Consider the following 72,089-nt stretch of genomic DNA (forward strand, 5'->3'; position numbering starts at 1 on the left):
CGATGTTATTCGCTTACTCCCTTACCCCACTATGGTAAGGGAAATACGTTCTTTTCTTGGCCATGCAAGATTTTATAGACGGCTTATCAAGGACTTTTCTAAGATAACACAACTATTATACAATCTTCTCCAAAAAGACCAAGCTTTTGGCTTTAATCCAGAGTGCCAAAAATCGTGGAACACATTGAAGGAAAAGCTAATCACGAAATCAATTGTGCAACCACCAAACTGGGAATATCCATTCGAGCTAATATGCGATGCCTCAGACACTAGCGTTGACAAGGTTCTCGGCCAAAAAATTGGTAAGGAGCCAAACGTCATTGCTTATGCGTCCCACACCTTATACTTGGCTAAAAGATACTACTCTACAACCGAAAAAGAACTTCTTGCCATAATGTTTTCTTTAGAAAATTTTTGATCATATTTACTTGGTACTAACATTATCATTTTTTCTGATCATGCATCATTACAGAACCTGATGAGCAAGAAGGAAGCAAAGCCAAGGCTAATTCATTGGATTCTATTCCTTCAAGAATTCAACATGGAAATAAAAGACAATAGGGGGCAAGAAAACTTAGTAGCCGATCACTTGAGCCAAATTCCTATAATCTCATATGACCCGCCAATTAAAGAAGAATTTCCAGAAGAACAATTAATGTTGGCGCAATAAAAAATTATTATGGTTTATCGACATGGTGAATTACTTAGCCACAGGTAAAATTCGGATACACTTACCAAGAGCGGTAATTAATAGAATCAAGAGAAAATCCAAGTTTTACATTTGGGATAACTCTTATCCTTGGAAACATTGCTTCGATCAGGTAATCCGGCGTTGTGTCACCGAAAAAGAGGTGAACTCGATCCTTAATTTCTGTCATTCATACTCGTGTGACGATCATTTTGGATTGAAACGCATTGCTCACAAGATCTTAGAATGTGGTTTCTTTTTATTTTCATTGCAAATCATGTGAATGTGTCAACGAGAAGGTAATCTAAGTCTTAGAAAGAAAATGCCTTTAAATCCGATCCATATATGCAAATTTTTTTACGTATGGAATCTTGATTATATTGGTCCTTTAGTTTCATCTTTTGGTCACACTTATATTATTCTCGATGTTGACTATGTTTCGAAATGGGTTAAAGTGAAAGTAAATCGCAATAATGATGCAAGAACTACTGTGAATTTTTTTAAAAAAAAATATTTTCCAGGTTTGGCACACCAAGAGCGATTATCAGCCACAAAGGAACCCATTTCATTAATCGCATTATCGAGGCGCTTATGAAAAAGTTTAGCGTGACACAAAAAATCGCCACAACTTATCATCCGTAAATAAATGGGCAAGCAAAAATGTCAAATTGCAAAATTAAGGCAATTTTAGAAAAGATTATCAAGCTAAATTGGAAATATTGAAGCTTAAAGTTACATGATGCACTCTGGGCATATCGAATGGCTTATAAAGGGCCGATTGGGATGCCTCCATATCGCCTTGTTTTGGTAAACTATGTCATTTGCTAGTTGAACTAGAACATCGAGCCTATTGGGCGGTGAGGCAATGCAACATGGAAATGGAATCAATAGGAGAAACACATAAACTACACATAAAAGAGTTAGAAGAAATCTGACGAAACACTTACGATAGCACCAAATTTTTAAAGAAAAGACGAGAGAGTTCCACGATCAAATGATATCCTTTAAATCATTTAATTTCAATCAAAAGGTTTTGTTATTTAATTCTAAACTTAAGCTTTTTGCAGGTAAACTTCGATCAAAGTGGCTAGAACCATTTACGATGATTCAGATTTTTCCTCATGGCATGGTAGAAATAGAAGATAATTCATGAGCACGATTCAAAGTGTATGGCCAAAGATTAAAGCCATATTACAAACACGCTCTGGTTGGATTAGTCTAGGAGATTGAATTGAAAGAACCAATCAGGACGTTGAGCTAACGACGTTAAACAATAACGCTTGATGGAAGGCAACCCATTTTGGTTTTATTTTATTTGTTTTCTTTTAATTTTATTTTTTAGTTTTCAATTCATTATTTTTATTTTTTTACGTTTTTAATTCTTAATTTGAATTTTGTAGGTAACCTAAGCATTTTAATTCAAGATCTGATAAAGTCAAAGCGAAGTATTGATTTAATTAAAGAAAGAATCGGCCGACCAAGGCTAATTTTGGAATAAAAAACTCGTGAATGCAGTAGCAATTTACCCCTTGTTGTCGATGCACCATTTTATTAATGCAGAGGGAGACAATCGGCTCATGTTAGCACCCAAATTAGGAGGCCGACGCAAGTTAGTTCAGCCCAATTAAACCTTGTTCCCTTCCCGCCAACATTCTTTCTTCTTTCACCACATTCTTTTCTGTCGACCCAAGTCCCCAATCACCATCAAATTCTTTTGGATTTGATAACCTTATCCCCTTATCACTCATCTTTTTCAAATTAAATTCCCTTATCAACCAAAACACCTCACCAAATTAAAACTCATACCCTACCCCACATTAACCACACAAAAAAAATATAGCCTCTGCCCCTCCCTCTTATTCAATCAGTCAAATCTCAGTTCATCATTTCCATCGCCCCACTTCACCGCTGAATACGCCATTCCACTGCTGCACTTTCTTTCATTATTCTTTAACCGGTCAAGAAATCATGGTGATGAAAAGAAATCAACTAGACAATCCATCATATTCGTCGGTCACCCTTGGTGGTGGTCATCGTCGATTTGTTGCGCCTCCGGTGATCGAGGTGATAAGCAGTTCTGACTCAATGCCCCAACCACTGCTCATTCATGCACCTATGCCTGCTGTTTGATGTGGAGGAAGACGTGTGTGATATATGCACACTCGCTTGCCCAACCCCAAGCTTATGTTGTCATATTCCTCTCATCATTCATCATATTTTATGATGCCTCTATAGGGTTTTGCCAGTTCATCTGGACCACGAAAAAACCAACCATCCTCTTTGACTAATCCAATATTTTGTTCGATGTCATCTATGCTACATTCACAATTGATATTGAATGTTGCTCATTCAACTTATTCGGCAGTACCCGAACATGTCGAATAATCCGAGGTAAATTCTACTCTTTTCGATATCAAACCATTACTAATGTGGCATTATATTTTTGGTTTTTCAGATGACTTCACTTATGAATTTCTGAATTCGCTGCTACAACCAAGACCTGAGCTGACGTATTCCTATAGTTGAAACTACGACCAACAACCATATTCACCATTATTTGCTACTAGTTACGACAAAACACCTCCTCACGATGGATATGTACCCAATCACGACCATTATCGTGGGCGTCATCGAAGAGGGCACACCTTCTCCATACCAGCTGAGGAAGTAGTTCAAGGTTATCTCGACTTTGATGATGAAGAGGCTTGGCGATTCAACATTATCCAACACTGTAAGTTCAAAGTCTGTAAGTATATTCCTGATCACACTCTCGATTCCTTGCATTTGTCTGATTTTGTCATGAATTATTTTGATGCAATTGGTTGGCGTTCTTATTCTAAAATTCGATATGCTACTTATTACGAATTGGTTTTTGAGTTTTATACGACTTTTACATTTTTCCAAATCGTATATCATCTAATAAAATGCCGGGTGTGATTTCATTTAGAATAATTGGATAACATTTCATTCAGTCCTTAAGGATTTTAATTTTTTAATGGGGTTCATGATGGACGTCACAGACCATGCTTTTCTAACCGCTTTACACGAGATTCTGCATGACTTCGACGTAGATGTGTCATATAAAGGACTTACTAGTTTTCCCGGTGCTACCTACAATGCACGCAACAACAAGGGTTGGCATATATACGAACCTGCCCTCCACTACATACACCGATTCCTTGTATATAATTATTCAGGGTGTAATGACACTACATCCTTGCTAAGCAAGGTTGAATTATTTTTCCTATGGTGTATGAAAACCGGCGTGAAGGTAAATTTGGGTTTTTGGTTCACGTGCACCTTTGAGCGTGTTGTGTGTTCTAATTGTCCATTAATTCTTGGACCCTACATTACTCGCCTTGCATCTCGTTTATTTTTGGAATAATCTCTACTTTGTCTTGAATTTTTAAAACCCCACTTTTCAATCTTTATCCTACCCGAACCTTAGCCCCATTACTATCCATTTTAAAGTCCTCTTGATTGTTACATCATTTTCATACTACGTAGTGAAGATTAGATTTAGTTAGAAGCCTATGGTAATGTGTCGATTAGTTTAGGCTAGAGCGATTTTTTCACCTAAAACACTTGAGTGACATGAGTGAACCCATGTGAGGAACTAAGTCTTGTATTATCTTAAATTGATGGATAATTGAAATGCCATGATTGATTTACACTTAATTTATAATGCCTTGTTTGATTGATCTTGAATTTCAACATTTACTTGACTAAGTTTGCTTAGAAACCTTGGAAATTCTATGAAATTGAGATTGGAAACTTTAGATTTTTAGCATTGTAATTGAGAAATGCTTGAGGAAAAACATTGAATAAGTGAATGAGAATTTGATTAGTGGTTAAATTATACATTATTTTATGATTAATTACTCATTGATTAGATAATTTTAGTTGTTAACTTGGGCTTTTTCATTCATTTTCGATGCAGGACATTGAATACAAAAAAAAAATGCTAAAACAACGATATCGTGTAATTTTTATTTTTCTAGAGTCATGGTCAGATTAGTGTACACGAATTGAAAATGACATGCTTAACAGGGCATCTAGTCAGTAGTTGATGTGGTAGCTAACGTGGCGATGACATGGCAGGTGATGTGGTGCCCAGCCAACAGCTTCTAGAAGGCCCAGTCAACAGCTTCTAGAAAATCCAGTCAACAGTGGCTTGAAGATCAAAGACTCATCCAAATTTTTGAATTCAAATTAGGATTTATTTTATTTTTATTTTAGGAATTATCTTTTTAGTTTTAAATGTTATCTTTTAGGGTTTTTTAAGACTATAAATACCCCATTGGGGTAAGCCTTTAATCATCGATTTCTTTATTCAGAATTCATTCAACTCTTGTTTCTTTCTCTTAAGTTTTTATAAAAGTTTTTTTTTCTTTTCAAGTTTTTAGTTTACTTTCTTAAAATGCTAAGCAAGAATTCAATCATGCTTAGTCAAGTTTTTCATATTCAAAGGCTAAAACAATGACTCAATTCTAAGCCGTGAGGATCGAAAAGCGCTTCATACCCTAAAGGGTTACATTTTCAGTTTTAAGAAATCAAGGATTGGTAATCGACCATCCTTTTACAATCAAAGTGATTTCATTTTAAAAAGTGCATGTTAGAATTGAATTTTGGTTTCGATTAATAGCTGGGAGGAAGGATCAGCCTGTGGCACATTTGACTTCCTATGAATACATTTAGCGGCGGTCTGCTAAGGGAAACTGAAATTGGGTTAGATTCTCAATTGAGACTATAGAATCCGAGTCGGGATTTTACAGAATTCAAAAGCGTTGAATTAATAAGCGATTGTCGCTATTAACTCACAAAGAGTTGAGATCTGAAAATTGATTTTAGATTCTTGATTTATTTGAGAGAAAAATAAGTTACAGGGGTTGGGCCCTGTAGACTGTAACTGGTATGAGCCCGGAGGTAAAATCCTATTAAAAGTTTGATTAAAATCGAGGCAAAAACTTTAGCCTAAGGTTGATTTTTACCAATTGAATTTTATTTTCTTAATTTACTATTTTATTTTATTTCAATCATTTTTATTACTTCACTTCAACTCTCCAAAATCTCCCCTCTAATTTATTTTACAAATCACACATGAAGTAAGATCAAAAGCGAGGAAATCGTCAAACTCTTAGTCCCTGTGGATCGACCCTTACTCTCACTATTCTATTTATTCTTATTTATTTTATTGAGATTAAGGCTATTTATTTTGACATAATAACGATGTGAGTCAGTGGAAATCAACATACCACTCCTTGAAGTAATCCGAAAGGTACCGAGGTATGCTAGATTTCTAAAGGACCTCTGCAAGACAAAGAGAAGACTTACTAAGAATGAGAAGGTGAATTTGGGAGAGCACGTTTCATTCGTATTCCAATGTAAGCTTCCGCCAAAGTTGAAGGACCAAGTTATGTTTGTTATATCTTGTAAGATCGGTAAGGTTGGAATAAAACATACAACGTGTAATTTAGGTACTTCTATAAATATAACGTCTTTATTTGTATACAATTTACTTTCTGTTGAGCTCTTGAAGGAAATGAGAGTGACAATACAACTAGTTGACCGATCCAAAATATATCCCGAAGGATTTCTAGAAAACTTTCTTGGAGAGGTAAATAAACTTATTTTTCTGGCGGATTTCTATGTCATTGATATGGAAAACGACCGAATGAACACTTCTTCGGAAATCCTTCTCGGTTGTCCCTTTCTTAGTACGACACATACGAAAATCGACATAAGAAGTGGAATTCTTACCATAGAGTTCGACAATAAGGTCATAAAATTTGACATTTACAAAGCAATGAGATATACCAATAACATTGTTAGATTAAATTTTATAGATGTTATTGAACATGTTGTTAATGAGTTTATGGAAACTAATTCTGTTAAAAACCTGTGCAGGGAATTGGAGGACTTCGATGAGGAAATCAGGGAGTTTGAGAAAGAAATATCTATTTATTCTGGTTCACATATATTTAATTGCAGGGAAATAAGATTGTGTTTACGATTAGGGGTGAACAAAACTCAATTCAACTTAAATGTTAATTTTTTTTTATTCAATTTGACTCAAAAAAATTGACTCAAAATGATTTTAAGTTGTAATTTTATTAACTCGATTCAACTCGAAATTTTTTTAAGTTCAAATTGAGTTGTAAAATACAACTCAAATAGTAATTCAAATAACTCAAATTTTTTAGTAATGAGTGGATTGATTTTCAAGTTTGAATCGAGCCCCTTGATGAAGAAATATATATGTATTATATATGATAATAAAAATTATTTAAATTGAAATCAAATAATATTATAAATATTAACAATTACATTTAAATAGAAACTCAAAATTTTGACTCGACTGAACTCAAATTTTATAAACTCATCTCGATTCGAAAAAATTCAATATAACTTTGAGTTATAAAATAGAACTCCTTAACTCAAATAATTCAAAAAAAATTTACTCGATTCAATCTAATACTTGCACAATCAACCAAACCTTAAATCCCGCTTGGCGCCACAACAACAAGGTATCAAGCACATGTGTTTCGACAACACTTCTGTCTTGTCCAGGTCCTTCATATTTTGCCTTTGCGCCTTTTTTTTTTTGGGTTCTGTTTTCGTCTTTAAAATATGGTCACACTAATAGGTGAAAAAAGATATACCAATTACATGCGTCTTATATATGGATGGCAGAATATTTAGTCTTATTATTTTTTTATATAAAATTTTTATTATTAGTATAATCGGTTATTAGTGATTTATTTATTTTGGTTTAAATGAAAAGTTATAATCAATAAGAGAACAATCGTTCATCAATATTTTATATTGAATAAGCTAGTCACGGAAGATGAATAAGACAATATAAAGGTTGTCAAGGTTTCAAATTTTTTGGGCCTTAACTGTGGGTATTTATAGTCATATTTAGTGTATGTATCAGTTGTAGGTAGTGTCGGAACAGTCCTTAAGTTTTTTGGGGTTATTTCAGAAATTGATCCAATTTAATCTTGAAAAATGTTGGGTTTCAAAATAAATAAAAAATAAGTAAATTTGGAGTCGTCATCGACTTTTGGGTTAAGAAGGTCGAATACCTAAAAATACATTTTAAAATAATTTTAAGAAAAATAATTTTAACCAGAGATTCGTTTTGAAAAAAAGGGTTTGGGAGTCGATTACGCGTGGGGAAAGATTATCACCCCCACAATGCCCGAAATTGGTACCTAAGCAATTGTACGTCATCTAAATATTGAAATTGACAAAATTGAATATACATTTAAATTGTGATCATTTATGAGAAAAATTAAAAGGGATATTATTTTGTATGAACAATTCTCGAAAATATTTTCCTTGTTAGTTAAGGGGTATTTCCATGTATTCTCCTTAAAAAATAATATTGCCCAAATTTTTAGATAAAATAAATATATTAATTACATAAAAAACAAATTCATTTGGATATAAAATGTATTATTTTGCTCGAACAATTTTTGGAAATACACTCCTTGTCAGTTAAGGCACATTTCTATAAATTATTCGCACAAAATAATATTTTCGATTTTAAAAAAAATACTAATATACATATATTGATCAAACTAATGCCCATTTAATAACTACCTAGTAACATACAACAAACCAGAGAGACAAAAACACGACACGACACAAGTCAAATAGGTCGTATTAAGGTATAACTAAAAAAACAAAAATTTTAAAGTCCAAATTGCAAAAACAGTAAAAACTATGGTAACTAGTGCAAACATTACACAAACTAGGCACCATAATTATAGATAAGCCAATAACCATTCAGAATTAAAAATATTAAACTTAAGGATTAAACTGTAAAATAAGAAAAAGTAATGGCCATAAACAAAAATAACGCGCAAGATAGGTACTGGAAATATAATTTAACCATCATCACAGTTCGAGATTAAAATGAAAAACATTAAAATCTAGGGACTAAATCAAACATTTACCCAAAACACGTGTAAAAAAGGCCAGTGACTAAAATATAAACAAAGTAAAACTTGAAATCCAAATTAAAATAAACGAAAATTCATTGCAGTGACCACATTAAAAATTTACAATACACAAGGGCTGCGGGAATGATTTTCCCATGAGCCCAAAACGCAGAAACCCTCATCCCAAAACGACATCGTCCTGGGGTGGGTATAAATACCCAAAATTCGGCTGAAATCAACCCAACTCCCTCATTTTCTCATTTTCAATCTCTCTCTAAAAGAGAGAAAAAATTTCTCTCATTTATCTCTTCTTTCCTCACTGGGAGGAAAGCCGGTAGTCTTCGACCATCGCTCGCCGAAACACTCTGCCACCGCCCACGGCGGCTGGAGTTCAAGAAATCACCCCAAAATGCTCATTTTTCTACTTTAAAGCTAAACTCGAACCCCCTAAACCTATAGACACCCCTACCATCCTAAATCTATGCGAGACCAAAGAGATACATTCGAAAAAGAAGGCAGTCTCAGGCTACGTTTTGGCTTCGAATGTGTGGTAAACTTCCCCCTTACTCTTTCATTCTTTCCTTTTTATATTCAAAAGGGGCTCTCCGATTTTTTGGTTGTATTTGCTTTCCTCTCTCTTGATTGTTTTCTTTTTTTTCTTGGTGATGTGATGATATAAAGGGCCTTTTCTTTTGACTTTCTTCCGTTGCATGTTTATGGGATTGATTTTTCTTTCTTTGTTTTTTTTTGTTTTATCTTTGTTTCTTTTGGCTTTGGGGTCTGACCGAGGAGTGAAGCTCGGCTGTGATGGCAGCAACACAGGGGGTAAATATTTTTTACCCCGAGGCTATCTTCGTTCGCCTTGGGCAGTTGACAACGAATCCAGTGGTGGCAGTCATTATGCAGTGGAGAAGCAAGGGCGCGTGCATCTCACGCGGGGAGATCGTGGCATCAGTTTGGTGCATGGTAGTTGAAGCCTTTAGTTAAAACCCTAGTTTGGGTTAATTAGGACCGTTGGATCCAATCTGATCCAAAGACTGAAATGCGGCTGCTGTGTATCCAAAGGGTGAAAACCTTAGCTCCTTATTAGGCCAAACCTGGTTTCGGGCTGCCCCTATTTGCATATGTTTGTGTTAACAATAATATGGCAAAGATAAAAAACCAAACATTTTTGTCCGGTTCCGTCCCGACACTGTCTCAAGTGAGACCAACAGATAACCCAAAGGGTTTAATCATCATGCTCGAAAGACTGACAGATGACCCAAAGGATTTAATCATCATGCTCAAAAGACTTACTGATGGCCCGAAGGACATCCCAATTTTGGAAATAGTTTAATGGGTAAGAAACTTTTTAAATCACTTTCTTACTCTTCAAAAATTTCATTTTCTAAAAAGATTTAAATGAGAAAATTTGAGAATTGCTTTCTTATTTTTTGAAAAACATGTGAAAACATCCTACCCGAAGGTCTTACGGATGACCCGAAGGACTTATCATCTCGCTCGAAAGACTTACAGATGACCCGAAGGATTTAATTATCATGTTTGAAAGACTTACTGATGACTCGAAGGACTTACCAATTTGGGAAATAGTTTACCGGGTAAAAAACTTTGGAAATCACTTTCTCACTTTTCAAAAATTTTATTTTCTGAAAATAATAAATGAGAAACTTTGGAAATTGCTTTTTCATTTTTCAAATTCATGTGAAAACTGCTACCCGAAGGTCTTACGGATGGCCCAAAGGACTTATCATCCTACTCGAAAGATTGACAGATGACCCGAAGGATTTAATCATCATGCTCGAAAGACTTACTAATAGCCCGAAGGACTTACCAATTTTGGAAATAGTTTACTAGGTAAGAAACTTTGGAAATCGCTTTCTCATTTTTCAAAAATCTTGTGGAAACATCCTGCCTGAAAGTCTTATAGATGGCCCAAAGGACTTATCATCTTGCTTGAAAGAATAATAGATGACCCGAAGGATTTAATCATCATGCTCGAAAGACTTACTGATGGCTTGAAGGACTTACCAATTTTGGAAATAGTTTACTAGGTTATAAACTTTAGAAAACACTTAGTTTTTCAAAAAAAAAGAAGAAATCTATCATGTTCAGAAACCTCTGAAAAGCAGACTTAGCTTCTTTGAAAACTCAATTAAAAATCCTATCAAGAAACATCTGAAATTCAGATTTAGTTTAAAAAAAAACTCGTTAGATGGGTAACCTGCCCACTTCTAAAATGATGATTGTTATGTGCATTGAGTTCCTCAATTCTTGAGTTTATGCCACTTTTAGTGCAATTCATTCCATTTGAGGCTTGAGTTCTGATTTCTTTTTCTCCCATTTCCTTGAAGAATATATAAGAAACATGTATACATGTATAACAAGATGAATGCACTTAAATATCTCTAAATGTAATGCATGAATTTCTTGTATGCATAAATGTTGATCAATCTTCTTCTCGCATTAAAGTGGAGACCTTAGTCTTCCTTCACTTGGTCATTTTTTCATAGAACCTATAACAACTCGTCAGCTCTGGTTTGCAATCTTCTGAGGATCAACCTGATCCTTCTATGGTCTTTGTTTTCCGTCCTCATTTTAGAGGAAATGTTTTCTTTCTCGAATTCTTGCTATGGTCGAAAATATGACCCTGATGCCCCTTTCTCTCCTTGGCTCAAATGTGCTATCAGAGTTGTTTTTCCGGGACTTTACCGTTAATTGATGCTTGACTGACTTGATTTACAAGGTCCTCTGCTCAAATTCATGTTCTGTCTAGGACACTCCAAGTTGTAAGACTCATTCTTAATGTTTTTTTGGTTTGAATTCTGCCATCTCAACATGATCTGGGTTTCTAGTCATGCCCCAAAATGGGTATTTTCATGACCCATCCCTAATTGAGTGCCAAAATTTCATCCTTGATTGGTCTCACTCTTGCATTCTTCCATGATCTGGGATATGTGCCCTTTTCAAATAAGGTAATCATTTGCTTCTTGATGGGTTACCGACAACGTCACGAGGAAGTGTTACAAGTTCTATTCTCCAGTCCTTCTAATCTCTCAGACCACTTACTTTCAAGAATGTGGAGTGCTTCATGTTCTGACATCGTTTATTTTCTTTCTCCAATAGAGGTAGAATGGGCCTCACATGCTTCAAGGACCTTTTGCATTTGAGACTGTACTGATTGAAAATGTTTTTCTCATTTCTTTTATTTTAGAAATCAAAGAATGAAAGAATTTTGTAAAGTATTACTCCTTAATTCAGGCTCACAATTGAAGCCAATCATAAACATGAGTTCACAAAATATCAAAAGAATCAACAACTGTTTAATGTTTTCAGAGTTATAGCTCTTTGACAAGTATCAAAATTGATGGGTTGACTTTCTTATTTTCTAAGGTTTCAACCATTGAAACATCCTCATTTGTTTATATGCCCATGTGAACCTTGTGACATGTCATTCTTTATCGGCTTGGCATATTAAGTGGGTGCAGACAAAATGAAGCAACTAACATATTCAATTGCTAGATTTTTTGGAACACTTCCATTTCATTTCTCTGAAATCTTTCATTTGTTAAAGATTTGTAGACTCCTCTAACAAAGGCAGTGCAGAAATATCGATCTAAAAATGAAATTCCTGAGTGCTCGTGTGAAATTGACTATAACAGGTGTTCCTTAACTCACTTAGTCCATCTTTACTGAAACTCCTTCTTTAGATAAAATTGATTTAATTTTCCATTGTTTGGCTAGTTGAATTTAACTTTATTGTATATATATATTATAATCGTCTTTATTGGGCTAGCTGAATCTTATCCATAAATCCCGTGCATTTAATCAATTGCTCTAGAGGGATAGTTCAAGCTTTATTATATACATATATAAATACATTCTGGGTATACGAATTCAATTTTTTAAGCTTGTCAAGAAGAACTTGTTATATTCTAGTTGTTGTTGAAAGTATAAAAATCACATCTTTAGAGTTTAATTTCCAAGCAACTGACCTAAACTAGATTTACCTACTCGACTATTCCATCTGTGATTATCATGATCATCATTGAAAGTCATCAAAAAAAGTAGAAAACAATCAACTTTTTAATCTTATGTGCAAGATGCCCCATTTTGCCCACATCATTACATACATGAATGATAATCCTTTAATTGTCTCTTTATGCAGAGAGAAAGCTAGCTTGGTTCCTACAAGAGAATGGTATGGTGTTTGAGTGTATCTTCTGGGGTAAGATCCAGGGTCCTTGTTTTATCAGTTTTCAATCTTATCATTTTGTCAAAGATTTATAACTCTTATCATTTAAAGAGTTTTTAATTCAGTTGATATTCAATTAATTCTAAGTTGAAAATTTGATTCAATGCTCACCTTCTTTAAAGTAGCATAGATTCATTTAAATATCCTTATAAAAAGAAAGATGAGAAAGTACAAAAAAACAAGTTCAAACAAGATGTTGCAAACATAAAGTGCGACTGTGGTGGAGCACGACCTTCACTTGTTCAGCCAGAATGCCCTATTTCTTCTAGAATTGTGGGTGTCCAATTGATTAGGTTTTTACCCTCACTTGCTCCCCATTTCTCGATCATTTCTCTTGTCAGGGCTCCTTTTGATGAACCCTCAGATGCACAAATATCTGCTTCCTCCTCAAAAAATTCTTGGTAAAATTCCACTTCCTTGTTATCCATCAGTCTTTTCTTCCTTGGTTAGAAATTGGGCCCAAAGTTAGATCCAAAACGATTCTCCTTGGTGATGATAGTTTTGGCATGGTTTTGAGTGCATATTGCAGTGGTTATTGGTGTAGTATTCATCAGGCTCTCTAAACTGTCCAAATCCCCACTTGCCCTTAAGAAATTTGATATAGGTGTTTGAGGTGTCTTTAGGGTTATATCTACCCAATTCATTCTTAAACCTATGGCCCAGTCTTGAATTACATCCATGGGAGTCTTTTTGCTTGGATTTCCTTTCCCATCCTCTTGCGTCATGTGTTATTCACAGGATTTGACTATATTAATCTCTGTTAAGGCAACGATTTCCGAGCATTTAACCTTAACCCCTTTTTCTTCTACCTTACACGTTTGAATTGCTTGCTCTAAAGGACCTTGTAACTTTCCCTCAAGGTTGCTAGGAACCTTAGCTAAACAATATGGGGTTCCAGTCTGGTTTATCCAAAGAAACTCCTTATAGGTCCACTTCTTATTCAGAGGCCACTGTGGCTGGACATATTGCGGTGTAATCAATTCACATGTGAGCATTTTTAATGCAATTTTTCACACGAAAATTGGAAGAGAGGGAACTGAAAACCCTGTACTTTCTTTTTCTTATCATCTAATCCTCATGACGAGATATTACTTAGTGATGACTTTAGAGATAGAATTTGGTTGTCTTGACTGGATGATTGCGAAGGGGTAGAACATCTAATCATGAGAGATTGATTATTATTAACTTTTTTTGATCAACATTCGATATCTTCTATGCCCTCCTATTTGAGTAAAGCTTGTCTCTCATAAGGAAACCTTTATCTCTCATTACTTCTTCATTCACTTTTGGTCCAGTGGGACCCTCTATGACCACATCTAATTTTTAGAGCTGGGTTGAGATATCTTGCTCCTTAACAGTCCTCGATAACCTGTCACTGTCACTTCGTCTCCACCACTGACATTCATAATCCCATTCAAAGCCTTTACAATGGTATCCTCTAGTGGCTTCTCTCAATGGATCACAACATTTACCATATCCATTAATTTGGTCATTTGTTCTCTTGATTCATTCTGGAACCTTTTAACCTGATCGATCATCTCTTGTTGGGTCTTTACGAGTTGCTCCTGGATTTTCTCGATCCTACCAACATACGCTAATATCTCATTCATTACTTTTTATCTTTCCGGAAACACGCCCTGAGAACTTCAATTGGCTTTCAGAAACTCTGCCATAGTATCATTCACAAGTTACTCTCACGTTCTCATGATAGATGCATGTAAAAATGCTTAAAATAAAGCAATATGAATGCAAATGTAAATACAAAAGGTGTTAATTCCATAAGTGACCACCATAGAACAACCTTCATTTAGACAACAATGATTAATTATACCAGGTAGTCAAAATAAAATTGTGATTCTTCACTTCTTCATTTCATTGAGTTGTATTCTTTATAGAATCTGATATTGTACCCCAAAGTTATCGGTGCATTTTTTCACATTGGATGACGCCGAATGTCCTTAAATGAATTCTTGAGATCTCTATTTTTACTTCCTATGCAAAGTGGCTTTTATGTCTTCGTGAAGGGTATTCTCGTCCATAATCTGATTGTATCTATCTCTTGAGGAAACATCTTGGCCTTTGCACCTTTAAAGGAAGTCTTTAATCAACTTCAAATTTCTTTAATCGTATGTCTTTCTTCATGGATCATTAGAACATATTTGGATCTCTTGATTTTGAGTACATGGCTAATAATTTCTTGTCTCATCATGAACAACCTTCTTATTTAGTCAATCACTTGTGAATTAACACCTTTAGATGACATGAAGATGCAAATGCAATAAAATCAAAATAGACATATAACAAAAATGGGTTAGTACACATAAGATAAACAACAAGATAGTAAGTACTATAAGCATCAAATAAAACCTACCCTCACAAGTAGATTACCTATACATGGTATGATAAATCCTACCCAAACATGTTCTCTACCCCCCATGCATATAAATCCTAACCTCGTGCCATCTAGTTCGCATGCTTGTATGAAAAAAATGAACTTAACCGCATACTCTTCTAGTTCTCATACTTTAAAAATAAATAAATAAATTCGATAAAAAGGTTAGAGTGAGTTTTCCCTTTTTGAATTTTGAAGAACAGCGGAAAGAACTTCAGTATGAAACGAGCAGAGTTTCGGTATTACTAACAAGGTCCTTGAATTGTTCTTTGTTGGTGCCCCCTTGGGCCTATCAGACCCTAGATCCCACCCATTATAGGCTTAAAATGGTCGAGTTCAATTCGAGAGGATGCGTTTTCTTATGTCCATGCGAGGAAACTCAATGTTTCACTCGTAAACACAAGACATATGTACCCCAGAGGCTACTTGCTAAAGCCCATGCAGAGAAAAATAATTTTTCTCACGTAATCGTAGCGTTCACCTCTACCTAACGGGGCAGAGCACAATTAGAAGACTCTAAATATTCGAACGATTATGGCTCGATTGGGGGAAACTCACAATCCCTTGTCTCGATCCAAAAACCAATAGACTAAAACAAAAGGTCAAAAATATGAAACATGTAAATCACACATTAGTACAACTAATAAATAAAAAAATGTATGATGCGATGCAATGTAAACAAAACAAGGATCAAAAATTTAAATATCATTCAAATTTTCCATTTTCAGCTAAAAAGATGACATATAATCGATTAAGGCCTGACTCTCTAATGTATCCAGTGGAGTCGCCAAGCTGTCATAACAATTCTTAAGCTTTTTAGGGCTATTCTGGGAATCGATCCAACTTAATCTTGGAAAATGTTGGGTTTCAAAATAAATGTAAAAATAAGAAATTTGGAGTCGACATCGACCTTTGGGTTAGGTAGGTTGAATACCTAAAAAACATTTTAAAATAATTTTAAGAAAAATAATTTTAAAAGATAAAAAATGACATGTGTTTAACAAGAGATTCGTTTCGAAAAAAATGGTTCGAGAGTCGATTACGCGTGAGGAATGATTAGAACCCCCACAATGCCCGAAATTGGTACCTAAGCGATTATACATCATCTAAATATCAAAATTAGCAAAATTGAATATACATTTAAATTGTGATCATTTTTGAGAAAAAATAAAATAGGTATTATTTTGTATGAATAATTCTCGAAAATATTTTCCTTGTTAGTTAAGGGGGTATTTCCATGGAATCTCCTTACAAAATAATATTGCCCAAATTTTTAGATAAAATACATATATTAATTACATAAAAAAAATTCATTCGGATATAAAATGTATTATTTTGCTTGAACAATTTTTGGAAATACACTCATTGTCAGTTAAGGCACGTTTCTATAAATTATTCGCACAAAATAATATTTTCGATATTAAAAAAGTACTAATATGCATACATACATATATATATATATATATTGATCGAACCCATACCCATTTAATAACTACCTAGTAACATACAACCAGAGAGACTAAAACACGACACGACACTACACGACACAAGTCAAATAGGTCGTATTAAGGTATAACTAAAATAAACAGAAATTTTAAAGACCAAATTGCAAAAACAGTAAAAACTATGGTAACCAGTGCAAATAATACACAAACTAGGCACCAAGATCGTAGATAAGCCCATAACCATTCAAAATTAAAAATATTAAACTTAAGGATTAAACTGTAAAATAAGAAAAAGTAATGTCCATAAACAAAAATAACACGCAAGATAGGTATTGGAAATGTAATTTAACAATCATCACAGATTGAGATTAAAATGGAAAATATTAAAATATAGGGACTAAATCAAATATTTACCCAAAACACGTGTAAATAAGGTCAGTGAGTAAAATAAAAACAAAGTAAAACTTGAAATCCAAATTAAAATAAACAAAAATTCATTGTAGAGACCACATTGCAAATTTACAATACACAAGGGTTGCGGGAATGATTTTCTATGCGCCCAAAACGCAGAAACCCTCCCCCTAAAATAGCATCATCATGGGGAGGGTAATTTAACAATACCACCTCTCGTCGAAGCGCTCCACCGCCGTCCATAGCGGCCGGAGTTAGAGAAATCACCCCAAAATGCTCGTTTTCTACTATAATGTCGAACTTGAACCCCCTAAACCTAAACGCACCCCTATCGTCCTAGATCTATGCGAGATCGAAGGGATACTTTCGAAAAACACGATAGTCTCCAGCGACGTTTTGGCTTCGATAGTGTGGTAAGCTTCCCCCTTGCTATTTCTTTCTTTTCTTTTTATATTCTAAAGGGGTCTCCAATTTTTTTGGTTGTATTTTCTTTCCTCTCTCTTGATTGTTTTCTTTTTGTTCTTGGTGATGTGATCATATAGAGGGCCTTTTATTTTGACTTCCTTTCGTTGCATGTTTATGGGATTGATTTTGCTTCCTTTGTTTCTGCTTTTTTGTGTTTTATCTTTGCTTCTTTCGGATTTGGCGATCTGACCAAGGAGTGAAGCTCAGATGTGACGACAACACAGGGGTAAATATATTTTACCCCGAGGTTATCTCCGTCCGCCCAAGGCAGCCGACGACGAATCCGGTGGTGGCAGTTCTTGGGCAGTGAAGAAGCACGGGCGCGTGCATCTCATGTGGAGAACGCGTGGCGACGGCTTGGCGCGTGGCGGTTCAAGCATTTAGGTTAAAACCCTAGTTTGAGTTAATTGGGACCATTGGATCCAATCTGATCCAATGACTGAAATGCGGATGCTGTGTATCCAAAGGGTGAAAACCTTAGCTCCTTCCTGGGCCAAACCTAGATTCGGGCTCCTTGTTTTGGGCCTGTACTAAAAACTTATAATAATAATAATAAATAAATAAATAAATAAATAATAATAAATATTAAATAATAATAATATAAATAACCCAAACAAAATGGGTGTCTGCAGGTAGGTGTTCAAAAATACCCGACCCGAACTATCCGACCCATCGACTCGCTTATCTGTTAAAAAATTACCTGCTATTTTATAAGTAAGTACCCGATTTTACGAGTCAAATATCTGACATGTTATTTTTAGCTAATTTTCGGATTGGGTTCGGGTCACAAAATTAGCCTTAATCGGACATTCGTTCATCCGTCGACTCTGTTTCCCTTTTTATTTTATTATCAATTTTATTTTAAATTAAATTTTTCATTTATAATTTCAAAATTATTTTGCCCTTATATTCTAAATCTCTATTTTTAAATTATTTCATTTTAACATTTAAATTATTTCTTAGATTATTTCTTTTTAATATTAAATTGTTTTAAATTTAGTTGTAAATTTATAATTTTTATAATTTTGTTTTATTTTTATATTTTATTTTTTATTTTTAGGGTATATAATTTGAATTTATAAATTTTATGTATTATAAATTTTAAGTTTTAGATTTTATTTTTATGTACATTTTAAAAAAATTAATATAAATTAATAAAATAAAAATAAATAAATATCAACTGGGTACTCATTACTCGAAATATGGGTACTCGAGTTTTACGGATACCCGATTATGGGTACCTACCTCTTACGGGTAGGGCCATGGGTCGAACTTTTGTGACCCAAAAGTCTAGGGTACCCGACATTTTGTGTATCCGAAAATGTAGGTATCCGGGATTCCCCTAAATATATGATCATTTTAGTTATTTATAAACTAACAAGTTAGGAGAATTTATTAGTCCAACTTTAAATTTTATCAAATCAACTTTAGATTTCATTTTAACGTATGATGTGAGCCTATCAAAGGTATTTTATATGCAATTAGTTGATTAGAAGACTGCATCCTTTGGTAAGCAGAGTGATTGGTTGAAGACTTTAATTGACAAAGGGTTGACAGCTTCATCGAGATTTTCTAATTGAGAATTGAATATTTCTAGAGGTCATATCCAAAGTATAACGGTTATTAGATATATAATTTATTTATTTTAGTATTATATATTTTATTTAATATTAGTGTTTATATATATTTTTTTATTTTAGCATGTGGCTTTTACGAGGTTTGATTGAAATTAAATTAAAAGTTTAGTGACATAATTGATAATAGTTGTTATTTAATAGATAAAATAAAATTAACTCCATAGTTTAGTGACTATATAAACAGTTTACCTATAAATAAATCACTAAGGGTGCGTTTGGTTCACGGAATATAAGATTATCAGTGGGAATGTAAGATTACTAAGGAATAGCATTACTGAGAATGTTATATTTTGTGTTTGGTTGGCTTAACAGGAATGTAAGATTACCGTGTTTGGTTAAAGGAATAAAAAATTATTGGAATGTATATTTAACCAAATTGTCCTAATTATATATTTGTGTAATATTACAAGTTGGAAAATATTTATATATTTTCTTTTAAAAAAATTAAATTCATAATATTTATATATTTTTTACAAAATTAAAAATAAAAAAAAGTTTAATGAAAGGGTAAAATTTTATTTTAACCCTTGAACTTCATATAAAATTTTAATTATAGATTTTTTTTGTAAATCTAAAATAATTTAAGGATAAATTTGTAATTTAACATTTGTAAAATTTTTATTATTCGATGACAGAAGAAATATATTTTTGAAAAAAAATAAAAATTTAAGGGTATTTTAGTCCAAAACGCCGGTAATCCAACAATACCTAAGGAAAGGGAGGTAATGACATTCTCGGTAATATGCCCAAAAAATCCACTATTGATAATCTTACATTATCGGAAATAGGATTCCCGAACTAACCAAACGGGGAATGTGAGTTCCATTATATGGGAATCTATATTCCCAATCCAAACACCCCCTAAAGGGTCCTTCCCGCAATCCATCTTCGCACCCGCAGAACTAAAAACAATGCAAACTTGCAGATTCCAACTCCATTATCCTCAAGCCTTCCTCAAATACCCGCCCACCGCCCTACCGGCAACCAAAGTCGGTGGTCTCCTCTTCCGCCAAAAGCTCCTTTACCTCCAATCCTTAAACGTCAATCCCCACAAAGCTCTCACCTTAAACCCTTCTCTCCGTTCCACCCCGCTTTCCTCCCTCCTTTCCGTCGAACGCTTCCTCTGCTCCGTCGGCCTCTCTCGCCCTTCCATTGGCCGTATCCTCGACATGTGCCCTCTCCTCCTCACCTCCGACCCCCTCCCTCCGATCAACTTCCTACTCCACGAAGTTCCTCTTCCTTCCCCTCACCTCCCCCTCTCCCTCACCCGTTGCCCTCGCCTCTTGGTCTCCTCCGTCGCCACCCAACTCCGCCCGACGCTCTATTTCCTCACTTCCCTTGGACTCGTTGTCAATTCTCACACTACCCTTCTTTTAGTTTCCAACGTGGAACACACCCTGAAACCCAAACTTAATTTCCTTCGGTCTCTGGGTATTGACGAGCCGGAGGTGAACCGGATGGTGGTGAGGTCACCCGGGTTGTTGACTTTGAGTGTGGAGAATAATATGAGGCCTAAAGTTGAGTTTTTTCTACAGGAAATGGAAGGTGACTTGGAGGAATTAAAATTTTTTCCTCAATATTTCTCGTTTAGTTTAGAGAAGAAGATTAAGCCAAGGCATAGAGCTTTGGTGGAACATGGGTTTAAATTGCCATTGTCGAAGATGTTAAGGGTTAGTGATGGAGAGTTCAATGCTAGAGTGATTGAGATGCAATTGCAAAGTGTTCATAAGAGATAGCCTTTTCTTGTTGTATTAGATAAGCAAGTTCCTTTTCAAGTTTATTTCAAATTCTCTTTTTGTTCTTAATTTGATGGTGGGAATTTGGGAAATTGTTGATAATTATTACTAGGTTTCCCATTAAAGAATGTGCGTCTGTGATACAAGAGATTTCAATCTTAAGCAGCCATGTGCAAGTTAAAGATTAATTCCATGAGAAAAAATAGTTCCCCTTTTCTTAGAAAGAAAAAAGACTAACTATTTTATTGTAGATATGGTATGGTATAGGAAGTCAGATTTTCATGCTTTTATCAGACGCATTTTAAGTTGATTGTTTATTTTCACATAGTCGAGGTTCAATGTTTTTACATTTCCCTATGATTCAAGATATTGTTGATAACATGTCTCCCCGTGACTTGGAAAATTGTAATGAGATTCTGAGAGTCTCATGCTTAAGGCTTTAATCTGTTGCGAGGAGGAAATGCTGTGATGACATTTCAGTCTTTTGCCAATGAACTCTCTTCAATTTGTGTTTTGGTACAATATCTATCACTTTGGGAGGTTGATCAGCCTAATGTCCTAGATGATCGTACATGGGACCTGGAATGTTATTTAGCACTACCTTCATTACTAGTAGCATCGATAAGAGAAGCTTACTAACTGAACTGTTACTATTTTATATTTTTGGTACCATTTCGGTTGTAGCTATTTCATCACGTTTTGATTTGTTGTTTTTCTTTTCTGGTACTCCCTGGTTCTTCTCCTTTAGATTATAATGGAAGGAGATGCTTGGTTGTTGGCCTTGGCAGGCAAGATGCCTTAGTGATAATTTTTGAAGTGCTATTCCACATGATTAATTTACTAATAAATCACTGTCGGAGGCAACTCATTAATTTGACGGGGTAGTACGGCTAATTGTTTGGTTTCTGCATTAATTTGAAGTGCTAGGGAATTTTGGTTCATGCCACTGTGCTGCTTTATACTTTGGTGTTGGAAGGCTATCTGGTGCAATGGTGCCTTATGCCTTAACTAATCAACTTGGGAATTTTAGCCTGATGGGAATTCTAGAATGCCTCTAAAGATGATGCTTGGACTTTTGAGGGATTTCAAGAAGCAACATAGCTAAAAAACAGTTTGTCAATAAGATGATGTTGATTTTAAGTGCTGCTAGTTCTTTTCTGATGTCACACAGATCATGCCTCCAGTAGAAGATCAAGGTTCACAGTTTTCCTCTTGGCCTTTTTTGTATGCACTAAAAGTATATAGTCATAATCTTGTAAATTGCTAGTCTACTGGGATTTGTTATTTTATGCAAAACTAAGTATAAGAGTGAAGTGCTTTTAAGTTTTGTTCCTTTTTTGTGAATCGGGAAGAAGGGTAAAAGGATACGCAAATACAAAGGAGAGAGTTCGGTTGATGTAAATCTGAAAGTATCTTGGAATCGACCAATTTTTATGTTTAATTAGTAGTGCCTTTCATTTATCTTTACTCTCTATCCACCATTTAGAAGCTTTTGATTTTTCTTCATAGTTCTTTACAGATATTGTTGATTGTGCTTGATAGACTGTTGCAGAACTCTGGAACTTGGTGTGCAATGCCTATTACTTAATGCTAATGATCTTTTATCCTTTACTTGCATATTTGCAGAATTATTTTCTGTATAGAAGTATAATCAAATATGCTATTATTGATATATTTTGTCTTAAATGTTTCTGTCATTCAGGAAAACTTGTAATCTCACTTCTCTCTTTCGCGATTCATGAGTATTCTGCGCTATACTCTTTGTCGTGTTGGGAGAATCCTTGTAACCCGCCGTCCGGCAGATTCCACCGTTGTATCACTTCATACTGTCATGGTGAAACAGAGCACGGAATCTGAAATTATTTTTTCCTACAAACTGAGAACTATTGATGATAGAAACAAATTTCCATGCAATTTAATCATTTTTACGTGATTGCCAGGGGTATGTGAGAAATGGGAATCCATGCTGAATGATCATTAGCACGTCTGCAATTATTTACACGATGGCACCCTCTAAGCTCCAAAAAAATTGAAAGGCTATGGAGCATTTCAAAAGTAAGCTGGATTGTAATTTCCAAATTTCTCCAATGCACGAGGAAAATGAAACTTTTTTTTGTTGAAAAATATAGCCTCGTTAAAAACCCTTTCTAGAACCTATAAGAGAAAAGAGTGCCCAAAAATATATATTACGTAGGAACAATATCGTTTGATACAACATAAGCAATAATCTCAAGACAAAACAAGTCAAAGAACAAAGAACACCCAGAATGAAGGGCCTAAGAAGCTAATTTATGGGCAAACATATTACAATGACGTGGGACAAATAAAACATGAAAGAAAACATTAGAAGATAAAATTGTACGGGTTTTAGAGAGATGAAATCTAAGAGTGGATAGATCCAACGAATCATTTTTTAACTTGTTGACCACTAACACCGAATTAGTCTCAAAAAGAACTCTGGACTATTGATTCTCTTGAGCAAACTTAATACCAGCGACAGTAGCGTGGATTTCCGAGAGGCCCGCTTCAGTACAAGAAGGCATCGACAAAGCTATTCCACCAAGCAGTAAGCCAGCCAAATCACGAGCAACAATACCAGTCGCAACTAACCTACGTTGAGGATTAAAAGCATCATCGACGTTAAACTTAACATAACCTGGAGCAGGGGGTACTTACTATCCATCGTCCATTGCCCTAGTAGTTTCTGCAGGTTGGTGGGTGCCTCGATGCGATCTCCCTTTAGCTTGGTTCCTGGCCGAGATGTAGTATTGGTGGAGAGACCTGAAATTTTGAACAAGTAGCCATGGAGGTTGGGTACTATCCCATGAACCAGCTTCTCGAAGACGACATCCAACAGGAAGGCCTTCATGTGCTAATCTCCAAACAAAGACTCGGATATTCTGTAGTACTTGCAATTTTGATAAGGCTTGCCAAGCTCTTGAAACTGACTCAGGGGAGTGCGTCGGACGTTGAAGTCACCAATACCCAAAGCGGACAGAATATGTACCTGAATCATGATTACTCTACACAAGCACCTCCTCCTGGCTAGGTGCAATAGAGGTAGCAAGAATCGTATTTGCATCATTAACATGAAAGATGACATGAACTTTCGATTCATTCTAACTCGGCCGCCCTGCATATTGAAACAAAGGTGCTGCGAAACGCTGTATGGGTAAAGATGAGTAGTCATCTGTTAACATCATGAACTTAGATCCACCCCATTTGTCCCGAAGTAAATTGAGATTTCTGTACACACAAATCCGCCAGTAGAATGCACCATCAAAAGCTTGAATCGTTTTATAAATGTCTTTCCATGTAAACGAGCTCTTATCTATGATGGGTGCATTAAGGAGATCTCTGTTAAGATAATATTTCACTCGTAACACTCTTGACAACATGCAATCAGGAAACATAATGAGCTGCCAAACCTACTTGCCGAGCCTAACCAAGTTGAAGAAGTGGAGGTCACGCAACCCTAACCCTCGTTGTCGCTTTAGCTTACAAGTAGTCGACCAAGCTATAAGAGGTCATCCTTGTTCTGAGGTCTTATCAATCCACCAAAATTATCGTATAACTGATTTCATCTCATTAGGCAACTGATCAAGGAGAAGATAGCAAGACATTGCATACTAGGGTAAAGCGTGAGCAATTGACTTTAAGAACACCTCTCTCCCTCCATAAGAGAGGAGCCGTTTGGTTCATCCCGTGACTCTCGTGACAATCTTGTCTCTCAAATAATCAAAAGCTAGAGTTTTATTCTTGTCTATATAAAGAGGAAGGCCCAAATAATATCATAAAAAATCAACCGCCTGGATCCCAAACGCATCAGTTAATTGTTGACGATGAACCTCAGGCATTTTCCCAAAGAAAATGAAACTTTGGAAAATTAAATGTTCTTCAAGTATAAAAAATAAAAATTAATTGAAAAACATGATAAGGAAATGTAACTTTTAAAGTAAACTACACTAGTGATAGATCATTCAGCTCTATTTTTTTTTTCATTTTTGTCGTAAGCGTTAGCTTCCGTTTTCATTTTATGTAGATTTTTAAAGATTTTGTATCAGCAATAACTTCTTCGGTCGCATCCATGGATTCTTTTCAGGAGATTTTTGCTTTTATCAAATTCCATGTGTTAGCATTGTGTTTATACCAATTTGAAAGTCATTGAAACGTATCAACGATTCTTCAGTTCCGTTGACAGACTGGTAAAGCTCCAAAAAAACTGTTACTTTTTCGTCCCCAGTGTAAAACACACACACACACACACACATTCTTATCATCGGGTTGTCTTTCCAACGAAATGCTCTGTCTTCTCTTTGCCATTTTCTTTCTGGGGCTAAAGGCTTCCTAGTACAAATCATTTTTCTTTTTCTTTTTGATTAGTAACATATGATGATGAGGACTAAGAAGCCATAGGAATATAGCAAATGGTGTATCTGCTGATAGATTATCAAACCATGTTGTGTCAAATGTCAAGGAGTTGGAATGCACTTAAGCTAAGTGGATTCAAATATTGTGGATGCCAATGGTCTAGGGGTCCGACCCGGTTTATATTCGGATATAGTTAGGGCTCATGTGGCTACTTGACATCGAGATCTGGGACGGACGAATGAATTTATATTAGGGTGAACTTATAAAATGTTAGAAAGCAATTGATAATCAATATAAATATCTAAAATTTATTGACAGTTTGAAATTTTCAGAATAAGTGACTGCCCCGGCCAGTCCCCTCAATCCATCTCTGATGGGGACGACTAAAGAAGTATTACAGTTGTGGACTATGAAGTTTTGAGGCTTTGTGAGCTTGATAAGCTATAGAAGAATTGATTAGGCTGCAGTAGCACTGCAACAAACAAGATACCTTCGGCCTCTTACAATTAGCTACTCTTGATTTGTTTATTTGAAATAAATACGTTAATCTAAAAACTGCATATTGATGATACTAGGTTGCTAGAATAGCATAAGATAATTGGAGATGGAAAGATCAGGACATCCCACTTTGATATTTATGATCTCTTATGTAACTCTCTCAACTCTCAACCTTCAAGCATTGACAGCTAGCCCAAGTTATCTACAAATTTAACTTGTGTATTTATTCATCCTTGAAACATGCATACACTTCATTTCCAGGTTCACCTTCCAAGTTTATATTTTTATCCACAGCTGTAGAATATGAACTTAGCAGAATCTGCTTCAAACATGGATTAGCTTTTGATAAAGGTGTGGGTGTTGAAGTTGTCCCACTGAGAATATTCTCTAAATATATGCAAAGTTAGATGTATGTCATTAGATGCCTCGAAACAAATTTAGGAGTCTCTATTTTTCTTTCCTTATTTCAGGTAATGAAATCACAAGTTTTTCTTCAAACATGGACCACTTCCCAAGCTAATGCACCGGGTTAAGTCATGTCAACCCAGTGTGTTTGCTTGATGTTGGACGTACCATTGCATCGGAAATGATTTCTTTGAATTGAAGGAATATTTCTACATGATTTTATTTTGTTTCTATCAATCATGTTGTGGGCTCTTGGAAAAAGATGTTCCCCCTTACCTGTTCAGGCAATTTAGTGAGGTATTTCAATATTTATGTTCTTTGGTGAAGAAAGCAATCATGTCTACCACTTATTAGCCATGTTCTGGTTTTCAAGCCAGACCAGATAGGTCGAAAACTTTGCATATTTACCTCGTCAAGTCTTTTTCGTGTTAGAGAAGTAAATTTTACATGTTTGTAGTTGAACATTTCAATTTGTTCATCTCTTTAGCCATTAAGACATATTACTTCCCTAACCTTCATAACTGCCATAGCTCTTGATTGACAGTGTTGCATCCTTTAATGGTAAGAATGAATACAATTCAAAACTTGTATGGTATATAGTGTGACACTAGTTTAACAACGTTGTGAGGATTCACTATGTAAATTTGGAAGATATTCGGTGAGGGATTCTCTAAATCTATCTCTTTGTAAAAGCAAAAAAATCAGATCCCATCAAGCGATCTCCGTGGTAAAAGGGATTGTTGTTCTCCTTAGAGGTCTTGGGTTCGAGCAGTTGCATTTGTAGTAGGGTGTGTGTGCATCGTCAATATCTAACCGTCCGTGCTTGTATGTGTAGCTCATTTTTACCCCTATACTGATGTTATTTACTGATTGATATGTTGGGGAAACATTCAACTGTCATTTGAACATGCGAAGCTTCTTGCTGGTTACTCTCTTATCTTAAAATAATCAATCACCCTAATGATAGGGAGAAACAAATTTGATTTGTGACATTGCCAACGTCATTTTCAGCTTGATGGTTGTGCTCGACACAATATTTCATCTGAAATTTCCATCATCTTTTTAGCCGGATGGCGACTAGTTCCTTTTGTTTCTCTTTTCTAGATTCCTGAATCCATATTCTTGTCATAACATCATCTTCTTCCTTGCTTTTGGATTTATGAAATCTCTTCTGATGGGGTCCCTTAAAGAATAATAATTGATGAGGCACATTTGGTTGTATGACTTTTGATTCATTGGACTTTCTGCTACTGTCCTAAAAATACCAGGGCCGGGTTGGCATCATCCCGGAATCTCCTTTACCAGTTATGGAATATATTAAAGCAAGATAGGAGTTTCAAGTACCTCAGCTGGTTAAAGAGAAAGGTACTCCAATAACTCTCTCTTGTTTTTCAAACATTCGGGCCACATATAATGAAAGCGTGTCGATAATTTTATTCCTTTCTTCGAATATGAACCATGAGCTTGCCACTGATGGATTATAGCTCTAGGAGAGAAGCAGATGCTTACTCAAGGAAGAAACCATGTTGGTGTGAAGATGGACCTACCATTTGCCGGTCCACCATGTCGATTTTGTTGTTAAATTTTTTATCGAACAGAATGATGACCGTGACGATCTCGTCAGTGGACCTTCCATTCTATGCTCACTGAATTGTATCCAACTAACTGATTATAAAATTGTAATTAGTCAACTGGTTGGGGGATGTTTTATTGATTAAGACATGTAATTAAGCAATCCTACAGAAACCTTGGACATATCTTATAGTTCTTTTAATTAATTGAAACAGCCTTGTTGCTTTTCTGGTTGTCTTTATAAAATAACACTTGGCAACTAATCTTCCTTTTTCTTTGAATCCTGGAAAATGGTTTATCAAATTAGCAGACCAATTGAATGTTTGGCACTGAGATGGCAAGTACTTTGGAGTTCAATCATTGGATTTTGATTTATGTAAAAATCCAATGATAACTCTTGACCACAGACCGAGAAATCTGCTGATTAATCTGATTCAATCGACTTTCATGATTTCCATTGTGGCTTCCCTTTCTCTCTTTATTTTTTGAGGTCTGCTTGTACATGGATTACAGATTTAAAGCTAGCATTCCCTTTGGAACATGTTTCTTTATAGGACTTTTAGCAGAAGGAGCCTTGTTGATTGCTTTCATACTAGGAGAGAGCGTGCACCAGTAAACTGGTAAGAAAAAATGGGGCCAGATGGGTCCCAAATCTAATACAAGATTCTTTGATTCCTTCATCCATACAACGAACAAAAAGAATCTGCCAGTAAGACCACACTCTTCTCTAAGGGAAAAAAAAAGGATAATAAAAACAAAGGAGAGAAAAGGACATTGCCCATTTGGTTTACCCTTTCTGTCATCAAAAAGATAACAGCTTTCCTGTCATTTTAGTTTCTGTCCTTGAAAGTTTCTTCTAGTTTTAGTATAGTGGCATCCATCATTTATCTTACCTATTATTAGAGGTGGTAAACGGATTCGGATTCGGGTTTACGTCCGGTCTTTTCCGGATTTGGGTTCGTTTTGTTACCTCAATTAACTCAGCAAGGTAGAGGGAAAAGAATGTGTTGTGTGTGTGTGAAGATAAAAACAAACCATGCACTTTTCCTCTTTTCTCTCCTTTTGTGACTCAAATTGATCTGTGTTGCTTTCTTTTCTGTTTTTGATGCATCAGAGATTTTCTCCATCCACCCCCTTCCAAGTCAAAGAAGAAAAATTTAAAAGAAAAAGTTTAAATGAAATGGGAGATGATAGAAGGAAGAGGCAAAGGTCATGGGCATATATTCCCTCACCAAAACAGCCCCACGTATGATTCCAGATATGGAGTGAGATCATAGGACAGACCAACAACTCACAAGATTTATAAAGAGGACTACAGCTGCTTCAAATTAAGAGCATAGTCTTCATAAAAAAGAAAAGAAAAGAAGAAGGGATCAAAACTCACATGAGTTTCAGTTTTCTGCATCCTTCTGCCTGTCTCTCTTGCACAACACAAAACATGGGTCTGCAGAATCAAGACATGAATTTGGTTCTGTCAACTGATGCAAAGCCTAGGCTGAAATGGACTCCAGAACTTCATCAGAGATTTGTTGAAGCTGTCAATCAACTTGGTGGGCCAGACAGTTGAGTTTAATACTTTCAGATCATCATCATCTTGTCAATTCATACTGTTGTTTGCATGGGTAATTTTTTTTTTTTCCTCATGTTTCCTGTGTGTTTATTATTTCTGGACAGAAGCAACACCAAAGAATATGATGAGGGTCGTAGGGATTTCTGGACTCACTTTGTACCATCTCAAAAGCCATTTACAGGTAATTACTCTTCATTATATAACCATACTACAATCTCAGAGGAAATAAGGTTCGATTGTATTTTCTTCTTGCAGAAATACAGGCTGGCAAAAAGCCAACAGACAGAAATCTGCCTTAGCAATGAACTGGATGGTGAGATTAAGATTTCATTGCTTGTTGCATTTACATGATTATATCGACTTTCGCAAAGATATGATCATATTCTTTTCATTGTGCTACAGATTACGGACAGACGCAGAGTGGTAAAGGGGATTTGAGTAGCGATACAAGTGATGGAACTCACAAGCAGAATAATGAGTAAAATATTTACATGGATCCTTTGTCTTCTGATAAATTTTGGATTTAGAAATGATAATAAAACGGATAGTATTGACTATCTACTTATGTTGTTCATCAGAAGCTCGCGGATTGCTCGGGCACTCCAAATGCAGATGGAAGTACAAAGAAAGCTTCATGAACAAATTGAGGTATGGCCTATTGAACCGAATCCTAAATAGCCAGTTTTTGGTTGACATCAACTCGAATCGATTAAGCTATTTTTCTGTTTCAGGTCCAGAGACATTTACAGCTAAGAATTGAAGCTCAAGGAAAGTACTTACAATCTGTTTTAAAGAAAGCACAAGAAACACTGGCTGGGTATGCCTCTTCTTCTATTGGTGTAGAACTTGCCAAAGCTGAACTCTCTCAACTCGTCTCAATGGTTAACACCGGCTGCACAAGTTCTTCGTTTTCGGAATTGACAGAAGTAGGAGGTTCAAGCTTAAAACAGACGGAACGAAATCCAATGAGGGGTACTATATGTTCCGTGGAAAGCTCATTGACGTCTTCCGAAAGCTCGGAAAGAAAGGACGACGAGGAGCCACATAAAAACGAGAATATTTGTACCGATAAATCTAGTACTTTAGTGGAACTTAATTTAATGGACATTCACCCTGAAATGAAGCGTTCGACTAGTGGCTCAAGCAATCAAGTTTATGGAAAGAAAAGAAGTGGCTCTAACATTTCTGATGGCATATGTGTTGAGCAGCCGATAGCTAAAAGACTAGAGCTTAGTGAAGGGGAAAGTGGTAGTCAATTGAGAGAGTCTGTATTCTTGGGGTCATTTGATCTCAATAACCAATACCAAAATGACATGGAATTGGGTCCAAAATCAATAGACTTGAACTGCAGGGAATAGATCAGCTCAATGGGCATGGTTAGAAATTTTATGCCGCATGGTTGTTAGTAAATATAATCCAAGCTGGGAACCTGGTTGTTTAGAAGCAATCCTTTGTTAATAGGCTATGTATATTGTTATATATCAGTTATTTAAATTGCAATTGCAGTCGCGTTTTCAGTTACGCTACGTTTATCGCGATTGCAGGCGTAGCTGACACTATTGCAGTGATCGTAAGTATTACGATCATACAATAATGATTTTGGGTGGCACCACTATCGCTATATATCCGATAAATCACTTATATGTATTGAACTTAAACGACTTTTGATAGAATAACTGATATCAAGAGAAGGTATAATGCAAATTCTGCAGGTTCATCTCTTCATTGTCTCCATCTCACAGACTGGTGCTGATAGCGAAATACCCCATAATGCTTCAATGATGTCGGTCCAAAAACTCAAATTTCAGGTGGTCATGATTACAGAGAATCATTGTGATTGTATTAATCTTTTTAAAGTATTTTATGTATATTTTTCAAAAGATGCTTAACCAGGGATGATTCAGCCTTTCTTCCATTTAAGGTTGCGATATTGGAATGAAAAAGCAAATCAAACTTGAAGGAGACGAAATCATCATCATAGCAGCATAATCATTTTATAAGTGTCAGAATTTGAAAGCAAAAAAAATAACTAAAATGATATCAAAGACATGTAAAAAAAATAAGATTTAATGTGATTCGGCGTTACATGTTTCCCCCATACTAGATGAATAATAATTTATTACAGACGTAAAAATATAAAAAATATATGATACTACATGTATCCATAGACGGAATTACATAGGGAACTAATGGGGGCCATGATCCACTCAAATTGGGGAAAATTATTATAAGACCCTTTAGATGTTTTAAAAATTTCATTTTATCTTATTTAGAATATTTGGAAAAAAATTATTATCTTAAAATTCTTAAAATTTTTACAAATGAAGTTAATTAATATTCTCAAAATATAAAATTTATATGTACAATTTAAATTACCATAAATAAATTTATAAATATATGAATTTTATTTTATTTATTAAAATATTAATTTTTTTTACTTCTAATAGTTTAGAACTAAAAACAATATTGATAATACATAATTGGTATACATATAAATAATTATTTTTGAGTTTTTATTTAATATTTTTTTTTATTTCTCACATCACGATTTTCTTCTTTTTCCTTATTTTTATAGTATTTTAAATTAAAATAAAATAAAACAAAATTACATTAGAGGAGACCAAAATTTGATTTTTCTTCAAAATTTTAATGGTTGAAAATTAAAAATTTCAACAATCTCACATAATATTTTAAATACTTTTAAGCTTGTACCTTATTCTATAAATAAAGGTAATTACTATTACTTTTCTTAGTATTTTAGATGTTTCGTCTACAATTTGAGTGTTAAAATCTGTTACTATAATTTAATTTAATTTTTCTCCAAAAAGAATATAGTGGAGAATTTATAAAAAAAAATTAATTAAATCTACATTGTTTAATGAAATCACATATAAATATACGAGATTTAATATATAAAATTATTATTAAAATTATTTTTGATAATTGGCCCCTCTAAAATAAAATGTATAGTTTCGCCACTCCATACATCTCAAACCCGATATAAATATCAAAATCCGGTAGATCTAAAAAACTCTCAATATACTTACAAAACTATCTATGCAACAAAAAATCAAAAAAAATTGCAGAGATTTCAAAAAAGATTACATCTCTCCAAAATAATTCTCTATCGCATAACCCTAAAGGCTAAGACATAATCTCAATTTATAAAACCAAATACTTAGTAACAAATTAATTAATATATAAATTTGATAAAGTAAAAAACCTAGTTTGATTAAAAACTTTATTTTTCATTTATGTCAAAAATTAACTTTAATTTAATTTCTACTTTATATGTTTTACTTATAATAAAGTATTTATTCCTATAAATAAATACTAAGGATTAGGGTTAAAGGTTAGGTTGTCTATGGAGACTCCTCTTATATTCTTCTTCTCTTGACATTAGTGAATTTTATCCTTTTCTGCACATGTTTTTTGTCGAAAGAGTTTTCCACGTAAAATCTTTGTGTGTAAAATCTCTGTGTCTATTTTATTAGGCGATCATTATGTATGTTGTTATCTTTTAACAAATTAATATCAGAGCATTTGAGTTGTTTAACTCGATCACGATACTGACATCTTTAAAGTATGAGAAGTCGGTGGTCAATCGCAATACCAGATTCACGTTATGGAAGGTAGAGGTACAAAAATTTGAAAGAGCTCTCTTATTATGATGAAAGGACAGTGAGCTTTACTAGTTCTTATCCTTAAAACCGAGCACCCCGAGCATTTCTCTTAGTTTCGGCTGATTAGCCTGTGTACAATACTATATAAGGTCGTAACAAAAGTTATTGTGAACCAGTTAAAGCCCTTTCTCTCTGGTTGGATTTCAGAGACCCAAACAAGCTTTGTGGCTGGTAGAGCCATATCGGATAACATAATAATTGCTCAGGAAGTTATCCATTCGATGAAGCGCAAAAAGGGATGAAGGGATGGATGTCGATAAAGATTGACTTGGAGAAAGCCTATGACCGATTGGAATGGTCTTTATCGATGACACGCTCTTTAATATTGGGTGTCCTCCGAACCTACGGAGACTTATTATGTGCTTCGTATCTTCGGCAACCACTCAGATCTTGTGGAATGGATGGTGACTGATTCTTTTAAACCTTCGCCAGGAATTTGTCAAAGGGATCCCTTGTCGCCATATCTCTTTGTCATGCGCATGGAAAGAGTGTCACAAGTTATCAATAGAGCTGTGGAAGATAAGTTATAGAAACTGATTTGCATCATTCGTGGTGGACCAATTGTCCCATCTTTTCTTTGCCGATGACTTATCCTATTTGCGGAGGCTTCTCTTGTGCAGCTTGATATTATTCAACGTGTTTTGGATGATTTCTGTAATGCTTGGGGGCAAAAGGTTAGCCTTTATAAAACCAATATTTGTTTCCCAAACAATGTTGACGAGGCTCTAAAAGGCGAATATTAGTCATGGTTTCCAGTACACTCTCGTTGATGACTTGGGAAGGTACCTTGGGGTACCACTTTTGCATCGTCGAGCTACTTGTGCCACGTATAACTATCTGGTGTAAAAGTTTCGTGATCGCCTCACTAGATGGAAAGCTGAAAACCTCTCCATGACAGGTGGTATTTGTGTTGACGAAGTCTGTCCTAGCGGCTATCCCACCGTATGCTATGCAAATCTGCTACCTACCTAAAGGCGTTTGTCACGAGATAGAGCGCCTCATTCGAAATTTTGTTTGGAAGAGTACGGAGGATAGGAGGAATGTTCATCTCGTTCGATGGGATATTCTTTGCACACCCATGCAACAAGGTGGTCTTGGCTTTTAAAGAATTCATACACAAGATGAAGCTCTCCTTATGAAAGTCGGGTTTTGATTGGTTTCTAATTGAGATCAACTTTGGGCCCATTTCCTTTGGAGTAAATATAAAGTGGTGGATTCCTCAAAAAAAAAAATAAAGTGGTGGATATTCTGCCTGATCAGATTAATAAAAGAGTGTGCTCTCGCCTGTGGAGATGCCTTAGTTTTGTGTGGAGTGATATCCGGAGTGAAATTGTTTGGAATTTGAGAGATGATTCAAATGTCGACTTCTGGGACGACCCTTTGCTGAACGATTTGGGTCCACTTCGATCTCTTTGTGTCGATCAAGAGGTGAGTCCACCGTACAATGCAAAGGTCAATACTCTTGTGGACTTTAATGGTGAATGGCGGTGGGAGGAGATTTCACCATTTATTTCTCGCTCGATTCAATTACATTTGGTAGCAGCGAAGCCACCTGCTCTTCATGGAGGTGTGGATAAGCCAGGTTGGAAATGGGAGAGTAGGCGATTTTTTTCTACCAAAAGCCCTATTATCGACGAAGCCATTTTCCCGTTATGGAGGAGTCCCCACTTTCGAAAATCATTGTTGGATATAACGGCTTCTCTCGGATTAGGAATTTTCTGTAGATTGTGTGCAGGGGTAGCCTTCTCTCGAATGAAGAACCTGTACGGCATCATATGTCTTCTGATGCGAGTTGCTTGGAATGTGGAACTACAGTGGAATCAACCATGCACATTCTCCAGGATTGTTTATCGACAAGAAATGTTTGGAGTAGCTTAATTAAAGCATACCAGAAAGCTAATTTCTATCAGCTAGAGTTGTTGAATTGGATTGAAGATAATCTTTCGAACCAATATCGATTTCTGATTAATTTGGACAATTGAAATCTCTTGTTTGGAGTGGTGTTATGGAACCTTTGGACTCGAAGAAACAAATTGATTTTTGATGCGGGTTTTATGGAGGTTGAGAATGTTCTGTAGAGGAGCTTAAGAATGCATCAAGAACTCTTACGAGCCCGTCTTCAGCAGCAGTCGGTAAGGAGACTAAATTTTAATCCTCCACGATGGCAGCCCCCTCAGCAGAGCTGTTTCAAGCTAAGCATCGATGGTTCCTGGCGGTCGGATACGGGGTTTAGCACATGTGGCAGTGTTATCCGCTATTCAACAGGAAGATGGGTTACGGGTTTTTCAAAATCCATTGGAATATGTTCGACCTTAGATGCTGAGTTATGGGGAATCTTTGAGGGCCTGAATCTTGCTTGGGAGCTGGAAATTCAGGAGCTGGTGTTGGAAACGAACAGTAAATAGGCACTTTCGATGATTAAGACGGTTCAAAGTGCAGATTATTCCTCCCCTTTGGTTACGCATATTAGGGAGATTTTAGCTCGTTCTTGGAACGTTGCCATGGTCTTCAGCCCTCGTGAGTGTAACATGATTGCGAACGGTCTGGCGAAATTTGCTTGGTCATTACCGTTCGGGTTCCTCTTTTTTTACTCACCTCCTGATGTGGTGAAGGATCTTCTCCAGGCTGATCCTGAGGCATTGTAACCCAGGAACATGTAGTCTGAGTCAGGGCCGATCCAATGAATTTTAATGCCCTATGCGAGATAATAATTTTATGCCCCTACCATATAATAGACAAAACATAGGGAGAAATTATATGATATGACAAGTTCTATTCTTTCTCCACAAAAGCCAATCATTTTACTGTGAATTCAACTTGAACTTAAGTCTAGAGTTAAAAAAAGATGATAATTTTTTAATGCGAAAGCTAAGCAAAACAAAAAAATTATATATAAATAAGGAAACCATGTGTAAGTAGTAACAAACATCAAACTGCCAGAGACAAATTAACATAAAACACCAGTGAACACAAATGAAGGTGAAAAGAACAGAAATGCCAAAGCATTAAACAATGATCCATTCCAACCAAATAACATCAATGTCAGAAATAAAAGGAGTAATTGATAATAACATGTCCACTTGTAGATACAAGATTTTGTACATAAAGACTCTTTGTAGCATAGATCAACGTATAGATAACAAAATATTCTACCTTAAAAGGTTAAAGACAAAGCATATGGGGAACATCCTAGTCAGCATGACAACACAATAAACATGCAACCATTTTTCTTACCTGACCTATACTTGCAGCAGCCAAGGGTTTATAATCAAAGCTAGTCAGCTTTGTGGACCAACCATGACCAAGTTCAGCATCTAAAACTTGATTGAGCTGGCTCCTTGGCATCACATTTGCGCCTTGACGCACAATATCCAGAGTAGCTAATATCTACAACAAATGTGAGTAGGTAAAAGTATGATTGAGCGCTCTACATAGTTTTTTAGGCAAGTAACCTTAATCAGAAAACCAGAAAATAGAAACCATAAGCTCCAACAACACATATTCTTAAATTGATTCTCAACAAAGAACCAAAATACATTCCCAAAATGAACTTCCCCCATTCCCGTGCTCCGGTCAATCAAAATTTTGTTTCTGTCTCACATTAAATGTTCATCTTTCAAGCTTAACCTGAATCCGAAGGAACCAGATGTCCTTGATCACTCAAGAGGAACAACAGTGGAAAGGTCGTGTGAGTTTAAAGCTTAAACTACAATTTCGTTTCATATTCCTTAATTTTTGATTTGGTCACTATAAAGGAACATTTCTTCCTATCATATATTTTCAATGGAAAGGTCCATATAAATATATTTTTAGCTATACATTCCGTGTATGTTCATTTCACAATTGTCTATATGTTTGATCTCTGGAATATATTTGCCTTCTGGAATCCAAAACTACAAATAACCTTCCAAATAAAACTAGAAAAATGAAATAAAAATAGGGGCATATTCATAAACCATCCAGTAATAACACCCAACAAAAAAAATATTTCAGCTAATATCAGCGCATATTTAAACATTTAGTCATAATCCCTTTCACAACAAATAAATTAAACTTGGAGAAATTAGAATCAAAAGAAACAAACCAATGATTCTCTCCTGAACTCCTAACCTTTGGAGAAGAACATTAAGGAGATGACGGAAGAAAGTAGTTTTGTCGGAGTTTTTGGCACCACAGATTAAAAACAAAGGAGGAGGCGAAGTTACAGAATCATAGGCTATGGAATCAGCAGCCTCCGACCACTCTTCCGGTAAATATATGTTTGTTGTTGAGCTTCCAGGTTCCAACATCGAAGCCATTGTGGGAGAACATATACAGAAATTACCCACTATCCCTTCGCAATGTTCCTTTATGGTTTTCTTCACTATGTCCTATCATTCGCTTCTCAAGGTGCGCTGGTCACAATATTAAAAATTGATGCCCCGACCCTATATGCTGCCCTGGGCCGTCGCCCATCAGGCACATGTATTGGGCCGGTCCTGGTCTGAGTGCTACTTTCAATTGTAATAAAAAAACAATAGTGGGTAAACGGTTTTGGAAGAAGAAAAGTGTTTTATTCCATTGGAATAACATATTTAAGAAAATAGAGTTTAGTTCTGTGAATATAACATATTCGAGAAGAAGAAAATTCAATTTCATGAGCGTAGCGAAAAATATAGCATTGATATTGGTAATTGAGATGGTGTTATGTATGATATTGCTTGTAGTGAATAAATTGTGAGCAAAGTTATTTCCTTACCAATGTGATGATTAAATCCAAGTTTGGGTACACTTTGGATTCAGTTGACAATCATTGTTGAAAAATACCTCTTAAAGAGATTTCATGAAAGAAATGGAGAATATGTTTTCAAGGCGGAGAACTTGTTCATTGAAGTGAGAGATTATTTCTGTTGAGTTTGAATATCTCATCGAATTTGAGTGGTTTGTCTCAAAACTTTCGCACTTTCAGAATTCGTATCAAGGTGAAGATTTGTTAGAATTGAACTCGAACTCAAAGCGACACCAATTAATTAATATATAAATTTGAGAAAGTAAGAAACCTAATTTGATTAAAAGTATAAACTTTATTTTCCCTTTATGTATAAACCTTATTTTTCTTTATGTAGAAAATTTACTTTAGATTTCCACTTTATAAGTTTCTTTTGTAATAAAGTATATATTTCTATAAAATTACAAAAAAATTAAATTACCAAGGGAAAAGTTCTGATGGATATAAAATCTGTCACAGTTTACCGATGAAAATACATTATTCCGTCACAAAGTTGTGATCTGATTGCAGTTTTCGTCTGAATAATTTTTTCCGGAGAAAAGTTTGTTCATTTCAATAAAAAAAATATCAATTTAATTTATAACAGAACGATGATTCCATCCAAAATTTTGCTCATTTTAATAAAAATATATCAATTTAATTTATAATAAAATAATCATCCGGTCAAAAATAAAAAATATAAAAAATAACTATTTACATCTACAATTACCCATTTCCCTTTTTCAACCCCCACATACAAAAATTAATTATATATAAATAATACACTACTTGTAAACAATTACCCACCCTTACTTTCCCTTTTCCAATTCCATTTCTGTTTGCCCCCACCCTTACTTTCCCTCATTTAACAGAACCCCCTGCCCCCAAATTCCAATTGTTTGGAGCGCTCCCCTAGGACCACCCCAATACCCCAAAACCCCAACACCCCAAATTCCAGTTTGCTTGGAGCTGTGACAACCTCCGTCGAGACCACACCACAAGTTTTGGTTGAAGATCCGTGGCACCCCTTGAGACCGTTTAGAACCATTTGTTAGTATTTCTTCAATATTTTTTATTTCTATTATATATTTGTATAAAATATTTTTCTTACATTTTTTTGTATGCAGAATTTTAATATTTTATGGTGAATGGACTTTTAAGGTGTAAATTTATTCATGAAAGTATTTCTTATTTTTTTATATTATGTTAAATATTTAATTTTTCTTTTATATGTCCACTTGAATTATAATATATTGATTTATATGCATTTATCCTTTATTTTTTTATTTATATGCATTTAACTTTTTTTATATTATAATTTTAGATTGGAAAATGTTGTTTGTCTAAATGATTTAGCTATCTACTTTCATGAGTTATATATAGTATACTCAATCACCATCTTATAAAAATTATTTTTTTTTTGCTTAAACAGGTTATTGCGTTGCATATTCTCATTGATAATATATATAGTGCAAATTGTTTCCTTTTTTTATAATTAGCGCAATTTGTTTTTGATTTATTAATAAACTTCTTTTTAATGATATTGTTTAGGGAATGTATAGGTTAGTGTTTTTCCAAATTTTGTGTCAATGTTGAAGTTGGTTGTCATATCTTGAAACAAGCCTCTATCATTGGTGTCATCGAAGCAACTTACGCTTTAGGTATATGATTGCTTCATATAAAAGAGAGGCTGCAAGAAGGATGTCAAGTGTTGTCCAGCCTAAACCCAATGCATATAAAGATGAAACAAAAAGAGTTTTTTCACTACAGAAGCATGACTATCTCAACTATTGCCAAAATTTTCTCGGTTTTGTACATTGAAAAGATTCCACAAACATATTGCTCATGTGATGAGACGTTTAGAGGCTGCTTTTATTATTTTTGGAATCGTGAAAAAAATACTATAATGAATTTTGTTCTTAGTAGACTAATTAAATTCAATATGAGATTTGTTATAGATGTGAACTATAAAAACAACAAACCATAAACATTACATTAAACAACAAACTATTAAACATGACATGAAATACCAAACCAACGAACCAGAATATCATACATCTTTCACATACCTTAAACAGTAAATAAAAACATGCGCATACACCTAAAAAAGCAAATACAAGCATACACATACACCTAAAATAGACTTTTCTTAATGATATTATGATGCCCAATTGCGTTTGAATCATGCTTCCGGGTGTTCATCATCTATCTCTGTGTTCTCGAACTCTTTCCGCTTAATTTGTTGGGTATTCGAACTCGAAGAATCATCATCAACATCTTCAAACTCTACAAACAAATCCACATGAGAAACATAATGAGAGTAGTATGTCTCAATCATACCACAAAGGTCTACATCATTGCTTAAAAGAAACCTCTTAAATGGTACTGGCAATCTACAATATAGCAAAGAGATTATTCTTTTCCACCCGAGTTTAACCTTTCTTTCTATTTTAAGCTTCAACTCCTCAAGTGAATTTTTGTTGTTGAAAGACATGCTTAAATATTTGCAATAAAAAACATTTGACTGAATAGTAGCCATCCTAGCTAAACAACTAAAGCTTTTGCCTGAATAGATTAAAATTAGCTTTCAACTCGCACATATATATATATAAGCCTTAAGAAGTTGTCCTATAAAACGAGTCTACCCAAATTATTGTGTCTTGTTTGTCCTTGTTTGTAAAAAGACATTAAACATCATACAAAAACTTACTTTATATAAATATAGAATAACGAACAAAATAAGAGGCAAAAACTAATTAAGAGGAAAAATCTAGCTTCATATAAATACATAATAAAAAAACAAAATAAGAGGCAGATACATAATAAACACACAATAAATAAAAAGATTGTCATGGGTTTCAGATTCATCGATATCTCTTAGAATTTATTCCACGCGGTGGTGGTCGTCTACTTCTATAAGGGTTTCTTATTATATGTTGCTCCTCATCGTCGTCGTCCTCATTTAGGCCTGTAAACGAACCGAACGAACATGAACGGGGGTATGTTCATGTTTGTTCGTTTAACTTTAACCGAACAAATGAACGAACACAAACATAAACGAACGAAGAATTTCTTGTTTGTGTTCGTTCATTAAGGAATATAGTTTGTTCGTGTTCGTTCATGTTCATTCATTTAAATGATAAATGAACATAAACGAACGAATATAAATGAACACAAAAAACTAATGTAAACAAACACAAATAAAAAAATGTAAACGAACACAAAAAATGAACATAAATGAACATAAATGAAAATAGGTTTTTTTCTTTCCTAACAATTTTAGGATTATATTTTATTTAAGTGTTTTGAGCTTTTATTATTTGTATTTAAAATTAATTGAATTTTAAAATTTTTATGGGTATCATATGGGCTTCAATATTTTAAATAGGTCTAGAAATATTAGGCTAAACATAAATGAACGCACATAAACGATCATAAATGAAAAAACATATTACCGAACGTTCACGAACATAAATGAACGAATGAGCCCTCTATTAATGTTCGTTCATTTAATTAAATGAACAAAAAATATTATTCATGTTCGTTCGTTTAATAAATAAATGAACATAAACGAACTTCTCGCTGAACGGTTCACAAACGGTTCGTTGAACGTTCGTTTCGTTTATAGGCATATCCTCATCATTTTCCTCGTTGTCCTCATCGTCCTCCTCATCCTCATCTTTATCATCACTCTCAATAACATTGTCTCGATAAGGGTTGAATGTCGATATATGACCTTTGTAGAATAAGGACCCTGGAGGTGTATGACTGAGAATCCCACCACTCACTAAGAACTGAGAAAATTGTGAAAAATCAGGCATCGATGTCTGTGATGTATACTGCAATTAAGGTGTTTGTGGTGGAGGACCACCCGCTACATAATTAGTGTAGGAACTAAATGTTGGATCCGTAAGTATAATCGGAAAATATCTGCCAGTGGGTGTCATAAAACCCTACGGGTTATGTGCATAACCAAATGGTGGTGCCATCATAACCAACGAATATGGTATCTAGACTTACGGATGTGGCATCTAAACCGGCTACGGTGGCATCTGAAAGTTAATAGGTGTCCCCATGTGATTTGGAGGGCTAGTGTCGCTGGTTGCTAGTGTGATAGTTCTTATGGCATAGCTAAGGATGACCCGAAAGCACTTACTCTTCGTTCAGTAGTGAGGGGAGGATGATGTTCTAACGTCGAACGTTTATGTCGGCGATAATGAATTGTCACCCCTCGTGCTTTCGCTGAAAGTAAGAATGGTTTCCCTTTATGTTGAACCATTCAATATAGCCCTCTAAAACCATCGAACCAGTTTCTGTTATATCTTATCGATGGTGCAAGCGTTGATGTCGGTTCTCCCACATTGCCAACCATTTTCTATGCTTCACCAACCAATTCACCTCTTTCTTGCCCCGTCTATCAATGTTATGCATATTGTCGAGGTTTCTTGGCACTTCTAGAATAAATTGTGTAAACCCAAACTGACGAAGCACACTATCAATCGGATGCCACTCAATAATAGCATAACAAATAAGGGCACAACCACCACACATACATCCAATATCCCACTCAAGTTTGGTGGGATGCAAACCCTCAATTCTTCCTCCAAAAATGGCAACCATTTGAACTAAAACAAAAATATAGATTTCTTATCAAAATTAAAATGAAATTCAAATTGTATAAATATAATTAAATAAAAAATTAAAATTAAAAAACATACATCTACACCAGTTTTTTGGTCAATGAATAATTGGATATCTTGTAATTCTTGTGGGACATCACGATGATTTTTCCTATTACTTGACCACCTATTTAAAATATATATATATATATATATATATATATATATATATATATATATATATATATATAAAAATAATATTATTTAAAAATAAATTTATTGTTGATACCTTGAAAGTAACGGAAATGCGTATGGCCCATTCATGATTAGGCACAAAAAAGTCATGTGGTACCATACCCCCGATTGGAGAAGAATGAGACAATCGTCAATAGCAGTCTTCTTATAATTCGTAGCCCGACACATTTCTCTAAACAAAAATACCAACACTACAATCACCCAACTCAATGTGTTGGCTACTTCAAAATCGATCAGGTGCCTCAACCATATATAGACATGCACAAAGTCGGATTTAAATCTGATCCGGTTTTTTCACCTAGCAAAAAAACCGGATTTAAAAAAAACCAGTTTGGATCCTAACTGATTTGGAGGGCCGGATGGTGTAACTGGTTTCGATTTGAAAAAAAAACTGGTTTTTAATCCGGTAAAAAAATCGGTCGTCCAATTTTTCCCAAACCGGTTATATTAACGGCTAGTTTTTTAAACCCCTGACCGGATTTTTTTTCGAATAAAAAATTGGTTTTTTATTCGGTTTTTAATCTGGTAAAAAAATCGGTCGTCTATTTTTTCCCAAACCGGTTATACTATTTGTTTTAAAATATCCGATCCGGTTTTTCCCAAATCCAATTTCGGATATTCGGATTTTTTGTGCACCTCTAACCACATACAATGGACCTAATTCCGAGATTTTTCAGGCATCAATATACCTCTAATGAGCTGTGGTACATATGCCCGGGCAAATGCTTTTACCTCAACCTCCGAACAATTTTCGTACAACTCTTTAAATTCACTTTTCAGCCACTCTAATATTATTCGACCACTGTTAAAATTGGGTGGGCAACTTCCAAGATACTCACTACAAAAACCCCTCCAATCATCATCTACCACACCACAATTGGCAATTCCATCGACTGGGAGCCTTAGTGGCATTGAAACATCCTCTAACGTATTGGCACACTCCTCACATGATAGATGGAACGTGTGTGTCTTTGGTCTTCATCTCTCAATTAGTGCAAAAATCAGGGTGGGTTCAAGTTTTCAAGCTCCTTCAATTTTCGCTAAGAAACCAAATCCAACCATGGACAAATATGGTCATATACACCTCAGTGTGTTCCATTTTCTTATTGTGAATAAAAACTTCTAATATACGATTATTTTCCTAACAAATAAATTCTAACCATTAAAATTTGAACTACTATTTCAAAATTATTTAAATAAATTCAAATAAATAAATTCTAATAATTTAAATATCGAATTCATAATATTCATAAATTTAAAAAGAATATAATTTCATATTCTTACCATATCGACAAAATGACTAGAAATATGATCAACATCTAATCGCAACAACGAGCCTTTCATTTTTTAACTGTAATTAATAAATATTAACTAAATAAGTTTATAATTAAATACTCAAATAATAACTACTAAAATAAAATAATAATAAAATAATTAATTCCTTCAATAATAAAAATTTAAATGAATAAAAAATAAAAATAATTATATCGTATTAGATTGAAAATATATAGGAAGGAGAGATATTTGGGTGTGATTTATGTGAGTTGGGGAAGGGTGTTTATATAGTCAGCCGATTAGAGAAATAGGTAGGAGAATTTGGCGGGAAATCGGGGAGGGAGGGGGAAGGTGCGCCCCTAGGGATGCGTCTTCCAGGGGTATCGACAGTTTTATCGAGTATCAGCGGTTTTCGGCTAAGACGCTTCCTACCAACCGCACCTTCTTCCTAAAGCGCGTTTCACCGAATACTCCTTCCCTCAGGTGTTAGATCGAGCAATATTTGAAAAACGGTAACTGACATATAATATTTTATTTATACGGTGATTTTTTGATCAAAAATCCATTTTCTCTAGTTTAAGGATCCACGATTAAAGTTACACCACTCTATGAAGTCGACTAACCTTTTATTTTCTAATTTTTAGTGGAATATAATATTTAAGCACCATAATCCATCGTATATTAGTTAGATGATAGAGTCGATAAATGATATTTAAATAATTTTTATAGATGTAACTGCTCAAATTTAAGATCTTTATGAGGAATAATATTTTCTTTATCTATTAAGATCGTTTAATGAGCTCATTTATTTATATCATTAAAAATGTTTAATGTTTAAGACACATTTAAATAAATCATAACCATTATTTTCTTAAATAAAATATTAGAATAGATAAAAGAGTTGATTATGTATATCAATCAAGCGATTTCAGTGATTAAAATGATGATTATATCTCTGAAAATCTCAAATATAAACACAGATGACTATAAAAGGTATTTCAGCTTAAATTTATTTAAATAATTTAACTTAATTAATAAAGCCATAATGGTATTACCAAACCAAAACCCTGTTAAATCCAGCTTGATGAATTATCTAAAAAGATTAAATTGTGAAAATGACTCGTAAACTATGGCACTGCCAACTCACTTAGGTTTGAAGTGGGGGCATATCAACTGCATTTTTGAATATATTAACTAGTACTAGTTGCAACTGTTCATTTGAATTGATATTAGTTAGAACTATTAAATGTATAAAAAGGGATTAAGGTCCATACTTTGATTTTAATTTGCTTTAGTTAATTATAGGCCTAATGGGAATAAAAGTAGTGATTAGGAAATACGAATTACAAGATGAAGAAATAACCCGTATACCTAAAATGATAAAGAATTAGAGAGGGGTTGCCAGCTGTGGCCAATACTAAATTCCAAATATACCATCGGAGTAGTTGGGAAAACGAAAGGAAATTTTTTTTTAGAAAATTTGTCGGTTCCGTTGATCCAAAATAATCTCCCCCATTTTCTCCACTATAAGGTAAAGTTTTCTTTTTATAAGATTTCTTTCCTCCTCATTCTCTCATTTGTCCCGATTCGCTGCTCTTTCTCGGCGCGATTCCGGGGTTTATTATGTTTTTGGATTGGATTCTATTGTTAAAATTTTAATTCTTTTATCAAGTCTGTAGAAATTATGAGTGATCACCTGGTGTTGTATGTGGATCGTCTGCTGATGCCGGTGCCATTACAGCCGGAGGAGTCGGAGGCTGCTCCCTCCACGGAGATTCCGGGGCCATCATGCTCCGTCAAGGAAAAGGAGATCGTCCCTGGGGGCGAGGAGGAGGAGCCGCTCATTCAGGCGGCGGAGTGCCGCATTTGCCAGGAGGAAGATTCCGTTGAGAATCTTGAGACTCCTTGTGCCTGCAGCGGCAGCCTTAAGGTACTTTCTTTTATTTATTATTATTATTTTGTTTTCTTGATAATAGTTTGATTAAGAATGTTTTTTTAATACTTTTTTTAGAATATAAAGTGCATTTTTTTAGCTTTCACGATTCCGCTTTCAGTTTGATGAACGTCATTGTATTAAGCTAAAATTTGCAATTAGCATTACTGCTTTGGTATCATTAACACAGTATTAAATCGCGACCCCAACGTAACGGCCACATCGCAGCCTTTTTCAAGGTCACCACACACTGGAACTGCATCCGCAATGTAAAATCACACCATAATGTCCATCCACGACCACAACCATAATTTAGTACTATGATCATTAATGCAATCTGATTTTAATTGCAGTATGCGCATATGAAATGCGTGGAGCATTGGTGCAACGAGAAAGGAGATACCATTTGCGAGATATGTCATCAGGTATCTACTTGCCTGAATTTTCTTATCGAAGTTGTTTGTTTAGAAACATGCTTTGCCTGCTGCAACTTGATTTCATCCTTTTAATTTGTCACAACATATTCAACTAGCATGTGTAGGCCTTTTGTCTCAGTAAGGGATGAAAGTTTGTGGATTTCGAAGTAATCAGTCGCAAATGAGTGTGGAATAGGGTGTATCGAGTATCAACTGCTTTCCGGAAGAATATTATTTAATCATTTGAATGATGGGAAGAGCCCTTCTTTTCTTAGCACCAACTTTTTACGTACACTGCATTTAATCCCTTACTGACACATACGGCTTGTTAAATTCCTTGTTCTTGTTTGTGCCTATTGATGGTTGTTATGGATCCTTGTTGATGCAGTCTGTTCTTTTAATTTTCTGTGCAGCCTTATCAACCTGGTTATACTGCTCTGCCTCGTGCCGAAACTGAAGAAGCTGCTATTGATATTGTGTAAGTTTGATGGTTTCGCATGTGAGATATTTCTATGCAATGGTTGGTGGTCGGTAGACTTATTGTAAGATAAACTTACTTATGCTATGATATTTATCAGGCATGCCATTCATCACAAAGTTTGATCTAAATTTGCTTTTTGCATCTTTCTAATTGCCTATTAGTGGAGGCTGGACAATCTCTGGCAACCCTCTGGATTTGCATGATCCTCGGGTCTTGGCCATTGTAGAGGCAGAAAGGCAACTTTTGGAAGCCGAGTATGATGAATATGCTGCCTCAAATGCCAGTGGAGCTGCCTTTTGCCGTTCAGCTGCTCTAATCGTAAGCTTTGAACTTTGAATCTGCTGGACATAATGAATTTCTTATCATGTCTGTTAGCAGACTGTCTTTCTTTTTGTTCCTTTATTTTTCCTTCTTTTCCCTTAAAATTTAAACGCTGTTCATTTCTTACATGACGATTTAATTAAGAGTTGGTTTCTAAAACGATTGATGTTTTCTTCAATCCTGTCAGTTAATGGCCCTTCTGCTGCTGCGGCATGCATTGACCGTTCCAGATGCAGATGCAGATGATGATGTGTCTACATTTTTCTCTGTAAGTTTTACCTCAAACTGCGTCTCATATTTCACATTAACAATTCTTAAGAATATGCGTACAGCCATCATACCATTCAGTCATTTTCTCTTAAAGTGTTTGGTTATTTGTGCAGCTTTTCTTGCTTCGTGCTGCTGGATTACTCTTGCCTTGCTACATAATGGCTTGGGCCATCAGCATATTACAGCGACAAAGGCAAAGACAGGTTACTATCACTTTACTTATATTTCAATTTGAAAACTCTTGTTTGTTTCCTTCCAAAGGAAACCATGAAAGGTGGTAAGTTAAACAAGTATCCGTTATTATCCACCCCGCTTGATGCTTTTCTTCAGACCTTGAAACCTTACATCACGGACATGGTTTTACATTTGAGTCGATATTGAAGGTTATACCGTTATTGTATCAGGAAGCAGCAGCATTGGCCGGAACACAGACTGCTTTCGTGCTACAATCCGGGCAACATAGGGGTATGCTTTTTACCATAGCATCAGGACCCACAGTGACCACCCACCAGGAAAGTGCTTGACTTAAAATTAAATCGGTAGTTGATGAACAAATGAGGATTGTTCGTTCCCCTTAATGATAGACTTGGAAAGCTTATTTTGCTTATTTTCTTTATCCCCAAATAGATAGTTTGAGGAAGACGAGAGCTGCTCTGATTTCTGTTTTAATGAATTGATGAAGATATGGGGTAGCTATAAGTCGTTTCCATAGTTTGTAACCATCATTGTGTATATGTATATACGAGTTTTGCACTGCTTAAGCTCGGATATCTGGTACATATGGATGCAAAATTCTCTCGGGACTGCACCGGAGAATTTTTCATTCAACTCCGGAAGCTTAAGCAGATTGCAGTATTCTTTTTTAAGGAGCTGTATCTGTGTATATATATATTATTATCAGATGACCTTTGTCAGACTCAGGCCTGAATTAGTAACATACTATTTGTCACAATCACTTTCACACCACACAGTGTTGGTAACAATGTTTGATATGTATGTATATTTACCTCAACTAATGTGCACTGCTGGACGCATTAAGGATCCAGCGTGGGTATTGTCCCATTCTAAATTTGAATTTTCTTCTGATAATTACATATTTTAATAGTCGTGCTCATCCTAAAATTCTAGTTGTGCTCACCTTGTATAAAATTTTTACGTGATTAATATATATAGTGGGCCCGTCTTGAAAAATAATAGATAGCTAAAGCACGCCCACACTCTTGACTCTTGAGCCATAGAGAGTTGGCAAATCCATAGTTGATCATCTGTAAAACACAAGTTTCGCTTCCTTCAATCGGAATATTCTCGTCTGGAAATAGCTTGTTAAGATTGTCGCCTTCTAATATCTGAAACTCAACATTGATAACTCTCAACAATTAGTTAACTGATAGTATAAGAAATTCAATTATATGTTAACAATTATACATGTATTCAAGAAGATATTCAATAAACATACAAATTTTGTGATAAAAACTTAATGTCCACACTAGCTTTAATTATAACAATGGTCAAATTTAAAATTACATGATGACATTAAAATAGTAAAAAATAATCGATTATCAACTTGCTATAAGAAGAAAATACAAATAATTAGTGGTAAATACATTTTAATTGCATGGAAAGCATCTAAACTAAAGCTCTTAACAATTTTTTATGCACTCACATCCTTTTTTCACACAAAAGAAGCTTATTATCATAAGATGCTAAGTATTATGCAGTCTGTTACAATTGAATAGATTTAATGATACATATATTACATTTTTACAACAATAAATAATTGTATAAAGAGGTACTTTAAAAGCCTACTAGACATTAAGTTTGTCTAAACAATATATTAATGTTGAATCTATCTTTTATATTTTTTTCTTTGTAGACAATGTTGCAGAAGCTTGAATATCCGAACTTTCTAACAAACATTAATGTTGGAAAGTATTGCATATACGGTCAGTATCCTTGTAGAAAAATATAGACGATGTATATTCAATTATTAGTCAAGATCCAAGGGATAGAGGATCCTGTTCACACTTTTAAATGAGCAGTAAAATTGCGTTCTAAGAATTATACGTAAACCGTCAACAAAAAAATGTCTTGAACAATTATGAATAAACTCGAGGTATGTATGTTTAATATTGTTATCTTTGAATGTTATATGTTGTGCTTAAATGATTGATTTAATCTGTGTGTTTATAGATAATTAACGCTTGTGTACGGGTTTGATAGCGGTACAAACAACACTTCAGTGTTTCTAACAACATTCTGATGCTTCAGTTGCACTTCGGTGCTTGATTGTGCCTATGAAAACTGAAATTGTTCTTTGGAGTGTAAAAGGTTGAGGGGTCTTGGTGCTATTACAGGTGTGTTTGGGGACTTTACGCCATTGGAGTGTGAGAGATGAGACCTGTGTATCCGTCTAATGGCTAAATGAACCTGAGTTAAATCGACTGTTACCATAATTAGAATTGTAATTGTGTGCATTATTTATTATCTTATTATATTTATATATTTATGTGTATTTGATATGTAATCCTTATTATCTCACTAAGTTTTTCGAACCTCATTTTGATTTCATGCAGGTTTAATTAAAAAACATGTAATTGATCGAGGATCGCGTCGTTATAAAAGTCGCAAGGTTTCATTTAAGAGTAAGTAGTGTGTGTGTATATATATATATATATATATATATATATTGTTTCTTACTTTTAGCAAAGGTGGCATGTTAATAAGAGTTTGTCGACCTTGGTATGGTATAGATTCATATTTATGCTTTTCTTAAGTCGAATCAAATTTATATGTGCAAGACTTGTGTAATTTCTGTATATGTATGTGTTATTGGTTATTTATGCTTGTTACACGATTGAGTGATGCTTGTTTGATAGATGTGTGTATAAGAATTTAATAAAATGGTGTAAGTTCGGTGAATCAATTAATATGGAAATAGTTAATTGTGTATTTTTGATGGCTTGATGAATAATGGTGGATTTTATTAAAATCAATCGAAACCTTTCCAAATTGTATGTTTCAATAAAAACCTCCCTAATTCTAAATGAATGAAAAGGGTACCACAAATACTTGCACACTAGAACTCTAAAAAACACTTTCATTGCCATTTTAATGGCAATAAACTCTGCATGGTCTGAAAGTCAAAATGGCAATAAACTCCAGCCCAAACAAGTCTTGAGAGGAAGGCTTATGTTGCAACCGAGACACTTCTTCGGACACCTCCACTTTCTAAGTACCCATCTTTAGTCACTCCATCAACATTAAAGTTAACATAACTAGCAGAATGACGAATCCACTTAGGATTGCTAACACAACATCTAGGGATAACCTACCATTCATCGACATTAACTGCTAGAACGTCTTTTAAATCTCTCAACCAAAACAAAGTTCTCAAGTTAGACTAAGAGACAATGTCCTTCATAGTAAGTAATTTCTCGTAAGAAACCATGACATTTCGAGCCAGCTAAAAACTCCAAAGCACTTGAATTCAACCACACCCTTAGCATTCCAGAGAAACAGTCTATTCACGGCACAATTGATTCAAACAGCAGCCTCGACACTAAGACTACACCCGATTGTCAAAACAGACTCTTCTACCGAAAGATAAGCATCTCACGCACCACCATGAAGCATGCATCACCCTGACAATAAAGCAATCCTACCACAAAACAGAAATACACACAGACGAGAGAGTTACCTCCAAGACCAGCTGACGGATATACAACACCATCGCGACCACCAAGCTTTAAACATTGTCGATTCATGTTTGCAATGTGTCAAATATGACTATTTCATTTTACATGGTAAGTTAATAGGTGAATTATAAAATATGGTATAGATCATTTTATTGGTTTCCAAGTTGGTGGAATCTTATGTTTTCTGTAAAACTTGGAAGTGTTAATGTTCTTGTTCGATTGAATTTGCTCAATTGTTGTTTAGGCATGTATTAGTGTAATTCACTTATGTAATAATTCATCTTGGAGTAGAGTTATCCAAGTTTATTAGGGCTCTGTTGAAATAAGTGGCGTTAATTAGTTAGAGTCGAAGTATTGATTGAAGGAGAATTGAAAGGAAACTTGTCTGCCTTGAGATCTCGAAGGGGAAAATTGAACTCTCCAGATAACTTTCGGGCCTCCTCAATGAACTTAGAATGATCCAAGTTTAGCCCTCGGTCGCTGGTCCAGCCTATAATAGGCTCTCCAATTTTAAACGTCTTCCAACGCCTTTGTGTAAAACATAAATACCTCGTGCAACCCTGTTGACTCGCACTATTGAGGGGAAAAAGATTACACAACACATCCATCAAGAGCATCCTTTTCTTCTCCAAACAGAGAAATGAAATAATCCATGAGGATCCACCAAGTGGCTCCAACTAATTGACCTGGTGCTATCCCATAGAAATATAATACCTCACACACAAAGTTGTGGATGGATGGCTGGGAAGATGAAACCAAACCTCTAAAATAAAAAGAGAGGTAAAACTACTTTGGATTCCCATTAATGCCATCATCATGGTCACTCATACAATACGGACCAAAAGAAAAGCTAAACTGAAACTCGTAATTCTTCTACAACACATGACGACTCAGTAACAAATTCTTGGTCTCGAGTTGGCCAGTCTTGCATTCAAATGTACCGTCATCCATTATTAACGGTTTGCCTCTATTTTCTCTTCTCTCTTGTTCACATCTTTCGCAACACTCATATTTATCATTATGAAAACAAACTCAAGTGAGAATCAAAGAAAATTTCATAAAGATACCTGAAGATACTAATTTTTTTTTACCCATTTTATTTATTTATTATTATTATTATAATTATTATAATTATTATAATTATTATTATTATATATATTATTATTATTATTAAAAAAAATAATAAATAATAATTACAGACCCAAAAGGAAACCCTAAACCAATTTAGGGTTTCAGTTAGGGTTTCCAAACCCTAGCTCCCAGCCGCCGCTTCCAGTGAGTTCCAGCCGCCCCACGTCTCCACTGCCGACGCCTCCACTTCCAGATGTCTAAGCCCGCCGTTGCCATGATGCCACGCCTTGAAGAAGCCTCCAGAAACACCACAAAGCCACACACGTTGAAGCCCTATGGTGAGTCACCACCATAGCTATGGTGACCCACCGAAGCTTCCCTCTTTGGACTGGTCCGATCCGAGCACTGTGGTGGCTATAAAAAGCCACCACCAAACCTGGAAAAAAAGAGGAGAGAGGAAGAATCGAAGATAACCAAAACAGAGGGGCAACCAACACACAAACAGAAAGCCACGGCAAGAACAGTGAACCAAACAGAGAGCAGAATACGAGAACAAATCGACACCAAATAATCAGAAAGAAGAGGAAAAGGAGCATCTTACCATCATAAAAGACTCCAAACCGTTTGGAACCACCGGAATCGTTGAAAAACCGAAGGTAAAACCTTTGATTTATTTTAGATCTAGAACGATCTAAAGCGTTTTAGGATAAGCGAAGGCCATATTCGGCCTTAGGAGGTCGAGATCTACACTCTAGGGTAATTTGGGAATTCCGGCCATCGTTGGTGGCGGTCGGCGGTGGTGATCGGCGCCGTTGGTGGTGGCCGGCCGGCGACAGAAAACTAGAGAGAGGCGAGAGAGTTTTTCTTCTCTCTCAGCTAGAGAGAGAAGAGGAAAGATGAAAGTGAGAAGCTGGCCCTTAAGGGTCGGCCTTAAGGGATTTTTAAACCCTTCTCCAAACGACGCCGTTTTGGGGAAGGGGTATATCTGTAATTTCTCACGTGGGTAAACTATACCCGCTGCCACCACAGTTTTGTAACTTTTCATTTTGGTCACTGAAATCAAATCTTGAATCTTTTAATTCGGTCTTTCGATTTTATTTAGTTTATAATTTAGTCCTAGCTTGTATACTTATATATATTTAGGGTAAATACCGTATTTAGTCCTTACAACTTTAATAACTTTTATTTTGACCTTTAATTAATTAATTAAGGATTAATTACATTAGTAACACCTAGTTTTCATAATATTTCAAACTAGAGCTTTTAATCTTGATATGTCATAATTTAGTCACCAATTTTAATGATAAGTTTTATTACTTTTTAAATTTAAATTTAATTTTATTTATTTTACTCATTGTTTATTTATATTTTAATTTTATATGTTTAAATTATTATTTTCATAATTATTTTATTATTATTATCTTATTCATATAAATATATATCTACATTCTTTTAAATAATAATGTTTATTTATTTTCAATATCAAAGAAAAGGGCAATCTTAAAACAACTGGATGTCCTATTCTGGTATTTTAAATAATTAAACATTATAAAAATTATAATTTAGTTTTATTTAAATTATTAAAATTTTAATATTTAATTTTTTTTAATATCGAAGAAAAGAGCTGTCTTAAGGCACCTAGAAGTCCTTTTCTAATATTTCTAAATAAATAAATATTTTTATAAATATATTTAAATTAATATATTTTATTAAAAATTATAATAATAAAATTTGAAATAACATAATTATAAATTAAATATATCTTTGAATTCTTAAATTTCTAATAATAGAGACAATTTATAATTAATAAAGTACCAATTTTGGGCGTTGTAGGGGTGCTAATCATTCCCTAAACGTAACCGACCACGAATCACTTTTTATCATTAAAAAGAATGAATTTTTGGTTAAAACGCAGATCAGTTTATCTTTTAATCGATGTTTTCTGAAAAACTCTTTTAAAGGATGATTTTTAGGTATTTGACCTACCTGATCCAAAAGGCCGATGGCGACTTCCAAATTATTTAAAAAAAATCATTTATTTACATCATTTTTCCCGCCAAGTAAAAAATTCGTGCCCGGACAAAAACCGGTTACGACAATACCAATGAGAGGATTTGCAACAGCTCCTCCAAATTCTCCTTAAATAATCTGTCAACGTTCATAGGGTGATCGAAGAACACAAAGTTTAATGCAGAAGATAAAGAAAGAAAAAGAAGAAGATGAACTATGTGAGAGAAAGAATACTGACTACTATATTTTTTTGCACTCATATTTGTAAACCAACTACAGTTTATATACAATAATTATCAGCTTGACAAACATAGCTAACTACCTAACTAACTCCCTAACGAACCAGCTAACAAACCTTTCACCAAGCATAAAACATTATGCAGTGAAGCCTACAACACATTTAAAAACCAATAATTGCAACATTTATAAAAAAAAAAAAAGGCCTATTAAATGCCTATAACGCTTCAACGGTTAAATCTCGGGTCAAGCCATTTTATGACAACCTCAATCACGGGAAATAAATGTTGTAATTCCACCAAAGTTTCTTCACATAACCTCCGCTAAGGTCTTTCTCATATCATCGTTGCGATTTGAAGCCTCCGGCCAATCCCTTCAAAGTCCAGATCTTGAGAGAGCACCTACAAGGAAAGAATCTTAAACACTCATTGGAAAGCTTCTTCACACGACTTTTGATAAGTTCACGTGATCTATCAGATCTAAATCTATCGTCAACTGATCATATCCACTTAGTTAGCTAGTCTATGGGTAGTCATAATGATCCTGCAACTGACACCAATTCCAAGAATCGCTTTAAAACCACTCGATCAAGATAGAGATAAAAGAAGTAACCACCTCTCCCCGATTCATCTCTTTTGAACCTTCTTATAAAGACAAAATACTTTGACATTGACCAACTACTATCTAATCACCAGATGTGACTAGGAGTGCATAACGAGCAAGTCGATCGTAAGTTAGGTAGTGTTTGACTCGTGCTCATTAAAAAAATTTATTGTTTGACTCGACTCGTTGCTCGATAAGCTCGTTAAAATTTTGCTCGACTCATGCTCATTAAGAAAACTTGTGCTCGACTCATACTCGTTAAGCTCATTACTCGCTTCGTTGCTTATTAAGCTCGCCAAAATTTTTATCTTATTTTTTAACTATAAGTAAAATCTACTAATACTATATAGAGTTTAATATAAACATAAATTGATAAATTTAACCAAAAATTTCAAAATAACCCCTAAACTTTGAAAACATTCATTTCAACCCTAAACCCACGACGACCACGACCCTTTGTCGTCGAAGAGGCACCACCCAACCTCCCCTAACCGATCAAAACCCCTATGAAATCGTGACCAATCGACGACAAATTAACTTTTTAAATCTCGCGAACCTTAGGATGAAAATCGCAATCCCACACGATTCTTACGTTGAATCGGCAACAACTACGATGACATATAACTAGGATGATGGTAAGGACTATGTCGGCGGCAGTGGTGGTCGTGGTCGGAGAGGGCAGCGACGACGGATTAAGGTTAAGATTTGAGATTTTGAGGTTGTTTTATAATATAAGAAAAGTTAGGTTTTTTTTTATAAATATAATAATATTTTTAATATTTTTAAAAAATAAATTTTAAAATTATCAGGTTGTGACACGTGTCACTTAACGGGAAAAATTAATGTCGTTGATAGCCCGTACACCTAAAGTGCTATAATTTGTAACATTAGGCACCCGGATAGGCAAAAAAATGTAGGTACTTATTTAGCACTAAAAGTATAGTTTGGGTAATTATTTGGACATTAAGCCTATATAGATATTGAATGTTAACATTTTTTATTTTATCTATTAAAATATAATATAGTATTTTTGTAATGTTGATGATCAAATTTAAAAAATAATTTAGCGATGAAAATAAACAAATTTTAATATTATTAAGTGACCAACAAAATAGCTTTCCCTATTTATCAATGTTCATCTTTGAATCATTGGTTGGGGATTAAGATTTAAGAGCTTAACTGCCAAAAGAAGAGAAAAATAACGAAAGAAACAATTAAAAAAAAAGTTTAAAGAAACATATTTAACACATGAAAGCAAGAGTGTCATTTTGTTTTGCATAGGGAAGAGGGATTGGAATTCTAAACATAAAAGGAAGGGCTTGTTTCTTCCTTCTTTTGGAAGCTTTGCTACCGTTGCTATCTACCAGCTCTAGGTGGTCCATCATCCATCCATGGCTTCCAACATTAAAGATTAACCCACAAAACAACTCTTTTCCTAATACCAAAGGAATTAATTGCATCACACGTTAATCCCCGTACCGATTCACTTGTAGTAATTTCCATATTATTTCCTGAAACAAAGTAATAGCAGTAAAAGCAGTGCAAATGATAGAGATGGAAAGACGAAACAGCAGAGATACTTGGCTTCTCAAGGGTATTACTATTATTCCAACCCCTTTATTCTTCCAGTAACAGCCTTACTTTGCTTAGATTGCAACGTTATGATTTTGGTGAATCACAAAAATCCCCTCTAGCAGCTACCACCATTGGGTCCCTCCATGTCCATGACTTTACTGCTTTTGCTTTAAACCCCTTTCCAATTCCAATAACACCTACAGGAATGGAGCACTAAGAGAAAAAAGAAAAGAAAACATACTCTCTACTCTTCTTGTTTCTTTGAGTTCAGTTGATTGTAGGGGGGGAAATGGTTTGTAGTCCTCGAAGAGAGCTTACTGTGTTTCTTTTGTTTTTTGGGTTATTAGCAGTTCAACCAGATAAAATTTCTGGGTTGACAAGTATGAACTTTGCCTTGAAACATAGAGAAGAAGGAAATGGCATAGTTGTTACCAGGAAGGCTGTTGGAATGAAGGGAATGAGCACAGAGAAAAAACCAGTACCAGCAACAAACAACAAATTGAATCCTAATGAATCAAGCAAAAGAAGAGTTCGAAGAGGACCGGATCCTATCCATAACATGTCTTAATGACAAAATTCAAGTTGGTTAATTTCTTCGACAAACGAAGAATGGTAAACATCAAGTAAGTTTTACACGGTGTAAGTAAATCTAGAAGGTGGCAAAACTATATCTTCTTTCTCGTTAACAAATTATTTTATCAGGGTTGGCTTATTGTTTTTCTTCTTCTTGGTTTTCCATATCATTTTTTAGAGACATGTTTGCTGAAAGAAGCCTGAGAAATGATTAAGAAGAAAGCCAAGCATAGATAATGGTTTGAGTTTCCATGGTAGTAAACATTTATAACTTTTTCTTTCTTTTTCGTTTCATTTTCGAGAGGATAGTACTAGAGGTGTTAATTGAGTTTAGCAAGTTAGATTCGATCAAAATTCAACCCGCGTTTGATTTGAATTGACTTGAATTCACGTTTAATTCAAGACTTGAACGAGTCAAGTCGAACCTTGGTTAGAAGTTCATTAATTTTTTAATAATTTTGTAGGATCTTGGTTGCCTTATTTTAGGATTGATCGTATATCAGTTAAACTTTTCTTTCAAAAGTGATTAGTTTAATATATTTGGAGATTTGTTGCTTTGATTGTAATATGTAAGTTTGGAGTGTTTGTGAATTGTTACTTTGAAGTTTAGTGATTGAAATTGATTCACACACTTACTTTTGTTTGTTAAATTTTGTTTATATTAGGCTTTATATAATATTATTAAATTTTACAATAATGAAATAAAAGAAGGCAAGAATCATGATGATTTAACGAAAAAACGAGTCAAGTCAAACAATATTTTAACGAACATGAGTCGAACGAAATTTGTCTAATTTATTAAATAATTTTTTTAGTTAAATCAAATACCATTCAACTCCTAATTAATTCGCTCCATAAACATCCCTAATAGAACTTGTGTTTGCATCTGTAGCAAGTGTCAAGTGCATTGGAAAATATATGCGTTCAACACTTATAATGGGAACATTAATTCAATCATGTGCACCCTGGAGCTATGGTTAAAGCGAAAATCCAGTACACAAATGAGTGAGCGTATATCAGTTAAGAAGCCCATGTTGGCTGCTCTTAGGCCTAGACTGTTAGGCCCTGAAATCAAAATCCAATACATGGATGGATCGTGATAATGTAACGTAAGATTGTAAATAAGACGAGACATATCACAATTTATTTAAGTTTGATTCGATTAAAACTTAATCAATACTCAATTTAAATAGAATCAGTTCGAGCTTAGATACAACTCGAGTTTTAATGAACCAAAACTAATTATTTATTACCAAATTCAAAAAACTCATCAGTAATTCGAGAATATAATATATTAAAATTTATTTTTAAAAAATAAATTATAATATTAATATATATATATATATATATGTTTTTTATTAAAAAATATAATAGACTATTTTCAGGTTACTTAATGTTTAGTTTCGAGTTTGAGTTTAAACTTGAATCGAGCTCTCGAACTTGAACACGAGTTCGAACTACAAATAAACTAGGTCTAAGAATGTTTTGATTCAATTTTTTAAACTGATTTGACTTTTATTTTTATTTTTAATTAGATGAGTTCGATAATTTTAAAATTACGAGCTTTCAAGTCAAATCAGACCCAATTTTAAACTTTTTTTTAAAAAAAATAAACCGAATTGAATTCAATTCGACTTGCCTCATTTACATCCCTCTACGTTGTTATCTTCCATGATGGATGGTGTTTAAAGATGGGCATGGGTCGGATTTTTGGTCCACCCGACCCGACCCGACCCGACCCGAAAACAATGACTAATCCACCCGAAATCCGACCCGACTCGACCCGAGAACAATGACTCCTTCACCCGAAATCCGACCCGACCCGTATCATATATACCCTCCATCCAACCCGAACCCAACCCGACTTTTTGAAATAAAATCTGAACCCGACCCAAAATAAAAAAAATATTATTTTTATTCAATAAACACAATGATTTAATTAAAAAATAATATATATAGGGGTATTATTATAAATATTCATAAATGTATAATGTAAAATTATATTATTTTTTTCTGGGTCGGGTCGAGCATTTTTCACCCTAAACTTAAATTCGACCCTATCCAAACACTAATTTTAAAAAATCTGACCAGATCAAATAGGGTCAAGTCGAAATCCATTGGGTTCCGATCCAATTCCCATCCCTAATGGTGTTCTGGTTTTGACAAGCTTTCCTTTCAACTTTGTTGATCTTATCTTCTCGAGTAATGTTTCGTGGAAGCAAATAAATGCGTATAGGTGGATGCTGATATGATCCGACCATAACTCCAAAATACTTGTATAATAAATGCTTTGTAAATTGTGATAATAATTGTGTATATAGAAAACCCATGAACCCATGGTCATGGTTATCTATAATTCAATATATATCTGTTTGTAGGGGACCCAATGACTTAAAAGATGGGCACTGGACCATGGAATCTGGTTCTCTAGGTTAATAAAAAGGTTGGTGAAGTGTGTCTGCGGCTAATTTAAAGGCAGATAAAACCAGGACCATTTCTCCTTTCTTTACCATTGGATTTGGGCATCTTGAGGCTCTTATACCACCACAATTAGTCCAACATGTGCCTTTCCCTCGAGGAACCCTTAATTACTAGGGCACTGACCCTCTTACTAGGTCTCTCCTCTCTTGTTTATACGCAGACAAGGAAATGGTAAAAGGCTTTGATTAAGGGTTGGAATGGAAGAATTGGTCAAAATGTTGTTTGAGTGGGAGAGCGTTACTTGTGCCAAATTGTACACAAATGCGCGTGCTTCGTTGGTGATGACATGATTGTCAGGACATTGCCCTAATCAATTAACATTGTTTTTGGGCTCTAATTCTATCAACTTCTTATAGGCTCTGTCTATACTCCTTTTTTGGTAGCTTAGTTTAGGTCATAATGAATGCAATTATTAAAGTTAGGAATTTAGAAAGGGAGTTCTACGTACAACATCTTAATATTAAACTAAATAAAAGTATGATATAAAATATTATATGACATAACAATTTTAATTACACGCAACACAAAATATTAATTTTTATTTCTTTCTTTTTTCGGGTTCTTTGTAACATTTTAGGATACAACAAAAAGTGTTACCTTTTTTATTATATTTGCGGGTAAACAAAAATGTTTTGTTATTTATAATAATTTATGTCGCGTCTTTCCTTAATGTTATATTAAGCTGTTGTACTATAGAATCACCCATTTAGAAGATATAAGAAAAGATTCAGATATCATTTTAGTACCTAAACTTTCATTTTTTTAAAATCATACTTAAATTTTTGTTTTTGTTTCATTCTAGTACTCTCTGTTCAAAATTTAATATTATTTTTTTTAAAGAAAGTTAAAAGTTTAGGTATTAAAACGGATCAAAATTAATAATTTAGGTACTAATTGCGTTAAATTTTTAACGGGGTACTAAAATGAAATAAAAATTAAACATTAGGTATAATTTTGAAAAAAAATTAAAAGTTTATGTACTAAAACAAACCAATATTGATAGATGTGTAATTTACCCTATATTATATACGAGTAAATATTTATTTTTGATTATCTTTATGAATAAAAAATTAATCTGCTATAAAATACTCTCTAATATATAAATCCAAAAGTTTAATGTATTTCTAACACTCGCCCAACAACCTAGAAAACTCGTTTTTATAATGTAAGTTTTAATAGTTATACACATCATCAAAATAATTAATGTTATTTTACCTAACTTTTTTTAGAATAAATATTACTTTGTAAGTATTTTATTTTAATAATAATAAAAAAAAGGTCATTGTCTATCATATTCTTAAAGGTAAAATCTACAGTGTACATTGTTATAGGGAAAACAACAAATTTAACAACCAAAACTCTTTTATGAGAATTTTTATTTAAATAAATTCAATTATTAAATAATAATCAATCATTAAAATTATAATAAAATTTAATTTAATTAATTTTTTTATTTTCTGTTGAGTTTTTCTTTTTAAATTATATCGTAAATAAATTTTAGTTTCGTATTTAAGTGATATCGCCTCAGGTGTGATAACTTTAATATACGGTTAAAGAAAAAGTTACTGGGAATATTATTATTTTTTAACATTTATGATAAAACATTACCTAAAACATTATTTTTTTTTACCGGAAATGTTAATATTGGACGCTACCTAAATTATTATTTTTCTACTGAAAATGTTAATATTGGGCGTTACCTAAAATGTTATTTTTTTACCGATTTTTAAATAACGAAATTGATATTTTTAATAAATAATAATAATATTTTAAATAACACTTTACGAAAAATATTAAAAAAATAATATTTTCGATAATATTTTTCTTTAACTGTATATTAAACTATCACAGAACTATCGATAGCCTCCACAATGGAATTACTTGCCAATCTAATGGCCAATCAATTTGGGAAGTATTCGGTCGTATAATTACAATAAGAAAACTGGTCGTATATCGCTTTTGCTTTAGCTTTTAAGCAACACGTGGAATAGAGGATGATAATTTCCACTCTAACAGATTATGAAAGGTTTAATTCAAAAGAAATTACCCAAACTATCCATTTTTTTTATTAATTTAAGTGTTTAACATTATAGATGTTTTGTAAGTGCTGTAACGAATGTTTAAAAAATCTGTTGAATAACACGTTTTATGTTCAGATAATTTTGAAAATTATATATTTTTTTAAAAATTAAAATTATTATTATATTTAAACAATCCTAATTTTTTAAAATTAAAAAAATCCCTAAAAATTTCTAAAATTAACCATAAAATCCCTGATCATTGTCCCCGCCCTTGATATCTCCTTTGTAGGCTATCATCGTCTTTGTGGTCGTACGCATCATCGGGTCGCTTAAAGTAATACTTGTCAAGTTTATATATTTTATTTTTTAAAAATAAAATATTATTTTTTTAAAATTTAAACGTGACATGTGTTGTTTAACGATTTTTTAACTGTAAGTATTTAAAAGTATAACAGAAAAAATATTAAACACCAAAAATTAACTTTTTAGTATAATTTAAACACTTATTTTTATATTAAGATTTTCTTTAATATTAAAATCGTTGGTAACTTAATTGCCAATTGACTCCATCCTCAAAGTCTGCCAAATCTTAAACACTAATGTAAGTCATTGCTTGGGCTGTAAACCAAGACATGCAATGGACTGCCCTTTTCAGAGCATAACGGTATCATAAGAAGCCTAGTCAACATGAAGAGGCAATAAGGTGGGCTTAGAGAGCTCTCTGGTGTTTCTGGTACTCCCCAACTGGATAGAGTATTATTTACTGCTCATAACCAACTCGCTCCTTGGGTTAGAAAATTTAAAGAAAGTGCACAGGGAGCGTGACTAGTGGTTGAACTTAAGTTCTTTGATGACATTTGTCCTCCCTTTCCTCTCTGTTGCTTAATTAGCTCCTTTGTATCTATATTGTAGCTATATAATGAATGTCAGTTCTCATTATGACCACCACCATCACCTTTGCCATGCACATCATCATAAATCAAGCTATCTTGTCTTTATCTTCACATCACACCCATAAAAACAAACCCACAAAAAGGTCCCCACCCCCTCCTAATTCACCACGTCAAGCCATAACCCCTTTTAGCAAATGGAGCTAGTCAACCTTAAAACCGCCCCATAATTCCCACAAGATTAGTCCTCATTTTTTATGAAGCAATGGTACTATCCTACAAAGAGTGCCTCAAAAACCATGCGGCTAGCTTGGGTGGACATGCCCTCGACGGTTGTGGAGAGTTCATGCCTAGCCCTTCTGCCACCCCGACTGACCCCGCCTCCATGAAATGTGCCGGCTGTGGCTGCCACCGCAACTTCCACCGCCGTGACCCTGCTTTCATCCACCGCTTGCCACAACCGCCTAATGCTAGCTCTAGTTCAAGCCCGACCTGTAGTCCTACCCCACCCTCACCTGTGCCATACTCTTACTACACTTCTGCAGCACCGCATATGCTGTTGGCCTTGAATGAGTACCATCATCACCTCGGCAACGCCAACCCAAGGATAAAGAACAAAAACAACAACCCAAGTGGGAGAAAGAGGCCAAGAACAAAGTTTAGCAAGGAACAGAAAGAAAAGATGCATGTTTTTGCTGAGAGGCTCGGTTGGAGAATGCAAAAGAGTGAAGAAAGACAGATAGAAGAGTTTTGCTATGAAGTTGGGGTTGATAGAAGAGTTTTCAAGGTTTGGATGCACAACAACAAGACCAGTTTTAACAAAAAATATATATTAGCAGTTTGTAATCTCAATCTTCTCGACAACAACAACAACAATCAAGAGAATGGCAATGCTGTTGACAAAGGGTCTTCTGCTTCTTAATTCAGGCGAAAAAAGAATGCGAAATATGATAGGAAGCGGAAGATCTTAGAGGGTTTTCTTGCTGATCTGTTACATTTGGGGGGTTAACTTTTGTGATTTTATGTTTTTTTCCTTTTGGGCTGACTAGTAAAGGAACTACTAGTGATGGCAGATGAAAGAGGAAGTAAACAGAGGATATGACTTGTAAGGATTACAGTTAGAGAGATTTATTTTGTCATTGTTAATTGATCTTTAGACATATTATAACATAAATTCTTTGTCCTCTACCTCTGAGTTGATTGTTCCCTTTATCTTCCTTCTCATTATCTCGTGTTTTGTTGCTTTTTTGCTGACCCCAAGATTCTTTCGTTTTCTTATTATCTGTCCAAAAACTGCTGGTTTCCCCTCTATTTCTGGGTATCATCAAATAGGATAAACAAGTCCTATGCGTATGGTACTGCTGGCTTCCATTCATTCATTCAACGGAGAATTCCTTGTTTTGAAGCAAAATGTTTGTTCTTTGCCGTAAGTTTGTATTGTTCACAGATAATGGCTATACCTCTAATTCCTTATTAATCTGATATGATTATAAAACTATAACTTTTCACAATTTTATTAGCCTTTTGACAATAAAGGCATACACATTTCGGCAATTGCTGGAAGTCGAGATTTATAAAGAGAAAAATATTCCCTCTTATCACTGAAGTCGTTCAATTGATTCATATATTGTTGGATATATATGGTCTCATTTAATATAAACTGGTCTGCTTTTATATGTTATCTGATCTTTAAAGGTAGACAGGGTTTGATGGATTAAAGGTTAGGTGCAATAAAATAGTACTTTGAATTCAGCCAACGTCCTTCTGTGTTTAGTTAACTTAAGTGCCTAACAACGTTCCTTGTTCTAATTCAAATTAATTAGAGCCTAACATAAGAGTTATTTTTAAAAGATATTCATGTATTATTTTATGAATTATATTTGTGGAATGTAATATAATATAATTTTTTTTATTAAAAGTACATGATGCATGGAGAAGGGGGTGCAATGTCATTGTCACCAGCACATAGGAACCCCAAGTCTAAAAGAAAGATCTACCAAGTAAAAGAAGCGAGTCAATCCAATGGAGAAGAAACAAAGGTAGGGAGGGAGGAGCCAATATCATACCCTTAAAACCAACATAAATAATCTTATTGCATCTTGCTTAAGGATGCACAAAAGCACTGCAACATCAAACTTGGATCCATGATCATGCAATGAGTTTCCATTAAGCATCCATACTAACAGAAGCAGAACCATTTTCCAGATTGTCCCCAACTTTCATACTACTTGCGGTATCATTACAGATTCGTTAGATTTACAGGGGAGATGATGAGATGGCTAGACAAACTCTTCTCCCACACCCCAACTCCATTTATGTTGTATCTGGAGGCAATTTCATAGAAATTCACATATTCAAGCCTATGCACTGAGCAATTTTAGCTGCCACCGATTCCAGTATTTTAGCAGAAACAGCATGCGAAGGCCTAAACATACTTCTAAGAGCTAAAGAAAAGGGACACAGAGACTGTCCATTGCGTTTCTCAATTTCAACAAAAACATCGAAATCGGTAGGCTACCCTTCAACTGACCACTTAATCATGTCTGTAGGCAAAACTGATCCCCTTGCAATATTTTTTTGCTCAGCAAATTTGTGTTTAGTCATTGTAAATTTGACTATTACACCGAACTTGAACTTCATTAAAAACCTCCCTATGTCTAGTTGGAGGAAAAGAATATATCGCAAAAAGATAAAAGCAGTAAAAGAATACTTCAAAAAACATACTGCCGCTACTTGACAAATTACACAACACAGACCAAGCAAAAGAAAATATCACCCCTAGAGGATAAAATAACAAAACAACCTTAAAGATTGCCATTACCGCCAAGCTTTAAATAATTATTGTCTTTTTAATCCGGGTTTTGCGATATAATCCGCCATTGAGTTACTTTCCTTGGGAACAATCACAAACTGAACTTTTACTATGAAGTTTACCGTTGAATCAATCACTTCAAACGTCTCCCAATCCGCTTGCAATATGACATCCTATAAAAGAAATAACTAAAAAGCAAGGAAGTGGAATCTTTTTTTCTTAAATACTTATGCCATATAACTATTGTCATGTGAGGACTGTTAATGCTAGTAGACTGATTGACAATTATTCCTTGGATTGGGATTGTTGTACCAACCATGAATTTTCAAACAATGGCAGACTATGGATTTTCTGGAAGAAGGGATTTAATTTTACTGTCTTGAAAGTTTTTGACCAATCTCTATCTATAGTTGGTGAGATTGGTGGTCATAGCTGTGTTATAAACAGCTGTCTATGGAAGTAACAGTGGAACTGACAGGCTATACCTTTGGAGACAGTTGGATGAAGTGGGAAGCATGGTGGGGGGATCCTCTTCGCTTGTAGGAGGTGATTTCAACATCTTTACTAAAGAGAAAGAAAGCTTTGATTTTGAGAGGCTTGGATCTTATGACAATGCTGACATGGAGTATTTAAGAAACAGTTTGTCCTCCTTAGTGCTATTTGACCACCCCTTTATGGAGCCCTTACTCACATGATCCTGAAGATACTATTTTTTTATCCATTTTATTATCATTATTATTAATATTATTATTATCATTATTAATATTATTATCATTATTATTTTTATTATTTTTATTATTTATTATTATTATTATTATTATTTTTTTTATTATTAAATATATTAAATACAAACCAATTACAATTAAACCGGCTCAGTTACAAACCAACTGAAACCGGTCCAAATCCAACCGGAAACCCTAAATATTTGGGTTTCCAGTTAGGGTTTCCTAACCCTAATCATCCTCAGCCGCCTCATCACAGCCGTTGGATCTGGCACGATCCAACGGTCCACATGGCTCCAGAGAGGAACCCTAGGGTTTGATACCCTAGGGCCACGCGGCGCCGCTCCAGCTTCCACGCGGCTGCCGACAGCCCTCGCCGCCTCCACCGCTGCCACGTCCCAGCCGAAGACTCCAGAAGCTAGAACACCGCCGTCCACGCCAAGGCTACGGGTGAGTCACCACTGGTAGTCCGGTGACTCACCGAAGCCCCCTCTTCGGACCGGTCCAAGACGAACACCGGTGGTGGCTATAAAAGCCACCACCCACCTGAAAAAAAGAAAAAAAAAGAGAGACAGCAAGAAGAGAAAGAAACAGAAAAAAATACAGAGGAAAAAAATAACAACAACAACAACTACCAACGATCCCAGTCCACAGCAACAGAGCAAAAATAGAAGGAAAAAGAGAAAGAGAAGCTTACCAGGGAAGCTTTGACCACCACCGGAATCATTAAACATCGCCGGAGAACCGAAAATACCGAAGGTATTTTCATAGATTTACTCCGATTTGGAGTCTTTTTGGGAAAACAAAAGTTGGATTCGGGCTCAGGGTGTCTAGATCTATGTTTAGGTAAATTTGGGGAACTTCCGACCACCGGCGGCGGTGGTCGGCGGCAGAACTCACGGCGGCAGACGGCCGCCGGATTCCCCCGGTGAGGGAATCTAGAGAGAGGCCAGAGAGAATTCTGGCTCTCTCTCTCTCTCTCGGTTTAAGAAAGAAGAAAAAAAAGAAAATGAAATGGCTGGCCCGAAGGGCCAGCCGGTTTGGGACTCTTATAGTCCTTCCCGAACGACGTCGTTTCGGGAAGGACTATATGCGTAATTACAAAATAGTTAAATCCCTTCCGCAGTCCTTCATATTTGTAAATTTTACATTTTGGTCATTAAACTGAATTTATAAGAATTTTAATTCGTCTTTGAATTTTAATTTTATTCATTTTAGTCTTTTAATTAAAATAATATATTTAGGATAAATGACAGATTTAATCCCTTAATTTTAATAAATAATTTTTTTTAGTCCCTAGTTCATACTTTTAATCTATTTTATTATAAAATTTGAATTTTAGTTTATTTTGGTCATTAAATTATTAAATAAAAAAAATATATTTAAACCCTATAATTTCAATTAATTAATAATTAGTAATTAGTTTTATTTTTATAAATTAGTTATTAATTTTATATGTCTTTATTTATTTTATTGTTTTTAAATATATTGTTTAATAGAATTATTATTTTATTATATTGTTAAATATTTGATATATATTCATAAATATATAATAAATATTAACTCTTAAATATTTATTTTTAATATCGAAGAAAAGGACAGTCTTAATACAACTGGATGTCCTATTCTGATGTTTTAAAATTAAACAATATTATTTAAATTAATATTTATCAATATCAAAGAAAAGAGCTGTCTTAAGGCACCTAGAAGTTCTTTTCGGATATTTTTAAATAAATATTTTTTACAATTTTGAAATTATAAGATTATAAATTAAATATATTTTGAATTTTTAAAGAGACAATTTATAATTAAAAGTACCAATTTTGGGCGTTGTAGGGGTGCTAATCCTTCCCTAAACGTAACCGACCACGAATCCCTTTTTATTATTAAAAAGAATAAATTTTTGGTTATAAAACGCAGATCAGTTCAATTTTTTATTGATGTTTTCTTAAAACTCTTTAAAAAAAATAATTTTTAGGTATTCGACCTACCTGATCCAAAAAGGTCGATGGCGACTCACAAATTATTTTCAAAATTATTTATTAATATTAATTTCCCCGCCAAATTTTAATATTTCGTGCCCGGACGAAAACCGGTTACGACAGCTTGGCGACTCTGCTGGGGACTGGTCAAACTTTTAAAAATTAATTATAAATTGTCTCTATTAAAAAATAAAAAATTTATATATTTAATTTTTAATTCTTTCTTTTCAAATTTTTTTTTATATTTATTATTTTTATGTTTTATTTGCAAGTATTTTATTTCAGTATTTATTTTTATGTCAAAAGTTTAACATTTCTCCTCACACACAACACTTGCATTGCATAACATAAAGCTCTATAATTGAGTTCCCTTTTAAGTGAAAGTGAAAGCAACGTCTTCGTGAGAATTTATTCTCCGTGTCAGACCTAGCAAGTAACTTTCGGGGTTCATATGCTCTCTGTCTTCGTGAGAATTTATTCTCCGTGTCAGGCATAGAGAAATGTATCCCCTCGAATTGAACTCGATTCACTTTAGTCTGTAATGGACTAGGATTGAGGGTTAGCAACCCAAGGGGGCACTAACAAGGACAATTCGGGTACCTTTACTCCTAGTTCTGAAACCCTGCATATAAAAAAACCTTAGAAACTCTTCCAATTAGAAGTCATGCCGAAATTTTGTCCAAAATAGGTGTACACACAGGAGAAATGAATTATGTCTTTCCTGTTAATTTATTTTACATGTTTATTTAAATTATTTAGAAAAGCATGTTTAAATTAAATAAATGTTATTATCCTTTAAACTAACTTATTTTCTTTTTGTGTGTTCTTTATTTTTCTGTTTGCATAGCATCATACAGGATAAAAGACATTGATCCTTGTGTTAATAGTCTCATTGGAAAACCTTCATCCATGGATAAAAAGGGTTCAAGTCAAGTAATTCTAAACTCAGAAGTAACAGTGGGCTGAAGATTTACAAAGACAAGAAGGAGATAGTCTGCCAGATGATTATGTATCTGACTTGGCCAGTTATGCTTCAGTTTCACTAAAAAGAAATGATCTGCAAGATTTGCGAGGTATTTGGGAAAGTTGGGATTCAAACAAAAATTGCAGTTTTATCAGACTTACGGAGACATCCCATATTTGCTCTATGTTGAAGTTGATGATGAATTACTCAGAGCCCTAGTTCAATTCTGGAATCCAGGGTACAATTGCTTCACTTTCAATAAGGAGGACTTGGTCCCTACTATTGAAGAATATACAACTTTGTTACATCTTGAAGGTGCTTTGGAGAGTCGAATATATTCAAAGTCAATTAAAACTCAGCCCTTTCGAGTTAAATTAGCAAAGATTGCTGGGGTACGAGAAGAATGGGTAGCATCCCGTACAAAACAAAAAGGCGAAAGCGAAGGCATTGCTTGGACCAACATCAGAGAGCTTATTCAGAGTCATCCAGACGCTAAAGTACGATTCGATCTATTTGCTCTGGGTATATATGGTATGGTCATCTTCCCAAAAGCATTGGGATATATTGAAGCTGCAGTAGTAGACTTGTTTGAACAACTGCCAAAGAAGATTAACCCTGTTTCTGCCATCCTAGCAGAGACCTTCAGATCGTTAAATGCTTGCAGAAGGCTAGGAGGTGGACGATTCTCAGGGTGTACCCAGTTGTTATATGTTTGGATCCGTAGTCATTTCTGGAGGACGGAAAAGGTTTCATACCGACGCTTCAATACGGATTACTCACCATTAAAAGAATTTCTAGAGCAGGAATGGCCGAAAGAAATTAAGAAGGATATGTGGATTAATGCCTTTAGAAATCTGCAAAGCAATGACGTTGTTTGGCGCGCCCCATGGCAAATCCAAAGGGAATTCTTTTACAGGTGTGGTAATTACAACTGGATAATGCTGCTCGGATTATGGGGAGGAATTGGATATGCACCACTTCTGGTTATAAGACAGTATGAAGGTCGTCAATTTGTACCTGTCACTGCTGGACTACAGTCATCTGAGTTTGCATTCCACAGCAAAAATTATAAAAGAAACATCATGGAAGCCGTTACAGCTTGGAAAACAACTTTTTGTATCCGAGCTAAAGCAGCAAAAGAAATGCTAACTCCTGATTATGAAGAATGGAGATTTGTCAGGAAAAATGAAAATATTCCTCTACCAGATCAAAATGAGGATATTTCTATGGATGATCGCATCAAGGTGGTTCCATCAGAGATTGAAATCCTGAAAGCTGAGTTTGAAGCAGAAAGAGATGGCTGGTCGAAAGAATTAGAGCAAGTGAGACAAGATAAAGCTATGTTGGGGGTTGACATTGACTTTCATTCGTCACAATGTGCAATGTTGAGAAAAGATAAAGGAAAAGGTGAGGATGAGTACAGAGCCTTACAGAAAGATTACCAGGAGTTATATAAATCCCGAAAAGCATCAGGACCCAGCCAATCGACGATACAGATGACCAGAGAATTGAATATTGAGAAAAGACGAGTTGAAGAGTTGAAAGGAAAGAATAGTTGTCTACTCAAAAACCTGGAAAAAGGAAAGCAAAAAATGGAAGATTTCGAGGTTGACAGGAGAGAGCGAATTATAAAACACAAGGCTGAACACCGTGAGATCATGAATGAAATGCAAAGAGAAAGAGATCGAGCCAAAGATTTAGAAGAGATGAAGAATGACATCTTTGTTAAATTTGAAGGCGAGAAAAATAGCATGTTCAAGGGATTTGAATCTGAGATGAACCAGTTGATTGCTGAACTTGAAGTCAGAGGCCAAAAGATGGAAGAATCCAATGTTGAAAAAGAAAAATGGGAGCTGGAAAGGAAAAATTTCAATACCAGACTTGAGGTAGAACAGGAGATGGCTAGCAATTGGATGCAAAAATGCAGAAACAAAGATGTTCAGATCCAGAAGCTTAATCAAAGAACGCAAGAAGCACGAACAAAACTTGAAGAGGATTTGGATCAGGCTAGAAACAAAAACTCAGAGTTTAATGCTTACATTTTGCAACTGGAAGAATCATTGTTTCAAGAAAAGGTTCGTCTAGGACCTAATGATCTCAAAGAAAGTAATGAGGAAAATGCTTCACTGCGAAGACGCATTAGAGATCTTGAAAGAATTCTGCACAATTGTCAAGTCAGAATCACTGAGTTAGAGCAAACTCTTGAAGGAACAACTGAACGATGGCAAAAATCAACTGAGTTCTATGTCGAAAGAAGTGAAGAAAGAAGCAATATGGTGTTCGAGGCCATGGTGCAAATGAGCGAGGTTGCCAGATATGTTGGGGAACTAGCTGTTGAAGCCGAAATAATTGAGCATCACGTTGATCCAGTTTCTAAGTATGGAAAGAAGGTGTCATGGTTAGTGAAGGAAATTATAGAGCTTAATAGGAAAGCTATGCCTTATCTGTAGTTCTGAAATATTATAAAGAAACTTTTGTATGCCGATGGAAGTTGTTCTATGACAGTTAACTTTTTGGGATCAATGTTTTTACATACATGCATTTTGCATACATTCATCATTCATTTCATAATTTTCGCTATGAATCATTTTATTTATTAAGTTAAAATTCATTAATTAAAATTTGAAAAAATAATATTAAAAGATTTTTCAATCGCAGTTACTCTGGCCAAAAGAGAAATACTACATCACTACGGTACTAGACAAGCTACTAAAAGAATTATGGAGGATAAAATACAGCGTATTGAGGAACAGCATCATAAAGAACAAGAAGAAATGAGAATGAAGTTGGAAAAAATTGAAGCCAGCATTGCAAATTCACAAGACAGTATGATGAAGAAGATAGAGGACATGTTTAAAAGGCAGGCTACCAGTGGAAAAATGCATGAAAATCCTGTGTCTTTCGACCAAGAACCCATATATCCTCTAGGTTTTTCACCAGAACCAATTTATCACTCTGGTATTACCCCTATACAAATCAATGCTCGTACATCTGCATTACAAGAAGCTAAACCACATGAAGATCAACAAGTGGATCCAGCATCTTCAAGCAAAAATCCGCTT

The 72,089-nt window shown here is 34.6% G+C and overlaps 4 protein-coding genes across 4 annotated transcripts; all 4 read left to right on the forward strand.

Moving 5' to 3' along the window:
- The first annotated feature begins 20,147 nt into the window (after positions 1-20,147).
- On the forward strand, positions 20,148-20,996 carry LOC120124826 (transcription termination factor MTEF1, chloroplastic-like). Its single transcript, XM_039143402.1, has one exon. The coding sequence runs from the start codon at positions 20,151-20,153 to the stop codon at positions 20,973-20,975; it is 825 nt and encodes a 274-aa protein (XP_038999333.1). The 5' UTR covers positions 20,148-20,150; the 3' UTR covers positions 20,976-20,996.
- Positions 20,997-28,781: 7,785 nt separating this feature from the next.
- LOC120124789 (myb family transcription factor PHL8-like) lies at positions 28,782-30,872 on the forward strand. Its single transcript, XM_039143365.1, has 6 exons — positions 28,782-29,383; positions 29,496-29,572; positions 29,647-29,704; positions 29,794-29,869; positions 29,970-30,039; positions 30,123-30,872. The coding sequence occupies exons 1-6, from the start codon at positions 29,206-29,208 to the stop codon at positions 30,747-30,749; spliced, it is 1,086 nt and encodes a 361-aa protein (XP_038999296.1). The 5' UTR covers positions 28,782-29,205; the 3' UTR covers positions 30,750-30,872.
- Positions 30,873-45,546: 14,674 nt separating this feature from the next.
- LOC120124798 lies at positions 45,547-48,293 on the forward strand. Its single transcript, XM_039143374.1, has 7 exons — positions 45,547-45,900; positions 46,257-46,328; positions 46,733-46,797; positions 46,962-47,118; positions 47,309-47,389; positions 47,505-47,594; positions 47,796-48,293. Exons 1-7 carry the CDS (start codon positions 45,655-45,657, stop codon positions 47,913-47,915), a joined length of 831 nt encoding a protein of 276 aa, XP_038999305.1. The 5' UTR covers positions 45,547-45,654; the 3' UTR covers positions 47,916-48,293.
- A 14,492-nt stretch (positions 48,294-62,785) lies between these two features.
- On the forward strand, positions 62,786-63,735 carry LOC120124853 (zinc-finger homeodomain protein 11-like). The gene has a single exon (XM_039143425.1). It carries the CDS (start codon positions 62,813-62,815, stop codon positions 63,467-63,469), a length of 657 nt encoding a protein of 218 aa, XP_038999356.1. The 5' UTR covers positions 62,786-62,812; the 3' UTR covers positions 63,470-63,735.
- Positions 63,736-72,089: the final 8,354 nt, after the last annotated feature.

This window comes from Hibiscus syriacus, unplaced genomic scaffold (assembly GCF_006381635.1).
Source record: "Hibiscus syriacus cultivar Baekdansim isolate YM2019G1 unplaced genomic scaffold, ASM638163v2 tig00110429_pilon, whole genome shotgun sequence".
Classification (NCBI taxonomy): Eukaryota; Viridiplantae; Streptophyta; class Magnoliopsida; order Malvales; family Malvaceae; genus Hibiscus; species Hibiscus syriacus.

Coding starts and splice junctions, on each gene's coding strand:
- LOC120124798 (XM_039143374.1), top strand. CDS start 45,655: ATGAGTGATCACCTGGTGTTGTATGTGGATCGTCTGCTGATGCCGGTG. Junction 46,798..46,961: donor GAAGCTGCTATTGATATTGT/GTAAGTTTGATG, acceptor ATTGCCTATTAG/TGGAGGCTGGACAATCTCTG. Junction 47,119..47,308: donor GCCGTTCAGCTGCTCTAATC/GTAAGCTTTGAA, acceptor CAATCCTGTCAG/TTAATGGCCCTTCTGCTGCT.
- LOC120124789 (XM_039143365.1), top strand. CDS start 29,206: ATGAGTTTCAGTTTTCTGCATCCTTCTGCCTGTCTCTCTTGCACAACA. Junction 29,705..29,793: donor CCTTAGCAATGAACTGGATG/GTGAGATTAAGA, acceptor ATTGTGCTACAG/ATTACGGACAGACGCAGAGT. Junction 30,040..30,122: donor AGCTTCATGAACAAATTGAG/GTATGGCCTATT, acceptor TTTCTGTTTCAG/GTCCAGAGACATTTACAGCT.
- LOC120124853 (XM_039143425.1), top strand. CDS start 62,813: ATGGTACTATCCTACAAAGAGTGCCTCAAAAACCATGCGGCTAGCTTG.
- LOC120124826 (XM_039143402.1), top strand. CDS start 20,151: ATGCAAACTTGCAGATTCCAACTCCATTATCCTCAAGCCTTCCTCAAA.